The sequence below is a fragment of the Triticum aestivum genome, chromosome 7A (genome assembly GCF_018294505.1).
Source record: "Triticum aestivum cultivar Chinese Spring chromosome 7A, IWGSC CS RefSeq v2.1, whole genome shotgun sequence".
Lineage (NCBI taxonomy): Eukaryota > Viridiplantae > Streptophyta > Magnoliopsida > Poales > Poaceae > Triticum > Triticum aestivum.
The window spans coordinates 731464504-731535076 of record NC_057812.1 but is presented as its reverse complement, the minus strand read 5'-3'; the positions used below and the strand labels follow the sequence as shown (position 1 = coordinate 731535076).

At 45.9% G+C, this 70573-nt stretch overlaps 5 protein-coding genes across 5 annotated transcripts; 4 read left to right on the top strand and 1 right to left on the bottom strand.

The window, feature by feature from the left end:
• Nucleotides 1–10179: 10179 nt before the first annotated feature.
• On the bottom strand, nt 10180–14014 carry LOC123147190 (beta-glucuronosyltransferase GlcAT14A-like). The gene is made up of 4 exons (XM_044566426.1): nt 13390–14014; nt 13172–13247; nt 12966–13090; nt 10180–10995 (listed from the first exon to the last, which is right to left on the bottom strand). The coding sequence occupies exons 1-4, from the start codon at nt 14003–14005 to the stop codon at nt 10451–10453; spliced, it is 1362 nt and encodes a 453-aa protein (XP_044422361.1). The 5' UTR covers nt 14006–14014; the 3' UTR covers nt 10180–10450.
• A 7383-nt stretch (nt 14015–21397) lies between these two features.
• On the top strand, nt 21398–24668 carry LOC123153905 (uncharacterized). Its single transcript, XM_044572795.1, has 12 exons — nt 21398–21493; nt 21618–21707; nt 21815–21934; nt 22122–22202; nt 22299–22417; nt 22758–22859; nt 22954–23070; nt 23606–23672; nt 23757–23810; nt 23896–23970; nt 24082–24114; nt 24338–24668. Exons 1-12 carry the CDS (start codon nt 21398–21400, stop codon nt 24434–24436), a joined length of 1053 nt encoding a protein of 350 aa, XP_044428730.1. The 3' UTR covers nt 24437–24668.
• Nucleotides 24669–36481: 11813 nt separating this feature from the next.
• Nucleotides 36482–39441, top strand: LOC123147189 (uncharacterized). Its single transcript, XM_044566425.1, has 13 exons — nt 36482–36775; nt 36860–36982; nt 37072–37191; nt 37333–37413; nt 37519–37637; nt 37743–37844; nt 37937–38056; nt 38156–38209; nt 38343–38409; nt 38494–38547; nt 38643–38717; nt 38794–38823; nt 39075–39441. Exons 1-13 carry the CDS (start codon nt 36560–36562, stop codon nt 39168–39170), a joined length of 1257 nt encoding a protein of 418 aa, XP_044422360.1. The 5' UTR covers nt 36482–36559; the 3' UTR covers nt 39171–39441.
• Nucleotides 39442–43680: 4239 nt separating this feature from the next.
• Nucleotides 43681–52844, top strand: LOC123153904 (DNA (cytosine-5)-methyltransferase CMT1-like). The gene is made up of 14 exons (XM_044572794.1): nt 43681–44360; nt 48911–49016; nt 49713–49820; nt 50108–50242; nt 50342–50441; nt 50711–50880; nt 50984–51049; nt 51140–51376; nt 51516–51574; nt 51647–51713; nt 51785–52114; nt 52187–52255; nt 52358–52444; nt 52539–52844. Exons 1-14 carry the CDS (start codon nt 43681–43683, stop codon nt 52842–52844), a joined length of 2520 nt encoding a protein of 839 aa, XP_044428729.1.
• A 6276-nt stretch (nt 52845–59120) lies between these two features.
• LOC123147187 (uncharacterized) lies at nt 59121–61359 on the top strand. The gene is made up of 3 exons (XM_044566423.1): nt 59121–59454; nt 60876–61033; nt 61136–61359. The coding sequence occupies exons 1-3, from the start codon at nt 59309–59311 to the stop codon at nt 61273–61275; spliced, it is 444 nt and encodes a 147-aa protein (XP_044422358.1). The 5' UTR covers nt 59121–59308; the 3' UTR covers nt 61276–61359.
• The last annotated feature ends 9214 nt before the right edge of the window (nt 61360–70573 follow it).

Below are 70573 nucleotides of genomic sequence, written 5' to 3'. Positions count from 1 at the left end.
TACGGAACGAGTAAAGAGACTTGCCGGTAACGAGATTGAACTAGGTATTGGATACCGGCGATCGAATCTCGGGCAAGTAACATACCGATGACAAAGGGAACAACGTATGTTGTTATGCGGTCTGATCGATAAAGATCTTCGTAGAATATGTAGGAGCCAATATGAGCATCCAGGTTCTGCTATTGGTTATTGACTGGAGACGTGTCTCGGTCATGTCTACATTGTTCTCGAACCGTAGGGTCCGCACGCTTAAGGTTTCGATGACAATTATTATGAGTTTATGAGTTTTGATGTACCGAAGGAGTTCGGAGTCCCGGATGAGATCGGGGACATGACGAGGAGTCTCGAAATGATCGAAACGTAAAGATCGATATATTGGACGACTATATTCGGACATCGGAAAGGTTCCGAGTGATTCGGGTATTTTTTGGAGTACCGGAGAGTTACGGGAATTCACCGAGGAGTATATAGGCCTTATTGGGCCATACGGGAATAGAGGAAAGAGGCCAAAAGGAAGGAGGCCTGCGCCCCCCCTCTGGTCCGAATTGGACAAGGGGCGTAGCCCCCTTTTCCTTCTTCCTCTCCCCCTCTTTCCCCTTCTCCTACTCCAACAAGGAAGGAGGGAGTCCTACTCCCGGTGGGAGTAGGACTCCCCTTGGCGCGCCCCCTTCTAGGCCGGCCGCCCCCTCCCCCTTGCTCCTTTATATACGGGGGCAAGGGGCACCCCATGACACACAAGTTGATCTTCGTGATCGTTCCTTAGCCGTGTGTGGTGCCCCCCTCCACGATATTACACCTCGGTCATATTGTAGCGGTGCTTAGGCGAAGCCCTGCGACGGTTGAACATCAAGTCGTCACCACGCCGTCGTGCTGACGGAACTCCTCCCCGAAGCTTTGCTGGATCGGAGCCCGGGGAGCGTCATCGAGCTGAACGTGTGCCAAGAACTCGGAGGTGCCGGAGTAACGGTGCTTGGATCGGTTGGACCGGGAAGACGTACGACTACTTCCTCTACGTTGCGTCAACGCTTCCGCTTTGGTCTACGAGGGTACATAGACAACACTCTCCCCTCTTGTTGCTATCCATCACCATGATCTTGCGTGTGCGTAGGAATTTTTTTGAAATTACTACGTTCCCCAACACAAACATCTAGCTGAGTTGTTTTAAGCAACTCCAGTTCTGCCATTAAGCAACTTCGTGCTCGTGCACGCTGGTCGTGAGCAACTGATTTCCTGCCAATCACTAGTATACTAGGCTCTTATTCAGTTTTACGGTCCTCACTGAAAAGAAACTGTAGGCAAGTGCCTAGGTTTTCTTAAGCTAGTTTAGTACAATAAGTAATCACACACGATTGATTTCTCTCTAGATAGTAAGCAACTAATTTCCAGGGGAAGGGTATGAAGATTACATGTGAGTAGCTGGTGGAGGTTTCTTACTTAGGCATTCCTTGGATAGCTTTGAGATGTTTTAGGTGGGTCCTACAAAAAAGGAAAACACAAAGGGGTTTGCCATGGTTTGCGTAACAAAGAAAGCTACGTGGTCTTGTATGTGACTTGCTAGAAAACTATGGGGGACTTGCTAGAGTTTTATGCGTGACTTGCCTGTTGTTTAGAAAAAAATTTATGAGTTTTGTGTTTCCACATACACAAATTGTCTGCCGCCCAATCCCCCTTCCTATCCCCCTAAAATGTGTGCCTAAGATGTCACTTACCCGACTTTTCTCTGCATTTTAAATATTTGATTGACTTCAGTTTCTTTAAGTTGCTTGATTTGTGAGTACCAATTGGCTAGTATAGCTATGTGGAGTTGCCTAACCTTGATGTGTATGTTTTCTGAACTATCAGAACAGTGGGAAAAACTAGTATTTGATTTCAATTGTATTAAGTTGCTTGATATGTGTGTATCAAAATTGCCTCGTCTAGATGTGTGCAGTTGCCTATCATGTTCAGTAAAGATGGAGGCCCCCTTGTAGCAAACAATATATTATTGAGTATATAAATGAAAAAAATGGCAAGTTCTGCATCATTTTGAGGCAACTACAAAGCAATGGTTAGCCAAAGTTGAAAAATGGACAAAACACAGAAAAGGCCATACTCCATGGTAGGACGGAGATCTGGCAAATAACTCATTTCACAAAACAGGAACTAGACCCTCTCTCACATCTAGCAACCATTAATGATTGTTCTTTTTTCTTCCTATGCTACTATATCCATATGTTTGTACATCACCGCTTTCCTTTCTACTCCCTCTGCCCCATAGTATAAGTGGTTTTTGATGCAAAAACCTCTTATATTGTGGGACGGAGGGAGTATGTATTTTTTAGTGCATGCTAGTTTTACCGCCATCACTGGAAAAAACTTTAGGCAAGTAATGAGGTTTTTAGGCATGTACGAACTTCTCAGATGTTGGGCAAGTCTACCATCTGAGTATATAATGAATAGCATATGTAACGCATATCGATATAACAACAATCTATCATCTAATAAGTATATAATGAAAAGAGATGGCAAGTTTGCATGATTTTGAGGCAACTACAAGGCGATTGTTAGGCAAGTTAAAAACATCCTTGGGCAACTCACACCATGCATCTGTGCCAACTTCAGTCTTAGATGTTGGGCAAGTTTTGGCATTTTTCAGAGGCGCTCCAGTCGTGTCCTCTGCCTAGTAGTTCCTCAAATTACATATGCAGCAACTCGTGCCCCTTTGCGTGGGGCAACTTCCATCTCGAGCCCTACCAAAAATTACCTGATGTTCAAAAAAATTCTAGGGCAAACTACACCGAGGAAAAATGCTATTGCCATCAAAAACCATCCCCTCTTGCCCTGCATATCAACCTCGCCCCTACACGAAAATGGCATCTGCAGATCTGCTTCCTATCCCCTACCCGGCCTACCACATTTCCCCCCATCCAACGTCCGCCTCCTAGTACCCCGCCTACAAAAACTACCTCGGTGTCCCCCCTCCCAGTGTGTGTGTGGTGAATTAAACACTCAGAGCGCCGCACCCCCAATGGTACAACTACGGAGAAAAATCTACCTCCTTGATGGTCGTAATGTGCAATGTCGAAGGTGGCACAAAATCCCCCCCCCCCCCCTGCCGTCCCGAGTCCCCTCCCCTCCGAAATGAGAATTTACGCGCCGATCGTGGCTATAGCACCAAGCCTCCCTCCTCCTCCATGCGTAGCCACTCGGGCAAATCCATCATAATAGCGAATTTGGGCAGCGGTCGATTTGGGCGAACAAACCAACTTCAGGCAGCATCGCCCCTACTCCTCTCTCCTGGAATTTTGAATTGTATGCGGCAATAGAGGAAATGGAGAGTGCAGCTTGTGTTAGTGGTGGCCCCCTACCACTGTCTCCACTTCGGCCGTTTTTAATAAATTCGCGATGTGCACGGACGAAACAGTCGGTTCTAACCAGAGGCCACCATTGTTTTTAAGGCGTCCTACCTTGGACGCTTAGGCGATAAGGCGCCCTGGCAGCGCTTTACAAATATGCCCGCCTTAGCCGTCCGCCTTAGGCGCTTAGGCGTCACCTAGACGCTAGAGCGGGGTGTGCTCGCCTTAGATCACCTTACCGCCTTAAAAACAATGGAGGCCACTTGACCACGTGCACGACGAGCGATTTAAATCGGACGGCGATCGCGTGTGTGCACCCAAAGCTATCGAAAAGTGAAGCTGCACTTACTGTTGGTACAGGCAAGAAATTATCTACATGTAGGCAACTTCTACCAATTGATTCAGGAAAAACTATTGCTATCTAGGTTAGTTAACCTGGTGATATAGCAAGTTTCGTGAATACCAAAACATTTTGTTTCTATGAAAATGTCCTCTTGTATGATACGTACCTCCAGTAAAAAAAATCGATTAATTGATGCTGTAAGCAATTTGCAATTAAATTTGGGTAAATTAGAAGGGATGACGTAAACACATTAAACATTATAGCTATAGGGTTCCAAAGCACCTTTTTCACCAATAATCAGCACTCCTATATCTCAACAGATCATATCACCATCTGATCCAATATATTACAAGAAAATAGGGTACATAGAGTCAATCAAAAAAATGGTGACCCTTTTAGGTACCGACGCAACTTATGTGCTAGTACTAATACTTTCACACGAAAACAACACTCCGAAATCACAGCAAAAAAGATGGTTACATGTACTTACGATTCTAAGTTGCACGACTATTTCTACAAATTGCCTACAAAGGTATGATGATGCAGATTGTGTTGTAACTTCAATCAATATGCTTACTTTAATACTTTTAGACAACTTGACAACCAGCTAGTGCGCAATTTAGCATGAAATTTAGGCAAAATTCATACTAATTCCAGGCAAGTCTAGTAGGTTACCTGGGAGCACATGATGAAGTTTCTTAATTGTAAATGTGCAGATTACTGGGCTCCCTTTTTTCGAGAATTATCCTGCAAAAAACTGTAAAAGCACAGAGAGGGACACATGGTGAAACTGGTACTGCATCCCCGATACACAGGCTCGAGGGCAAGTCGCATTACACAGAACAAGCAATTCATATGCATGGAGATAATAAAAAGGTTCACATATAGAGCTATTCACAGGGCTAGGTGCACCAAAAAAAATCATCGATATACCAGACCCCGCACAGATAACAAATATGCTCTACTATTTTTTGGAGATACACGGAAAAACACAAAAGGTGTAACTAGCTATAGTGTTGCTTGCTAAATTTTTGGGGAACATATTGCCATAGAAGTGTGAGCCTGCACCCTTCCTGTGCTGTTTTCAATTACTGCTTTACCTCTGTCCATGTTTCCTCTGATTTCACCTATTGAACACAGATGAAAAAGAAAGAGAAAACTTGTTTATTGTTTGCTGCAAATATACAACACGAAAAGAGGGGAACACTTTGGTTCTAGTGTTTATCCCCCTAGTTGCCTTGTGTTACCGATTTATTTGCTTCACATTTATACATTACTTGCTAGTTCCTGCAGGAAGATATGCTAATATTGTGAGCTTGTGCAGCAGAACTTGGAATCATGCGCACCATTTTTTTTGGAAAATTTGCTAAGTTCAGTCATTAATCAGATTGCTCTATACAACACCCCAGTCCCCTTGGACCCCCTCTCCCAATGAACCTGACCAAAAGCCAAATCCATGTTAGGGAGAATTCAGCGCTGAAATTGAATGAATCTTGCAGCTACTGCACCAAATCCGACACTTGAATTGCTTGTTTCAGATTATGTAGGTGCCCATGGTACGCATGTCTTTTGCACGAGCCATAACCATGAAGATACGATGTTGCTAGCAGTATGCAGGGGAAAACTTACCCGGTTCCATTGGTGTACGAGAAGCGGAGCTGTTCTGGCGATGTCGGCGGCCATGGTTGCCCTCCATCCACGGGCTCCTACCACCCCAACAAACCGACCCTGCTGGGCGTGTAGGCGATCCATGGCCTGGGGGGCGGGAGGCCACCATGTACGAGAAGACAACCCGCGGGATCTGATGCTGGGGATGCGGATCCGGCACGGGGTGGCCCAAATCCGGCACAGGGTGATGCTGTCGTTCGTCCAGAGCGCGGCGGGATTGCTGGGGTAGCGCCAGGGGAGGAGCACAGGTAGCGGTTGATAATGGAGGGGGTCGGGACAGGTCGGCGGAGGTAGGATGGAGGGGCTAGTAGGGTGTGGTGGCTCGGGTCCCCGGCGATGCGTCGGCAGGGATTGAGGCAGGACCAAAGGAGGAAGAAGGGGACAGAGAGTGAGGGGACGGGGAGTGGGTGGTCGATCAGGGCCTCGTGGGTTTCCTCCTGACCGGTCTGATTTAATCGGACGACACAACGGTTTTCACCTGGGAAGCGCGCGGCCGCGAGATGAGAATCGGACGGCGCTTGAGCGCGTTTGCTCTGTAAGACAAACGAGCCAGCGCCCTCTTTATAGGTTTTGGGTTTTTCTTGTTCTGAGTACTCAGCACACACACGTGTCTTCATGGGACCGGTAGAAAAAACGGCCCAAACAAAACAAAAAATCAGAAGGCTGTTAGTTAGACACTCCCTTCTTCTTATTGGAAATATGAGCAAATTACTACGAGATTTAATTCGAATAAACAGAAGATAAATCATGACCACAGCAGCAGAGATTAAACTAATCATGCGAACTAGCATAACAGATGAACATATCACATTTAGGGCACATACTAGAAGCATGAATTCTACCACGATCTCGAACAGGAAGGATAGAATCACATACGGTGCAGCGGGTGCAGCACCGCCGGCGTTGACATTGTCGCCCATGTCGTCGAGGACGAGGTTGCCGAGGTCGGGGAAGAAGTCGTCGTTCGCGAAGTCATCGCTGCCAGCAGTCGCGCGAGTGCGCTCCCCAAAAACCTGATCGCCCCTCTCCCGTACAGGATCATGAGAGGCGGGGTTCCGGAGGCCTGCTGTCCATTCTCGCGGTGCACGCCGGAAGGAGGGATGGAGAAGACTTGCTTGGTGGCGCAATGATCTGGAACGGTGGTGAGAAACCATACGAAGCGGCGGTGGCTAGGGTAGATGTCTGCCTGACTATATAGTGCGGGCCGGGTAGGTCGTGGGAGTAAATCCCACGTCTGAGTCATCACGATCGCGTCCGTTAATTATTAATTAATGACTCATTAATTTTCCCATGCAGCAAAAATATAGACAACGTGCATAGCTCTGCCCTCGGCTCGGCTCAATCCCGCAACCCGCGGCGCGTCGTGACGTGGCGAGGCGAGCGAGGAGAAGGAGCGCGCGTGTAGGTCTCCTCTTCTCATGCTCATACAAGTGGTAGAAGAGCTCACCTTATAAAGAGGTGCAACTCTCTCTCAACTTCCGGGGTGGGACTAAACTTTAGCCTCACTCACTCCACTCACATGTGTGCATGAATGGGCCAAGAAAATTTCAGAATTTTAGTTGGGCTTTGGGCCAAAGGCCTACTAGCAAAATTCCAACAATCCCCCACAAAGTCTCATTGACACATCTCATCATTTAGTTCCAAAACGTTGTTTTATATATCGGTGCTTAGTGGAGACTGTAAAGTTGAACTTCCACTTAGAAATTTATGCTACACTAGATCACAACTTGAATAATGGACTATGCCTTGAACTACAAGTTTTCTGTGAAACTAGTTTCACACAAATTCTTGACCGATACTGGGTTGCCGCAAGGCTTCCCCGCGGATGGAGCGTATACGTCATACTCCAGGGCCTTTCATAAATTTATTAGAGAACACCCAATTCTCATAGACTGCGACGTTAACAGTCAAATTCATATAGGTGTGTTCCTCAGAAGATATTCTGCAGGACAACATCTCTGCTTACCCGAATAAGCCACTTGGAACACATTAAGATAAGTATCAACCTGCCATGCAGATCAGGAGAGTATTGCATCTTCACGGAGTGGGATAATTAATATAGGGATACTCTCCTCCCAGCTGACCAACAGCTTGTCTCCCACTTCTACTTGATCTCCGATCACATAGAGTGGGTTACCACTATGGACAACTCGTGCGGTGGGTCTCAAACCCATCTCCATCGATGCATTATCTATCACATTACGTGATAGACCCTTTGTGAAGGGATCTGCCAAGTTTTTCGACGTTTGGATATAATCCAACGTAATAACTCCGGAGTTCCTCAATTTTCTGACAGATTTTAGTCTCCTCTTCACATGCCTTGAGAACTTCATATTGTCCTTAGAACTGTTTATCTTGACGATCACAGTTTGATTATCACAGTTCATCAGGATAGGGGGTATTGGTTTTTCAACCATAGGTAAGTCCATCAAGAGTTCACGAAGCCACTCTACTTCACCAGTGGCAGTGTCTAATGCTGTGAGTTCTGCTTCCATAGTTGACCTCGTTAAGATGGTCTGCTTGCAAGACTTCCAGGAAACAGCGCCACCACCAAGTGTAAAAACATAACCACTTGTGGCCTTAATCTCATCAGCATCAGATATCCACTTTGAGTCACTATAACCCTCCAGTACCCTTGGATACCCGGTGTAGTGAATCCCATAGCTCGCGGTGCCTTTCAAATAGCGCATAACTCTCTCAAGCGCATGCCAATGATCATCTCCCGATTTTGACACAAACCGACTCAGCTTGCTCACAGCAAAAGAGATGTCAGGCCTCGTGGCACTCGCCAAATACATAAGCGAGCCAATAATCTGAGAATACCTCAGTTGATCTCTAGCAATCCGTCGATTCTTTCGAAGCAACACACTAGCATCATATGGAGTTGGAGAAGGCGTGCAGTCGCTATACCCAAAACGACTCAAGACCTTTTCCACATAATGAGACTGAAGCAGTGTGATCCCACCATTCTCATCTCTCAATAGCTTGATGTTTAAGATAACATCAGCTACTCCTAGATCCTTCATCTCAAAACAGCGAGATAAGAAATCATTAACCTCCTTGATTAAATCAAGTTTGGTTCCAAAGATCAATATGTCGTCGACATACAGACAAAGAATAACTCCTTCGCCCCCACCATAGCGATAGTACACGCACTTGTCACCATCGTTTACTACAAAGCTGGCAGCAGTTAATGTTCTTTGGAACTTCTCATGCCACTCCTTAGGAGCTTGTTTAAGGCCATATAAAGACTTTAATAACTTGCACACCTTTCCTTCCTGACCAGGTACTACAAAACCACCTGGCTGATCCATGTAAATTTCCTCCTTCAACTCTCCATTGAGGAAAGCCGTCTTAACGTCCATTTGATGAACGAGAAGACCATGTGAGGCAGCCAGTGATAGTAGCACCCGAATTATGGTCAGTCTAGCCACGGGTGAGTAAGTATCAAAGAAGTCTTCACCTTGTTTCTGGGTATAACCCTTCGCCACAAGCCATGCCTTGTACTTTTCAATCGTACCATCAGGTCTAAACTTCTTCTTGAACACCCACTTACATCCTACAGGTTTGCACCCATAAGGACGGTCAGTGATCTCCCAGGTACCGTTAGCTAAGATGGAATCCATCTCGCTACGTACAGCTTCCTTCCAGTAGTCAGCATCAGGAGATGCATAGGCTTCTGAAATAGTCCTGGGTGTGTCATCCACGAGGTACACAATGAAATCATCACCAAAAGACTTTGCAGTCCTCTGTCTCTTACTCCTCACCCACTTTTTAGGTTTTGGGTTTTTGTTATTCTGAGTACTCAGCACACACACGTGTCTTCATGGGACCGGTAGAAAAAACGGCCCAAACAAAACAAAAAATCAGAAGGCTGTTAGTTAGACACTCCCTTTTTCTTGTTGGAAATATGAGCAAATTACTACGAGATTTAATCCTAATAAACAGAGGATAAATCATGACCACAGCAACAGAGATTAAACTAATCATGCGAACTAGCATAGCAGATGAACATATCACATCCAGGGCACATACTAGAAGCATGAATTCTACCACGATCTCGAACAGGAATGATAGAATCACATACGGTGCAGCGGGTGCAGCACCGCCGGCGTTGACGTTGTCGCCCATGTCGTCGAGGACGAGGTTGCCGAGGTCGGGGAAGAAGTCGTCGTTGCCAGCAGTCGCGCGAGTGCACTCCCCAAAACCTGATCGCCCCTCTCCCGTACAGGATCACGAGAGGCGGGTTCCGGAGGCCTGTTGTCCCTTCTCGCGATGCAGGCCGGAAGGAGGGATGGAGAAGACTTGCTTGGCGGCGCAATGATCTGGAACGGTGGTGAGAAACCATACGAAGCGGCGGCGGCTAGGGTAGATGTCTGCCTAACTATATAGTGCGGGCCGGGTAGGTCGTGGGAGTAAACCCCACGTCCGAGTCGTCACGATCCAAAAGAATCGGAAACGGTTCAGTAATTAACGCGCCTGTTAATTATTAATTAATGACTCATTAATTTTCCCATGCAGCAAAAATATAGACAACGTGCATAGCTCTGTCCTCGGTTCGGCTCAATCCCACAACCCGCGGCGCGGCGCGGCGGGACGTGGCGAGGCGAGTGAGGAGGTGGAGCGCGCGTGTAGGTCTCCTCTTCTCATGCTCATACAAGTGGTAGAAGAGTTCACCTTATAAAGAGGTGCAACTCTCTCTCAACTTTCAGGGTGGGACTAAATTTTAGCCTCACTCACTCCACTCACATGTGTGCATGAATGGGCCAAGAGAATTTCAGAATTTTAGTTGGGCTTTGGGCCAAAAGCCTACTAGCAAAATTCCAACACTTCTATCCAAAGTTGACGAATCCATTTGCAAGCAAAAGCTCAACCAAAGTTTTGGCAACCAATTTTTTGATAGGGTAATCCTAGGCACAAACCAAATGGACCCTGCCTCTATATGTCGATTCTCAAGTGGTGGGCTCCAATAGTAGCTAAAAAGGAGAAGAAACTGATCAAGTGATCCCAACCTAAAAACAAGTGATCGACTTCCATGAACAGATGTCTCGCTCTTCCAAAACGAAAAAAAAAATGAAGCACCGCCGGCAGTAGCAGTAGCAGCTCAATCGTTGTGCTCGATGATCTTGCATTGTTTAGGCGGGAAGTTGTCCTTCGACAGGAGCGACTCGACGAGCCGCTGCAGCCGCGCAGCTCCTGGGCCAGAATGCAGGAGTGTCGTGTCCCCGATGGCCGAGCAATGATCATCGCTGCCGCCTCCACCAACATTTCTTGTGCACCAGCCGCCTGGGATGACCATGCCGGGCTGCCGTGACAGGAGTTCCACGTCAATCTTAGCGAGCACAGGGTCGTTAGGGTCTCGGTTGAACTTGCGCGCGAAGGGGGCGTCACTGCGGAGCATCCTACCCCAGTGAGTGGCGTTGATGAGCTCCGGATGCTGCCCCAGGGGCTCGCCCCAGGAGATGTAGTGCATGTCGTGGTTCACGGTGGTGTTCCGGAACTCGTCCGCGTTGCAGGCCACAGTCTGGAAGTAACCCTCCGGGGAGGAGACAAAGTTGCCGTAGTAGAGGAGGAGGGTGCGCGGGAGGTTGTCCCACCCCCCGATCAGGTACTCCACGAAGGGCCGCGACAACACCGTCCAAGCAGAACCTGGTTATTATCAAACAAAACTATCAACAACTACAATAATACTACATAGATATATAATATAAAAATATATTTTATAGACTTCGTTATATTTCAGTCGATGCTAATATTCCTTTGATCTTGGAGGGAGATTCGCATAATTTTTTCCATTTTTCTTCTCATATACTATATCACTTGACTGAGACTTGACTAAGTCTCAGTCTATAAAGACCTAACCACACTCTTTATTTAATAATACTAATTTGATATTTGTGGTTGTTGATAAATTTTTCCAAACTTTGTATGGTTTGATTTGGGACAAAATTTATATGGATTCAATTCAAATAGAAAGGGAGTAGTATACTAGCTCGAGTCTTGGCTCCGCCAGGGCACCATGCTAGTTGGTCTATACCTACTATTAAAAGAAATTGGTATTCTTGGTTTGGTTTAGTCCTTTTTTTTGTTTGAGTGCACGCTAATGTTTCGTAATGTTGGCTCGTACACAGACTAAGCGATCTAGGCCAGGTACTTGTACATTGATGGGCCTTTTATGGGCTTTCGTACAGACCGCGAAAAATAATTGGGTCAAAATAAATGAACATTGTGGGAATTGATCACATGACCTCCTGTCTGGATCTTCGACGTAACAACCAACGACCAATGTGCCATTCACATTTACTAATCCCAACTCGCTCTGGCCAGGTACTTGTACGTTGATGGGCCTTTTATGGACTTTCATAAAGACTGCGAAAAATAATTGGGTCAAAATAAATGAACATTGTGGTAATTGATCACATGACCTCCTATGTGGATCTTCGTTGAAATAACCAACGACCTATGCGCCATTCACATTTACTAATCCCAACTCGCTGGCCAGGTATTTGTACGTTGATTGGCCTTTTATGGGCTTCCATAGAGACCGTGAAAAATAATGGGGTCGAAATAAATGAACATTGTGGGAGTTGATCACATGACCTCCTGTCTGGATCTTCGATTTAACAACAAACAACCTATGCGCCATTCACATTTACTAATCCCAACTCGCTTTAAATATACGAGTGGCAGTCCTTGTGTTTAGGTCAAGCTAATTAAGTGAATGAGCTAATTAAAGGATGGACTGTGGGCTTAAATATAATATTTAAACGGATGTGGCTAATTAAGAAAAGTATTATGCGTAAACCGGTGGAATAATTAAAAGAAAGATTGTGGTCTTAAAAATAGAATATTCAAATAGATGAGCCTAATTAAAGGAAGGACTTGAGGTAAAAATGTAGAATAATTAAAAAGAAAGATCTGTAGACTTCAATGTGTTGGGGCTACTAAATTAGAAAAGGAAGGATTTGATTCCTGACTAAAACGAGTGAGGACGGCATGGTAATTAAAGAAAAAGATTATACTTAAATGGAATTAGTGAGAGATTATACCCGGTAAAGAAAATATAACACGGCCAAATTGCATCGTATTGTTTTATGTTCATTTTATAGAAGAATGATGCGTTGCAACGCATGGACATATGTGCTAATAGTACACTAACTAATTTTGGATTCGCAGAGGGAGAAGTGCCGTCCATCTTCCCACTACGAGGCACGAGCAGATTAGTTGGAGGCCGGCTCCTGAAAAATGATACTAACAGCCGGCTACTCTAACGACCTTTGTCCGTAGGTACTCGATCGTGCATATAATAATGAGATGGTGCTTTGCTTAGGCGTCGCACAGACGACGTGGCCTGCGACGCATCTGCACGTATGCGAACGTGTGTGCTTTCAACTGAGATCTTTATTGCATTGACCTAATGAGATGGTGCTGGCTGACCACGAACTTTTATTCCCTTTTTTAAAAAGAAGAAGGACATGCCGTCCTCTTGGATAGATTAATTGATCATGCATGAGCAAGCATTGAAGTTCATGAGCAATTAGGAGCTTGGATCAGCCAAGGACATGAAGGATGGATGATCATGCAACCGCAGCAGCGTACATGAATGATACTCTACATACCGGTGAAGAGCGTGAAGGCGGTGGGCAGCTCCCGCTTCTCGGTCTCGGTGTTCATCCACATGAGATCGCGCTTCGTCTTCAGGTACAGCCCCGGGTCGACCACCAACGGCTTCGCCCTCGCATGCCTGCCATGGCAACAACGTCCGTCAATGCTACAGCACTCAGCCGTTCACGTCAATGCTACCTTAACGATCGAGAACACGTACGCTTTCCAGCCCATGTCGCTCGTGTGCTCGATGAAGTTCAGGTCGCGCGGCAGCCGCGAGAACACGTCCATCAGATCTGAAGCGGTTGACAATGCCATGGTGAACGAGATCGTCAGCAGTAGAATTCAGCAGGAATGGAAACAGTCGTGTATTGCGCCATGGGCCCATTGCCATGCAATGTAAGGCAGGCCAATGGAGATGGATATGTATGCACTGACCGTCCTGCGTAACGAGCGGGTAGTCGGAGGCGGAGAGGTTGATGAACCAGTCCCAGTCGGCGGGGCCGGGGCCATGCAGGAAGGCGGCGGCGGCGTGCAGCGTGGTGGTGACCATGGTGATGCCCCTGTAGGTAACCAGGTTGGCCTTCTCGACCACGCGCACGTTGCCGGCCGCGGCGAGGACCGGGTGCGCGGCCACGAAGGCCGCCAGCTCCGCGCGGTCTGAGTCGGGCGCCTCCGCGTCCAGGTGGAGGATGTAGCGGTTCCGCGGGTGGTAGAGCGCGAGCAGGCAGCGGCGCAGCCTTGCCGCGTCGCCCTTCGAGCCGGAGACGAGGTAGGCGAAGCGCGGTGGCGACGGCCGCTGGGTGGCCGCGGAGTACCGCTGGAGGAAGAGTGAGGCGGAGGGGAGCGCGGCCTGGGACGCCGCGAGGAGGAACACCGTGAAGATGCCCCCGAAGACGACGGAGAGCAGGACCCGCAGGTCGATGCCGGCCCAGGAGGAGGAGCGGCCGCGCGGCGAGGAGGTTGGGGTGCCGATGTCGATGTCCATGGTGGCAAAGCATGGCTGCGACTCGGCAGGCTGGTGTTTGATGGGCGACAGACCGGCGGCAACCATGGCGGCAAAGCACGCAGGATACGTTGTGACCGGTGAGCTGCCAGAAATTTAGTTTTGTAGCTGCTGGATGTGCAACGAACAAAGCAAACCACCGGCGGACTTGTGCCTCGCTCGGTCGTCGGATAAAATATCATATCCAGCTGAGGACTTGACCCCACGGAATGAATGAGAGCTTAATTAGAAATCTGAGATGAGCGTTGATCGGACATGCAATCATGGGCAGTGGCACGTCGAGATAGACACGTCGGTGTCGGTGGCTCGGTCGTTGTACGTGGTCAGGAAGATCCGGGTCACTACGGAACAATGTACCTTAGCAACAATTTACCCAGGTTCAGGTCCTCACCCCCTTGCGGCGGGTGATAGGCATGCTTCTTCTTTTCTTGGATTATATTTTGTGTTATAGAGTATAATTGCAAAAATATGGAAGATAAGATTGATAAAACTCGTAGTAGTTGGCAGGGGAGAGGCTCCTGATCATTAGTGGAAGACTTATACTTATTAATCTTGTTTATCTCATATCCCAAAATTTACGATGTACTTTTATGGCCTCTGCGTTGGAGTGAAACAAAATGGATTTCTTTACAGCTGAAGATGTTATGGCAAAAAGATGTAGACGAACGAAAGATATCACGTAGTTAAGTGGCCAGTTCTATGTGTGTGTTGCGGCTTCTCTTCATTCCAACCCCCCCCTCTCTCTCTCTCTCTCTCTCTCTCTCTCTCTCTCTCTCTCTGTGTGTGTGTGTGTGTGGTTGCAACGAAGAACCAAACTGATAATTAAAAAACTATTATCCCCAGTATTCCCATGGTATGCAGAAGTTGAAAAGCTTGTGAAAACAAATGAATTATGAGGCAAATTTGACCTACACTACCAGAATTTCAACATGAGTCATATGAACCACATTGTAAAAAAAACTAAATAACTAGTATTGAATTAGGCCAGGGCTAGCTATGCAGCTACACTGGAGAAAAAACCATCCTAAAAAAGAGTTTCGCCCATGAAGCATGATGAATGTGCTCTCTGTTTGCAGAAGTTGGACTAAACATATAGATATAGGTAGGTGATAGTACAAAAAAAGGTGAGGCAATTGGCTCTTTTAAGATGAAGACTGGCTCTATTCCTGCGTAACAATTTTGGTGATTTTTGCTTACTGTTCCTTTCCATGATAGCCATCCATCATTATAATGGATAGTTCCCCTGTCCTTAATGCAAAGACAGTAAAAAGGATTATTTCCACATGCACACCAAGGTGCATATTTTATACCTTTTTTCCTTTGCGATCAATCTTATATGTTTGCATCATTCATATCAAAATTATATCTTCCTTGCACCACGAAGTCATTATTAGTTTAAATTGCAAAACTGATGGATAGAACTGGACGATAGAGGGCCTTGGATGGAGCACGTACGTACCATGTTTCAGAAACTCCGCGGAACAGCGAGATTGGAAGGTTTGGGCACAGATGCAACCGATGCCTCACTGGAGGAGTTTGTCAGAGTTGATTGTGGTCATCCATTGTCCCATGCCTCGATCTTGTTGAGTCACCACAGCTACCTATTCTCCTATTCGTATCTATTCCATCCTGTAGCCATGCAAATCACAGCAGAACAATGTAACGTCAATGATTTAATTATCATGGCACGGAGAGAGTCAGATCGACCCAATCTATCGACGCATGCATGTGTCACGAAGATGAATCCAGCAAGGGTACTTACCTCTAACTCCGCCGCAGCGGGGTCTATCTGCCCAAGCACAGTAGTTGTCGCTGCTGGTCGCTCCATGCTCATCCTGTCCACTCCGCCGGTCGCCCCTCCTAGCCTCCAGGATCACAACTCTCTAGAAGTAATCTGCCAAGATCAAATTTCAACGCGTGCATGAAGCCGCACGTCGGCCCTGGCGCTGCCATGGATGGGGTGGTCTGGCTCCTTGTTGATCCCGCCCAGCATGTACAGCGCGTCATGACCTAGAGCTCGCAGCGACCAGTGTGTCAATTCCAACACACGCGAAGCCAGCGAGAGCGCCCCACACTACCAGCGAGAGCAAACGCGGTCCTAGTTAGGAACGTTGGATGAGGCTTGCAAAGAAACAGAGAGGAGAAACATTTTCCGTGGCTGAGCTGATGTGATTGTCTCCATGAGAATCTCAGCTTGTCCAGCGCTCTTGTATGAGCAGCCGGTAGATAGCAGCGTAGACCCACGACATGCTCCAGGAGAGAACATGGAAGATCACAAAGCCATGGATGTCAACGGGAGGCAGCGAATCGGATGCACAACTCGAACGATGATCTGCAGAAGCGCAGCACCCTAGCCTACGCCATCAAACCCGACAGGTGATAGCGCACCGAATGCAGCATGTCCTGTGAGGAGGACTATAGACCGGCAATCTATCGTAGCAGTGCCGCAATCCGATCTTATTTGGGGTTTCCATGGGGGACCCCGAGTCCTTTCTATAGGCGCCTTTGGCTTGTGGAACCAGTAAAGAGTCCATGTTGGGAACCACAGTCGCTTGCTTGCGATCCTAGTGAGGAAGGACAGGATCAAAGGCTGCATGGGCATTTCTTTTCCGGTGATCCGGGCTGATTATTTTCGTTTTTCCAAAAACCTACCGTGCAGAAAAACACTATCGTGCAAGCCTACGAACGGCGGCTAGACACAGACAAAAGGCCCAAGTAGAGGAACACACGCCCAACTGAGGTCACAATGGACGACCAGGCATATAGAGAAACCTTCCTCCTTTAAAATCTCAACTGTGAATCTTTCTGGCTAACATAAAATTAACAGATATAAACAGGTAATGGGTGGAGAACTAAGAATTCTTCCTTCCTTTAATATTAGGTATAGATATAGAATAAATATATATGTAGATATAGATGTGATGGATACATCCTTGGAGTAGCATGAGACATTGGATATCGGTAGTTGGATGGCTCAGGTCAGTTGGATTCGTGAAATTCGTGTTTTTTATAAATTAGTAATAATAGACTAATTAACAGAAGATTACTTTAACACGGAGCTCTCTTTTTCGCGGGGGGGGGGGGGGGGGGGGGGATGCAAGAAAGTGTGGTGAAGCCCATGCACCTACAACGTAGGGTAGCCGCACGTTGATCAATCAATGATGTCCTCCTCCAGCTAGCTTTTGCATCTGCTAGCTTCCATTAATAATGCACCCAAACTGAAGTGTATTAGACTATCCATAATGGGGAGTAACATATATGTGATGTCATGCAATACTTCATTTATTAGCTTGTAGACTCATCTTGTCTTGATTGTTTGGTGTTACTCATAGTGTGAGTAACTAGCTGTGTTAGGCTGGCCATTGTGGGGGTAACATAACTGGTATAATGCACTTGGGACTAGAAACCATACTTATGTGGCAGACAATCAAAGAAAAGAGAAAGGGTTAGAGTAACATAGGTAGATATTGTATCATAATAAGGAGGAGACTTGTGTGAGATCATACATTAGGTGAGATCTATGAGATTGATTTTTTTTAAATACATGTCCAAACATTCTCAAACTTTTTGTAGACACACATGAATGTTTGATGTATAACCTTCAAAAGTTTCAGCTTCTAATTCAACTTACATTAATAGAAACAAAAAAGACAAAATCAGATGTGAATAGTGTCAAAGTACTATTCACCCAAAGTTGCTGCTATTCACATTCGAATTTGTCTTTTTTGTATCTCTAAATATACATTGAGTTTTGAGCTGAAATGTTTTGGAGCTATAAACATACCCCACAAGAATGTTCTCAAATAATTTCAGATTTTTTTGAAATGTCTAAATATGAATTTTGAGGGTTGATCTCACGATCTCACCTATATGTGCGATCTCATACAAGTCTCCCCCATCATAATAAATGTTATGCTACTAGTATGTGTCATGCATGACAATAAATAAGATGATTTATGATACTAATCTATGATAATATGCACTATGAAAGTAGTATCATAGACTAGTATCACATGCATGATACTAGGTATGATACTCTCCACTATGAGTAGCCTTACTCAATTTGTCTCTTTCCTCATTAATTAGCTGCCACATCATATTTTTTGCTTAGGTGTTATCTATGTTACTCCCTATGTTACTCTCACTATGGGTAGTCTTATAGTGGAGGAGTCAACTCTCTCAATGCGTACCACGCACGCGTGTATACGGGCGTGCATGTTGGAGAAGTCAAGCTCTTCCTCTATTATCAATAAACAAGCAACAAATATGAATACAAGAGATATCAAATAAGAGGCAATACATAGATGCAAAGAAATAAGTACATAATTAATAAACGCAAATATTCTCTAGATATAGAGAAAGATGGCTGATGTGTACCAAAAATATAGTACATTTCCTTTTTTACTAGCAAATGTGCTCATGCGTTGCAACAGGAAACAAGATTCGGGTTCTGTTAGGGATCAGTTCAGCCTGACGGTGTCGAATAAGATGCATGGTGGTCTAGGGATGAAAACGGAGCGAAACGGACGGAACTGAGTGCTATCATATTATTATTTTTTCATATTTTTCTGCAGAAGCGGAAACGAATACAGAAACCCCGGAAATGAATACGAAAACAGATACTACCGGAAATGGACACGGAGCAAATACACAGCAGATACGGAAACAGAAATAGGCATTGATGGGAACTCAAAAACACCTTGAATCATAGAGAAATACACACTAAAACAAACAAATTTAATGAGTTGTTAACATGGGTACAAAATAATATCATTATGTTAGCAACTTAGCGTAGTATTGTAGTAGTACCGGACAATTGCTTATAGGATCAAGCTGAATACATGTGTGATAGTAGAAGTTAGGCCTTAGATCCATTGTACTAATTGTGTCATTGTGTTCTCTTTGGTGGTTGGGCTACAAAGCATCTATAGGTCTATAGTAAAAACAGAAATTTCATATTCATGGAAACGGAAAGTTCCATTTCCATGCATGTTCCACCTGAAAAACACCCGTGTTTGTTTCCGCATAAAAGAATTCCATTTCCACTTTCGTTTTGCAAATTTCCATTTCCGTTTTCATATTTCCTCTCCATTTCCATTTTTCCTCCGGAAAAACGGAAAGTTTCCACTCCATTTTCATCCCTATGGTGGTCAACTTTGTCGCGGCCCACCAAACGAATCGTTGTCCACTCCTTCTCCCCTTTTACTTTCTAATCGCCATGATATCTCGAGCCTTAAACTCTAAAGAATAGAATATCCAGCACAACCCTTTAGTAGGACCATGTCGCCATGGAAGAGTTGCAACATGTCCATGGTGTTTGGGTGCAGAGTGATGATGGTGCTGTCGTCATTGGTAGTCTAGTCGATCACTGGCCAGTTTGGCGCCAGCTGCAACATGTCCACTGTGTCCACATGTAGAGTGATGATGGACTTGTCATCATTCTCGTCGATCACCAGTCGGTTCGGCGATTTATTCCTCTTGAGAATCATCATTTAGCTTGTCTCTGATGCCCTGCGTCATTCGGAATAAACGCATGTCAGGCTTTTTTTCATGTGGTACATCCCATAGGTGCTCCCTGTTATTTACCATCATCAATTCTTACGAGCATAATAGTAGAATGATCATGCACATAACTGATAGAAGAGGAAGAGAGGAGAAAACTTAATTTTTCTTATTTGCCAACTCACCTCACAGATAGGTAAAACAAACCTTTAAGGTCCTAATTAATTCTTGATTCAGGTACAAAGTGCACTTGACTTGAAGCGAGGTCTTTATAAACAAATGACAAACAAGTAGGATATACTACTTTGATATGGATACAAACAACTAGTAACACGTGTGTACATTACAGAAGTTAGGCGTGGCAACCGGATCCCAAGATAGCATCAATTGGTTCACTCCAACAAGACTCCAAGCGGCATGTTTATGTTAAAGTAAGAATATATTTAAGTTCAGAAATCCATTTTATTTTCATAAGAAAATGGAAATTGACTCAAAACTAGAAAGACCATGCTCAGGGTTTTCAAAATTATTTAGTGTAGGGGGGAAGCGTGTGGAGGAGGTTGTACAAGGCGACATGTTGAGTAAGTTGTAGGAGGCGACGTGTTGAGGCAGTGGCGCACATCAAGTAGGCTATAGGCACATGACTCATGTTCTTCAACAGACTCCTCGCATGTTCTGAGCCATATGGGTTACGGAGAAATGAAGGGGGTCAAGGGAGTTGAACCGGCGTAACCTCATGTATCAAACAGCCGTTCATGGATTTGGCCGGATTATGAGCGATGCGGGGATAAACCACTCCAAAATCTTTAATCCTCTTACGCCAAACGAGGCCCATAGAGGAGTAAGCAAATTTATTTTATATTGAATTTTTTATTTCAGCACAACTCATGTTGACACGAATTGTGAATAATTAATTATTGATATACTATCTTCAATTTTTTTGTCAAAACAGTTAGCAAAATTGACAATTAGATGAATATTATATCCTTAATATACATATTCGTTACATAGTTTTAAAGATGTTTCAATACATTTTTTGTGCTAAACTAAAATTGTACTATGTTGTGGAAGTTCTTTTTATGAACTCAGTTTTAGTTGTACAAGAAAAATATTCACCAACGAAATTTATATTAAATGTAATCCACCAAAGTATCACATGGTTCCGGAAACCAATATATGACTCTTGGTGCATTATACCTTGTAGTATGATTTCCTATGCGTACTATTGTTAAATATCGACAAAACTTGGTGGGGTTTTCTAGAGTTTATAGCCACTAGGAGATGTGTTCTATGTTCTTCATGCAAAAATCACACTGTTCATAGTTTGCATGAACTTATGTTCACACTGTTCTTGTGTTTAATATTAGGTATAGATGTGACGGGCACATCCTTGGAGCAGCATGAGATGTTGGATATATGTGGTTGGATAGCTCAGGTCATTTGGATTCATCAAACTCGTGTTTTTATAAAGTAGTAATAGACTAATTAAACTCAAGATTACTCTAACATGGAGCTATCTTTTTCGAGGAAAAAAAAGCATGAAAGTGGTGAGGCCCATGCATACGAGGTAGGGGGAGCGCACGTCGATCGATCAATGATGTCCTCCTCCAGCTAGCTTTTGCATCTGCTAGCTTCAATTAATAATGCACCCAAACAGAAGTGCGTTTTAGTGGAGGAGTCAACTCTCTCTATGCATGCCTCGTGGCGTGTACAGGCGAGCACGTTGGAGAAGTCAAGCTCTTCCTCTAGCAATAATCTCTACGCGTACTACGTGGAGTTGCATGGTTGGATGGATGCAAAAGGTCTAAAATTCCCGATCGAGCCACAACTCAGGTCTTCGTCTCCATACTCCCAATCTACCGGAGATATATTTGCTCTGGGAGCCAAGGAAACGAGTCCTCTTCTCCATACGGCCGGCATCGCACACATACAGTGACGATGAGAAGGAAAGGAGGCAAGGTCCTGACGGCGCTGGCCGCGGCGGCGTTCGGGTTCGTCGTCGGCATTTCTTTTCCGGTGGTGATCACACCCAAGGTAGAGATCTAGAGAAGGAGAGAGAGAGAGAGAGAGAGAGAGAGAGAGAGAGAGAGAATACCATACATTGCTTATATCATCATGATATCTGACTGATCAGGCAAATGTATGCATATATATGCAGCTTCAGTATGGTGGCATGATGCCATGGTCGAGTAGCGGTGCTGCAAACTCCAGCATCCTTGACATGAGCATACTGGGCAGACTACTATGGGTGCCATCCAGTCCAAATCTCACGATTTCAGCGGTACCTTACAGTTGTGGAGTTCTGTTCGTTGCCATGCAGAAATGCAAGATATGCCAAACTCTGTCTCTTTCTAGTTTGCAGAGGTTGCAACAGCAAGAAACCCTGAAGAAGGAACGGAGAGGCGGCTGCCGCCGAGGATCGTGGTTTCGGAGACTGATCTTCACCTGCGCCGGCTATGGAGATCCCCAACACAGGTACGCCGGCCTTGCGTCTTCAGTGACCTTGTCCGGATCTGCTGGCTTAGTTCACGCATTGCAGTTCATTCTTGGCTCTGGACCAAGATACATCAAAGGATCTTGTTTCAATTCATTTCACATCTCCTGGTTCAATTTCTGACGATGGCCTGTGCCGGTATGTATGTGTCTCTGATGCTGTGTGTAGGACAGTGCGACTCGCAAATACCGTCTTGCTCTCGCCGTGGGGTATGACGAGAAAGCCAATGTCAATGCAAATATTCAGAAGGCGAGGCTTTTCATACTGTAAGCAATAGAGGAATCATGAAATAGACTCCTCGGTTTCCAATGTATAAACCCCATGACTATCAAATGGCACTTGTAGTTCTCTGACAACTTCGACATCGTGTTGTTCCACTACGATGGCCGCACCACAGAGTGGGATGAAGAGTTTGAGTGGTCCAAGGAGGTCGCGCATGTCAGCGCAAGGAAGCAGACAAAATGGTAACATAACTTTCCACTCCCAAGTCTTTCTATCAGTCCTAACTAGCTCCTAACTGGTTCTCCTTATCATTTACTATGTACCCAAATGTTTCGATGCAACATTTAATTTGAGCCAAACTATTTCAAATAGAACCCAAACTTCTGCCAAATGTGCTCAAACTTAGGGTTGATTCCAGCCAAGTTCAACTACAAAAAACTTTAGTTCATTGACCAGATTTAAAGCCGAAATATCAACAGAAATTAGTGGGGTCCCAAAATATTTCTGAGATCAAAATCCGGAGCTGGCCAACAAATGTATTGGCAATGTTCAATCCCTCACCTGAAAATAATGACAATGAAGGTGGTTTGCCAAGAGGTTCCTGCACCCGAGCATCGTGGCGCCATACGACTACATCTTCCTATGGGATGAGGACCTCGGTGTCGAGAATTTTACCGCGGAAGCGTATGTACCGTGACCTTTCCATGCCCATGCTTCCTCTGAGCTCTCAGTATTTCTCTTTGTGGTGGTGAACATCTTGTGGTTGCATTGCGTGCAGGTACCTCGACATCGTGAGAAAGCACGGGCTTGAGATCTCGCAGCCAGGGCTAGACGCGGCCAATGGGACGACCAATTATGATGTCACTATCAAGAGAAACGACAGCGAGATTCACAAGTAAACATGCAGGATCCGTGATGACACATTTCTATCTTGTTAGCACTGTCCAAAACTAATTTGGGTTGTCTGCCATCAACAGGACAGATGCAGCAGGGGAACGTTGCTGGGACGTGCACAAGCCGCCATGCAACGGGTAACTACCTGAATTCTTCACCCCGTCACCTGCAGATCATTTTTGTTGACGATTTCTCTTTGGAAAAGGCAGCTTTATTGTTGTCCTAGCCTACCAACGCTTTTGTTTGCCATGGACCTGTAGAATTTGATGAGATTAACTAAGATGCAAGCATGTGCACATGATGCCTACGGCCAGGGAGGTTTTCTCCCATCCTGGATGGCTCTGTAGGTTTCAGATAGGTCTTTCTATATCCTAGGCTACTCTTTAACTTTTCTGTTTTATAATTTTCGAACTTGTTGGCTGTATGCATCTTGTTGTGTTGTGGCCGTTTATTCTTTCATTGCAGTTGTATCAGCTCGATATAACGTTTGAATGAAATGGCCCTTATCAGGAAAAAAAATGTGTGCATGGATACAGGTTCGTCGAGGTGATGGCACCGGTCTTCTCAAAGGATGCTTGGAGATGCGTGTGGCATATGGTCCAGGTGCGTCTGTACAGTGTCAAGAAATCCTAAGATTGACATTTTTTTACTTGTTTGATCTGAAATGAAGAGTGGGTTTGAGTGCAGAATGACTTTGTGCATGCATGGGGTCTTGACTCCAATTTCTGGAGATGCGTCCATGTAAGAGCAGCGTTTCAAAACATATATATCTTGCATATATGTCCAACAGCTTGCTGTATTTCTCTCACCTGAATGAATTTGGCAGGACCCTGAAGAGCAGATTGGTGTCGTAGATGCGCAATACTTAGTCCATCATGCGGTTCCCACACTCCAAGGCCAGGTGATTCTACAATTATTCCCGACAAATTAGGCTCCTTTAAGAAAGTAATGTCTCATTTTTCATGCTCGATCACTTAACAGCTCTCCCCCAATCTTCTTTTTCTCTCTTCAGGGTGAGAAAGAAAAGGAAGGAGGCCGTTCCAAGGTATATACTACTCTTTGTATCTTAATAAAGCATGTTAGCTATGAATACTAGTCATACTAACATATGTATGTGGTGTGTTAATGAAGATGGAATTATTATGTTTAATAACGCTGTGTGAGCAGCTTGAATTCGAAGGCTTTTCCATGCTTTATATTGATGACTGGATAGATTATAGTCCTTCCAGTTTTACCTTCAAAATAACTGTGTATGTTGCTGCTGATAGGTAAGAGCGCGTCAATTTGAGGAGATGCACGCCTTCCGCTCCAGAGTCTCCGACGCAGACGACGAACTCGCCAATAGAACATCATCAATACAGAACTAGTACAGACGGTTACTTGGCAGAGTATACACAATTAGGTCAATAATTAAACGGTTTGACTTTTTTGAATAGAGAAGGATAAGATGCATTAGGTGACAATATTCATTCTTTATGTTTCGAATCATCAAGTTTTGTGTTGCTTATTAACACTAGTTCATGTGATAAATATATTGTTTCTCAAGCAACCGGCAGCTACCTTCATTCGTCGTTTATTCACATATTGATTGATTTCTCATTGTGAAAATTATATTATGATTTTCATTTCTTTTATATGTGAAGTGTTTTTTACATCACTCTACTGGGCTGAGTGGTTGTTTTATCTGCTCAATTTACATAGTTCTGTAAATTGACAAAGAAGGGGTCAGGGTGACAAGGAGGCCGGAGGTAAGGAAGACGAGGGATAGGTTATGAGGTTGAGCAGAGCAACCAACCGGGTCACGCGGTCACCGCGAGACGGCTCAGCCTGTGAGGCTCCTCTGTCGCCCGACAGCTCCCGCGAGTGGGGGAGGCAAACCCTAGCCATGTCGTCTCCCGTCCCTTCTGCACTCCCCCCCCCCCCCCCGCCGCCTCTGGCATGCGTCGTCGGGCAAAGCCCGGTCGGTGAAGGCGGCGGCGGGCCGTTTCCTTCCCCTCCCTTGGGTGTGCGCGGCGGGGGCTACCACATCTGGCCGGAGGCGCAACGCTCGTGTGGGGCGCGTCGGAGGGGTGCTAGGAGGATAGGGTCGCGGCGGCCACGCGGGGATCTGGTGCACGGCGGGGCGTGCTCGGCGGGCCTGCGGTGGGCTAGCAGCGGCCGTCAGATCTAGCGACGGCGGCTCGGCTGGCGAGGTCCAAGGAGCGGTGCGGGCTCAAAAGGTGAGAACTAAGGGCAACTCTAACCGATCCCCTATATATAATGAAGGATCCGGCGGAGCAAAACACTAGTAGTCTTTTTACTCCACTAAGGTTTGGCCGGACCTAGCCAATCCCTATATAGAACGGAGCAAAACATAAATTTGCATAATAGTTCAACCTAGTTTCGATTTAAACAACCGAAATGACCACATTGTCTTGACAACCGAATGTAAACAACCGAAATTTTACTCATTGTCTTGAAAACCGAAATTTAAAATAAACTTAAACTTAAAACTAGATCTAAAAATAAACTAAAACTAAACTAATGTTCTTTCTCATCCTTGCCATAGTATAGATCGAGCCAATCTTGCCGCACCATGCCTCCATCCATGGGGTCCGGGCCGGTGCGGTCTTCGCTAGAGTCGGGGAAGATGCGCCGCCACTTCTCAGCGTCGAACTCGCCGTCCGTGCTGCCATTGCCGCTGCTGCCTTGCTCCTCATCATGGGAGATGGCTCCGACCTTGCCTTTGACCACCCGATCTTCCTTCACAAGCTCGGGGTGCTGCCGGTGGATCTCCGCCATGTATTCCTCGTCGGCGGCCTCCGCTGCAATGCGCCCCCTTGCCTCCCGATGGAGCTCCTGGCCGTCATTGCATCCACCTCACCCGGCGCCACCAGGACGAGGTGGACCGAGGCCGTCCCAAGCGGAAAGCTGAGCTGAGGTACTTCTTTTGTGGCCGTCGCGGCGGGGGAAGATCCGGGAAGACGGAGATTCGGGCGGGGGGGGGGGGGGGGGGGGTCAGTGTTGGAAATATGCCCTAGAGGCAATAATAAAAGCATTATTATTATATTTCCTTGTTCATGATAATTGTTTTTATTCATGCTATAATTGTGTTATCCGGAAATCGTAATACATGTGTGAATAACAGACACCGACATGTCCCTAGTGAGCCTCTAGTTGACTAGCTCGTTGATCAACAGATAGTCATGGTTTCCTGACTATGGACACTGGATGTCATTGATAACGAGATCACATCATTGGGAGAATGATGTGATGGACAAGACCCAATCCTAAACATAGCACAAGATCGTATAGTTCGTTTGCTAGAGTTTTCCAATGTCAAGTATCTTTTCCTTAGACCATGAGATCGTGTAACTCCCGGATACCGTAGGAGTGCTTTGGGTATGCCAAATGTCACAACGTAACTGGGTGACTATAAAGGTAGACTACGGGTATCTCCGAAAGTGTCTGTTGGGTGACATGGATCAAGACTGGGATTTGTCACTCCGTATGACGGAGAGGTATCACTGGGCCCACTCGGTAATGCATCATCATAATGAGCTCAGAGTGACCAAGTGTCTGGTCACGGGATCATGCATTACGGTACGAGTAAAGTGACTTGCCGGTAACGAGATTGAACGAGGTATTGGGATACCGACGATCGAATCTCGGGCAAGTAACATATTGATAGACAAAGGGAATAGCGTACGGGATTGATTAAATCCTCGACATCGTGGTTCATCCGATGAGATCATCGTGGAGCATGTGGGAGCCAACATGGGTATCCAGATCCCGCTGTTGGTTATTGACCGGAGAGTCGTCTCGGTCATGTCTGCTTGTCTCCCGAACCCGTAGGGTCTACACACTTAAGGTTCGGTGACGCTAGGGTTATGAAGATATGTATATGCAGAAACCCGAATGTTGTTCGGAGTCCCGGATGAGATCCCGGACATCACGAGGAGTTCCGGAATGGTCCGGAGGTAAAGAATTATATATAGGAAGTGCTATTTCGGGCATCGGGACAAGTTTCGGGGTTATCGGTATTGTACCGGGACCACCGGAAGGGTCCCGGGGGTCCACTGGGTGGGGCCACCTGTCCCGGGGGGCCACATGGGCTTTAGGGGGTGCGCCTTGGCCTAGATGGGCCAAGGGCACCAGCCCCTATAGGCCCATGCGCCTAGGGTTTCCACCATGGAAGAGTCCATGTGGTGGAAGGCACCCCTAGGTGCCTTGGGGGGAGGGAAGCCTCCCCTTGGCCGCCGCCCCCCTAGTAGATGCCATCTACTAGGGCCGGCGCCCCCCTGGCACCCCTATATATAGTGGGGGGGAGAGGAGGGATTTTACACCAGCCCCTGGCGCCTCCACCTCCCCCCGTTACGTCTCTCCCTCGTAGTCTCGGCGAAGCCCTGCTGCTGTGACGCCCTGCATCCACCACCACGCCGTCGTGCTGCTGGATCTTCATCAACCTCTCCTTCCCCCTTGCTGGATCAAGAAGGAGGAGACGTCTCCCGTCCCGTACGTGTGTTGAACGCGGAGGTGCCGTCCGTTCGGCGCTGGTCATCGGTGATTTGGATCACGTCGAGTACGACTACATCATCACCGTTCTTTTGAACGCTTCCGTGCGCGATCTACAAAGGTATGTAGATGCATCTAATCACTCGTTGCTAGATGAACTCCTAGATGATCTTGGTGAAACGAGTAGGAAAATTTTTGTTTTCTGCAACGTTCCCCAACAGTGGCATCATGAGCTAGGTCTATGCGTAGATTTGTCAACTTTCTTGCCGTTACTAGTCCTTTCTTGCTTCAGCGGTATTGTGGGATGAAGCGGCCCGGACCAACCTTACACGTACGCTTACGTGAGACCGGTTCCACCGACTAACATGCACTAGTTGCATAAGGTGGCTGGCGGGTGTCTGTCTCTCCTACTTTAGTTGGAGCGGAATTGATGAATAGGGTCCTTATGAAGGGTAAATAGAAGTTGACAAATCACGTTGTGGCTTTAACGTAGGTAAGAAAACGTTCTTGCTAGAACCCTAATTCAGCCACGTAAAACTTGCAACAACAATTAGAGGACGTCTAACTTGTTTTTGCAGCAAGTGGTTTGTGATATGATATGGCCAAAGTTGTGATGAATGATGAATGATCTATATGTGATGTATGAGATGTTCATGCTATTGTAATAGGAATCACGACTTGCATGTCGATGAGTATGACAACCGGCAGGAGCCATAGGAGTTGTCTTTATTCTTTTATATGACCTGCGTGTCATCAAGAAACGCCATGTAAATTACTTTACTTTATTGCTAAACGCGTTAGCCATAGTAGTAGAAGTAATAGTTGGCGAGCAACTTCATGGAGACACGATGATGGAGATCATAATGATGGAGATCATGATGTCAAGCCGGTGACAAGATGATCATGGAGCCCCAAGATGGAGATCAAAGGAGCTATGTGATAATGGCCATATCATGTCACGTTTATTTGATTGCATGTGATGTTTATCATGTTTTGCATCTTGTTTACTTAGAACGAGGTAGTAAATAAGGTGATCCCTCATACTAATTTCAAGAAGTGTTCCCCCTAACTGTGCACCGTTGCGACAGTTCGCTGTTTCAAAACACCATGTGATGATCGAGTGTTTTATTCAGACGTTCACATACAACGGGTGTAAGACAGATTTACACATGCAAACACTTAGGTTGACTTGACGAGCCTAGCATGTACAAATATGGCCTCGGAACACGGAAGACCGAAAGGTCGAGCATGAGTCGTATAGAAGATACGATCAACATGAAGATGTTCACCGATGTTGACTAGTCCGTCTCACGTGATGATCGGACACGGTCTAGTTTAACTCGGATCATGTAATACTTAGATGACTAGAGGGATGTCTAATCTAAGTGGGAGTTCATTAATAATTTGATTAGTTGAACTTAATTATCATGAACTTAGTCTAAATATTTTACAATATGTCTTGTAGATTAAATGGCCAACGTAGTCCTCAACTTCAACGCGTTCCTAGAGAAAACCAAGCTGAAAGACGATGGCAGCAACTATACGGACTGGGTCCGGAACCTGAGGATCATCCTCATAGCTGCCAAGAAAGATTATGTCCTACAAGCACCGCTTGGTGACGCACCCGTTCTCCCTGCAGAACAAGATGTTATGAACGCTTGGCAGGCACGTTTCGATGACTACTCCCTCGTTCAGTGCGGCATGCTTTACAGCCTAGAGCCGGGGCTCCAAAAGCGTTTTGAGAGACATGGAGCATATGAGATGTTCGAAGAGCTGAAAATGGTTTTCCAAGCTCATGCCCGGATCGAGAGATATGAAGTCTCCGACAAATTCTTCAGCTGTAAGATGGAGGAAAACAGTTCTGTCAGTGAGCACATACTCACTATGTCTGGGTTGCATAACCGCTTGACTCAGCTGGGAGTTAATCTCCCGGATGATGCGGTCATTGACAGAATCCTCCAGTCGCTTCCACCAAGCTACAAGAGCTTTGTGATGAACTTCAATATGCAGGGGATGGAAAAGACCATTCCTGAAGAATTTGCTATGCTAAAATCAGCAGAGGTAGAAGTCAGGAAGGAACATCAAGTGTTGATGGTCAATAAAACCACTAAGTTCAAGAAAGGCAAGGGTAAAAAGAACTTCAAGAAGGACGGCAAGGAGGTTGCCGCGCCCGGCAAGCAAGCTGCCGGGAAGAAGCCAAAGAATGGACCCAAGCCCGAGACTGAGTGCTTTTATTGCAAGGGAAGCGGTCACTGGAAGCGGAACTGCCCTAAGTACTTAGCGGATAAGAAGGCCGGCAAAACAAAAGGTATATGTGATATACATGTAATTGATGTGTACCTTACTAGTGCCCGTAGTAGCTCCTGGGTATTTGATACCGGTGCAGTTGCTCACATTTGTAACTCAAAGCAGGGGCTGCGGAATAAGCGGAAACTGGCAAAGGACGAGGTGACGATGCGCGTCGGGAATGGTTCAAAGGTCAATGTGATCGCCGTCGGCACGCTACCTCTGCATCTCCCTTCGGGATTAGTTTTAAACCTTAATAATTGTTATTTAGTGCCAGCTTTGAGCATGAACATTGTATCAGGATCTCGTTTAATTCGAGATGGCTACTCTTTTAAATCTGAGAATAATGGTTGTTCCATTTTTTGAGAGATATGTTTTATGGTCATGCTCCTATGGTGAATGGTTTATTCTTTATGAATCTCGAACGTGATGCTACACATGTTCATAATGTGAGTACCAAAAGAAGTAAGGTTGATAATGATAGTCCCACATACCTGTGGCACTGCCGCCTTGGTCACATAGGTGTCAAACGCATGAAGAAGCTCCATGCTGATGGACTTTTAGAGTCTCTTGATTATGAATCATTTGACACATGCGAACCATGCCTTATGGGTAAAATGACCAAGACTCCGTTCTCAGGAACAATGGAGCGAGCAACCGACTTATTGGAAATCATACATACTGATGTGTGCGGTCCAATGAGTGTTGAGGCTCGCGGTGGCTATTGTTATGTTCTCACCCTCACTGATGATTTAAGTAGGTATGGGTATATCTACTTAATGAAACACAAGTCTGAAACCTTTGAAAAGTTCAAGGAATTTCAGAGTGAGGTTGAAAATCAACGTGACAGGAAAATCAAGTTTCTACGATCAGATCGTGGAGGAGAATACTTGAGTCACGAGTTTGGGGCACACTTAAGAAAATGTGGAATAGTTTCACAACTCACGCCGCCTGGAACACCTCAGCGTAATGGTGTGTCCGAACGTCGTAATCGCACTCTGTTAGATATGGTGCGATCTATGATGTCTCTTACCGATTTACCGCTTTCTTTTTGGGGCTATGCTTTAGAGACTGCCGCATTCACTTTAAATAGGGCTCCGTCGAAATCCGTTGAGACGACACCGTATGAATTGTGGTTTGGGAAGAAACCTAAGCTGTCGTTTCTAAAAGTTTGGGGATGCGATGCTTATGTCAAGAAACTTCAACCTGAAAAGCTCGAACCCAAGTCGGAAAAATGCGTCTTCATAGGATACCCAAAAGAAACTATTGGGTACACCTTCTACCTCAGATCCGAAGGCAAGATCTTTGTTGCCAAGAATGGGTCCTTTCTAGAGAAAGAGTTTCTCTCGAAAGAAGTAAGTGGGAGGAAAGTAGAGCTTGATGAAGTATTACCTCTTGAACCGGAAAATGGCGCAACTCAAGAAAATGTTCCTGAGGTGCCTGCACCGACTAGAGAGGAAGTTAATGACAATGATCAAGATACTTCTGATCAAGCCCCTACTGAAATTCGAAGGTCCACAAGGACACGTTCCGCACCAGAGTGGTACGGCAACCCTGTCTCTTGGAAATCATGCTGTTAGACAACGGTGAACCTTCGAACTATGAAGAAGCGATGGCGGGCCCGGATTCCGACAAATGGCTGGAAGCCATGAAATCCGAGATAGGATCCATGTATGAAAACAAAGTATGGACTTTGACTGACTTGCCTGTTGAGCAGCGAGCCATAGAAAATAAATGGATCTTTAAGAAGAAGACAGACGCGGATGGTAATGTGACCATCTATAAAGCTCGGCTTGTCGCTAAGGGTTATCGACAAGTTCAAGGGGTTGACTACGATGAGACTTTCTCGCCGGTAGCGAAGCTGAAGTCCGTCCGGATCATGTTAGCAATTGCCGCATTCTATGATTACGAAATATGGCAAATGGACGTCAAAATGGCATTCCTTAATGGTTTCCTTAAGGAAGAATTGTATATGATACAGCCGGAAGGTTTTGTCGATCCTAAGAATGCTGACAAAGTGTGCAAGCTCCAACGCTCGATTTATGGGCTAGTGCAAGCATCTCGGAGTTGGAACATTCGCTTTGATGAGATGATCAAAGCGTTTGGGTTTACACAGACTTATGGAGAAGCCTGCGTTTACAAGAAAGTGAGTGGGAGCTCTGTAGCATTTCTCATATTATATGTAGATGACATAGTTTTGATGGGAAATGATATAGAACTCTTGGACAACATCAAGGCCTACTTGAATAAAAGTTTTTCAATGAAGGACCTTGGAGAAGCTGCTTATATATTAGGCATCAAAATCTATAGAGATAGATCAAGACGCCTCATAGGTCTTTCACAAAGCACATACCTTGATAAGATATTGAAGAAGTTCAATATGGATCAATCCAAGAAGGGGTTCTTGCCTGTGTTACAAGGTGTGAAATTGAGCTCAGCTCAATGTCCGACCACGGCAGAAGATATAGAAGAGATGAGCGTCATCCCCTATGCCTCAGCCATAGGTTCTATTATGTATGCCATGCTGTGTACCAGACCTGATGTTAACCTTGCCGTCAATTTGGTAGGAAGGTACCAAAGTAATCCCGGCAAGGAACACTGGACAGCGGTCAAGAATATCCTGAAGTGCCTGAAAAGGACTAAGGAGATGTTTCTCGTTTATGGAGGTGACGAAGAGCTCGTCGTAAAGGGTTACGTCGACGCTAGCTTCGACACAGATCTGGATGACTCTAAGTCAAAAACCGGATACGTGTATATTTTGAATGGTGGGGCAGTAAGCTGGTGCAGTTGCAAGCAAAGCGTCGTGGCGGGATCTACATGTGAAGCGGAGTACATGGCAGCCTCGGAGGCAGCACATGAAGCAATATGGGTGAAGGAGTTCATCACCGACCTAGGAGTCATACCCAATGCGTCGGGGCCGATCAAGCTCTTTTGTGACAACACTGGAGCTATTGCACTTGCCAAGGAGCCCAGGTTTCACAAGAAGACAAGGCACATCAAGCGTCGCTTCAACTCCATTCGTGAAAATGTTCAAGATGGAGACATAGAGATTTGTAAAGTACATACGGACCTGAATATAGCAGATCCGTTGACTAAACCTCTCCCTAGAGCAAAACATGATCAACACCAGAATTCTATGGGTGTTCGATTCATCACAATGTAACTAGATTATTGACTCTAGTGCAAGTGGGAGACTGTTGGAAATATACCCTAGAGGCAATAATAAAAGCATTATTATTATATTTCCTTGTTCATGATAATTGTCTTTATTCATGCTATAATTGTGTTATCCGGAAATCGTAATACATGTGAGAATAACAGACACCGACATGTCCCTAGTGAGCCTCTAGTTGACTAGCTCGTTGATCAACAGATAGTCATGGTTTCCTGACTATGGACACTGGATGTCATTGATAACGAGATCACATCATTGGGAGAATGATGTTATGGACAAGACCCAATCCTAAACATAGCACAAGATCGTATAGTTCGTTTGCTAGAGTTTTCCAATGTCAAGTATCTTTTCCTTAGACCATGAGATCGTGTAACTCCCGGATACCGTAAGAGTGCTTTGGGTATGCCAAACGTCACAACGTAACTGGGTGACTATAAAGGTAGACTACGGGTATCTCCGAAAGTGTCTGTTGGGTGACATGGATCAAGACTGGGATTTGTCACTCCGTATGACAAAGAGGTATCACTGGGCCCACTCGGTAATGCATCATCATAATGAGCTCAGAGTGACCAAGTGTCTGGTCACGGGATCATGCATTACGGTACGAGTAAAGTGACTTGCCGGTAACGAGATTGAACGAGGTATTGGGATACCGACGATCGAATCTCGGGCAAGTAACATATCGATAGACAAAGGGAATAGCGTACGGGATTGATTAAATCCTCGACATCGTGGTTCATCCGATGAGATCATCGTGGAGCATGTGGGAGCCAACATGGGTATCCAGATCCCGCTGTTGGTTATTGACCGGAGAGTTGTCTCGGTCATGTCCGCTTGTCTCCCGAACCCGTAGGGTCTACACACTTAAGGTTCGGTGACGCTAGGGTTATGAAGATATGTTTATGCAGAAACCCGAATGTTGTTCGGAGTTTAGGATGAGATCCCGGACGTCACAAGGAGTTCCGGAATGGTCCGGAGGTAAAGAATTATATATAGGAAGTGCTATTTCGGGCATCGGGACAAGTTTCGGGGTTATCGGTATTGTACCGGGACCACCGGAAGGGTCCCGGGGGTCCACCGGGTGGGGCCACCTGTCCCGGGGGGGCACATGGGCTTTAGGGGGTGCGCCTTGTCCTAGATGGGCCAAGGGCACCAGCCCCTATAGGCCCATGCGCCTAGGGTTTCTACCATGGAAGAGTCCATGTGGTGGAAGGCACCCCTAGGTGCCTTGGGGGGGAGGGAAACCTCCCCTTGGCCACCGCCCCCCTAGTAGATGCCATCTACTAGGGCCGGCGCCCCCCCTGGCACCCCTATATATAGTGGGGGGAGAGGAGGGATTTTACACCAGCCCCTGGCGCCTCCACCTCCCCCCGTTACGTCTCTCCCTCGTAGTCTCGGCGAAGCCCTGCTGCTGTGACGCCCTGCATCCACCACCACGCCGTCGTGCTGCTGGATCTTCATCAACCTCTCCTTCCCCCTTGCTGGATCAAGAAGGAGGAGACGTCTCCCGTCCCGTACGTGTGTTGAACGCGGAGGTGCCGTCCGTTCGGCGCTGGTCATCGGTGATTTGGATCACGTCGAGTACGACTACATCATCACCGTTCTTTTGAACGCTTCCGTGCGCGATCTACAAAGGTATGTAGATGCATCTAATCACTCGTTGCTAGATGAACTCCTAGATGATCTTGGTGAAACGAGTAGGAAAATTTTTGTTTTCTGCAACGTTCCCCAACAGTCAGCTCGAGGATGCGGCGCGGATCCGAGCTGCGGATTGGCGGCAGCGCCGGCCATTGGGAGGAAAGGAGCAGTCGGGGAACGGCGGGGGGAGGGGGAGGAGGAGAGGTAGAGAGGTAGAGAGGTGTGGGATTTTACTTGGCAGCGGAACGGTGGAGTAAAACTAGGAGTATTTGGGGCGGCCTAGGATATTTTTTTACTTCTCTAACCGGTTATTGCAGATCGGTTAGAGTTGCTCTAAGGAGTGGTTTCTCATATTTTGTGACCAAAAGCAACAGTTTCGGATATAAACTCCATGCTCATCGGTTGTCTTGTTTGATCAGGCACTAGATGAATAGGATCCTTTGATTCCAATTTATAAACTCCATGGCCATCAAATAGCACTTTCAGTTCTCCCACAACGTCAACGTCACGCTGTTCCACTACGACCCCGGCACCACGGAGTGGGATGGAGAGTTCGGCTGGTCCGAGCAGGTTGCTCATGTCAGTGCCAGAAAGCAGACCAAATGGGGCCGTAACTTTCCACACCTGGGACTTTCTTTCAATCCTAAGTGGTTCTCATTTTCATTAACTATGTACCTAAATGCTTTGGTGCAACATGATTTTGAGTCAACTTCAAAAGAATCTTAACAATTAAAAAATGATTTTTGGCACAAAATTAAATCTCCCGCAAAATAGCTGCGCTATAGCTGCCTGTGAACCTCGCCGCTTCATATGTCTGTCGCCACGTAATCCTTCAAAAATTCCTATGAACAGCTCCAAGATCAATAACAATCTCTAGAAATCATCTCTCATGCCGTAAAAATTACCATGACTGCCAGCTATGGCGGCCGCTATAGTTGCTGGGAGAGGCCACCACCAAATTGTTTCTCCCGCGATTTTAATCTTTGATTGTTTTGTGGAGCAGCGAAAAAGGTCTTCTAACCAAAGGAAGAATTGACTCCGTTCAACCCTCCCAACAACAATCCAATAGCTCCCCTATCTATAAAAAAAATTGTTTATGGAAAGTTGAGGCAAAAATATCCCTCCAACAGTTGCCGTAAACCCATAATTAATCTTGTATAATTGTATTCACCTCCCCTCATGTTTATAGGAAGATGATCTTCCCGTATAATTTTGGAGGGCTTAATCACACTTGGATACCCTCGTGCCGCCTCCATTGTCCCACACCGCCATGATGCCACACCACCACGCTATCACCAGCACCGCCGACCACCGCCACCGTGCCAGCACCAACATTGCCAACCATCGCTACAACAATTTCCACTGGCATGCCGACATGCGCCACCGTGCTGCACGTGTCACTGATCAACTTACGGGCCATAGGCTATTAGCTAGGCTTTTTAATTGAAAATAAAGGAAAAGATTTTAGGGAAAGATATTTATGGGAATCGACAAAACTAGGGGTCAGACAACTTTCCGTAAATTATACGATCATCCAATGAAACGATTTTTACGGGAAGTTTAATTGTTAGGGGAGCTATTGTAATAATTGCTCTAACTAAGCCAAACCATTGCAATCTAATAACTCTGTCGTAGTATATAACCCTATAAACTCTTGGTAGCCCTCAAACCAAATGCCGCGTTGATAGATCTCCTCCAGCAAACTTATCGATTCCTTCATTCCATCCAGTATATAAAATTTGTCGTTTTAATTGGGTGGAAGAGGTTTTCAGAGGGGCACGAGCCCACGTTTCCGTTGCTCGAACGAAACAAAGCTAGTATGCACTTGGGTCAGTGTAGAACTAGAAGTCAAACTTAGCCCTCTCAAGTATCAAATCCCAATGCATGCTTAGGCTCGATGTTAATTAAAAGTCTTCTCCTCGATTCCCCTAAACAAGTCAAGTCTTCTCTCCACACCCCCTACAAATCAAATCAGGTTCTTTCGTGTTATCTCTTGGATCTTGGTTCGCTACCCAGGATGAAAATGAAAGCAAGCCCGATTCTAACGACGTTGTTCGCGGCGGCGGTCGGGTTCTTCATCGGCGTTTCCTTTCCTGTGGACGTCACACCAAAGGTAACAAAAGCATTACTAGTTCTTTAACGGCTAGCTTTGCGGCTTGGCCATCACTAACTAGCTCTGAACGGATTATGCGTGCAGCTTCAGTGTGGCATACTCCCTTGGAGCAGCTGCTTCAGTCACAGCACCATGTTGGGCAGATTATGGGGAGCGCCGTTCAGGAACAGCAGCTCCCGCACCCCAAATGTGACAAGTTCGGCGCCGGTACATTGCATTTCTGAACTTTCTAAATGATCCAGTTGTATTTCGTCCCAGCTAAATGCATGGTCTCTTGATCAATCAATGGTTTGTAGAGTGTAGAGGTTGCAACAGCAACAAACACTGAAGAAGGGTCGGAGAGGCGGCTGCCGCCGGGGATTGTGGTCTCGGAGTCCGATCTTCACCTGCGCCGGCTCTGGGGATCCCCAACACAGGTCTTTCTTCCGTGTTTAGTTCCTTCTCTGAATCTGAATGAATTCATGCATGACATTGACTGCACTTTACCTTCACTCTGTCTGAAGTGATCATGTTTCATTTCTTCTTAAAACTTCATGGTTTGATCATGCAATGCGCAGGACAGCCCGGCCCGCAAGTACCTCCTCGCCCTCGCGGTCGGGTATGGCGAGAGAGCCAATGTCAACGCAACTGTCCACAAGGTAACAAGAACTAGCAAGAGGTTCCTCAAGCTAGCACTAGATTTTGAGATGTACAACTCTATGGTCATTAGTTGTCTGACCATGATCATCAAATGAGAAGTGTAGTTCTTGGACAACTTCGACATCGTGCTGTTCCACTATGACGGCCGCACAACTGAGTGGGATATAGAGTTCAAGTGGTCGAAGAAGGTCACTCATGTCAGTGCCAGGAAACAGACCAAATGGTAAAATAACTAACTATCTGTCAAAACATTACTAATTTCAGTCCTAAGTGAAAACAGGTGCACTGACAATCTTCAGGCTTTTTCCTGAAAATAACAACAATCAAGGTGGTTCGCTAAGAGGTTCCTGCACCCGAGCATCGTGGTGCCCTACGACTACGTGTTCGTGTGGGACGAGGACCTTGGCATTGACAACTTCGCCGCGGAACCGTATGTCCCTCTAGCTATATGATTTTCTCTGAACTCTGAATATGCATTGTGGATGATGATCAACAGGTAAGTTGTGGATGCATTGGTTGCAGGTACCTGGACATCGTGAGGAGGCATGGGCTGGAGATCTCGCAGCCGGGGCTGGACACGACCAATGGGCTGGCACCGACTTACTACATCACCGCCAGGAAAAACGGCAGCGAGATGCACAAGTAAGCATGTGCCTTCCATGATGATGCCTGGTACATTTCTAGGAAACATGTTTAGCACAGTCTGAACTTGGGTCGTGGTCTCTGTCATGCCATGAACAGGACAGATGCAGGAGGGGAGCATTGCTCGGACGTGCACAAGCGCCCGTGCAGCGGGTAATTCTAGTTAGTGAACTGAATTCTTCACTCCAGACTCATTTTGGTTTGCGACTTCTGATTTTGTTTGCGACGATCGACCTGTAGGATTGGTTGGGATTAATCAAGATGCGTGTGTATATTATGGATGCAGGTTCGTGGAGGTGATGGCGCCGGTCTTCTCTAGGGATGCTTGGAGATGCGTGTGGCATATGATCCAGGTGCACTTGCCGAGAAAATATGTTATTCCTACGATTGATATTTTTCACTTGTCTGATCTGAAATGAAGATCGAGTTGACTGCAGACTGACTTTGTCCATGCATGGGGTCTTGACTCCAATTTCTGGAGATGCGTCGATGTAAGCATAGTCAGATTATCTGAGCAGCGTTTGGAAACATAGATGTCTTTAAGAATAACTTTTTGCACCTTTACTCATCGGAATGAACTTGGCAGGACCCTGAAGAGCAGATCGGTGTCGTAGACGCGCAGTACTTGGTTCATCATGCCGTTCCCACGCTTGAAGGCCAGGTAATTCTCGACGGATTAAACTTCATGCTCGATCACTTAAGAGCTCTCCTCCATCTTCTTTTCTCTCATCTTTCAGGGTGAGAAAGAAAAAGGAGGCCGTTTGCAGGTATATGTATTTTTATAGTATTTATTTTGTATGTCCATAAAGCATGCTAACAATGAGTGCTAGTCATAGCTAACATATATATGGTCGTTAATGAAGAAGGCGTTATTGTATATGAGCGTTTGCATCTGTACTGATGTTCAAAGAAAATGAAGAAGGCGTTATTGTGTTTAATAATGTCGTCTGAGCAGCTTGAATTTGAAGGGCTTTCCAGTTATACCTTTAAAATAACTGTGTGTGTTACTTGTTGATAGGTAAAAGCACGTCAATATGAGGAGATGTTTGCCTTTCGCTCTAGGGTTTCCCGTGCGGACAACGAAGTTGCCAACAGAACATCAATACAGAACTAGTTTGAGCGATTACTTACCAGAGGATACAATATGGAAGTCAATAATTAAAAGTTTTGACTTTTTGAATAGAGAAGTATAAGATGCGGTAGGTGATAATACATTCGTTTTATATGTTTGGAATCATCAAATTTTTGTTGCTTATCAACACTAGTTCACGTGATAAATATATTCCTTTTCATTTTTCAACATTCGGTAGGAGTTTTGCCTTTATTCGCCATTTATTCATATCTTGATTGATTTCTAATGATGATAATTTTATTATTATTTTTCAGATATTTTTTATGTGAAGTGTTTTTTAACAGCACTCTATATAGGATATGTGTGGTGGAGTGATAGTTTTATCTGCTCACGGTAAATAGTTCTGTTACGAGCCTGAAGTGAGGCATACACGAGGGGAAAGGGATTTGGGGTGATGAGGCTTGAGGTGAGGAAGACGAGGGTGTAGAAATTGTAGGATGGCTACATGGCCGGTCCAGAGATTTCAGAGGCCCGGGGCGAAACTAGAACCCGATCCTAAGGGTGTTAACATAAACGTAGAAGAAATACGAAAAAATGTGATGAATTGTCGCCAAAGGAAATGTAATTGTTTCTCTTGTAAGTCTATTTCTTTACTAATATATCCAATTAAGATTAACCTAATTTTGGATCACAATACAGAAGCAGGTTCATCGTCAAGACTAGTAGATGATTTAAATGCCCATGATCACTTGCTTTGATATTTAAGGCCTCTAGTCCTATTCCTCCTTTGCAACTATGAGCATGTCGCCGACCTGAAAAAATTGACAACCCCAATAATACCTATGCATACACAGTACTGTATCTAATAAATCAACCATCAGTGGCTAGTTGTGACAGTGAAGATGCAATGTTGGTAATCATTTGTAAATTTTGATAGTCGCATGGGAGGCTGCGGCGTAGTTATCTCTGGCAGTCATGTACTCCTCCGACTCAGGACTGCTCTAACACTAGGCGGTGGTGCCATGCACGCAAAGGGGATGAATATCAATTGGCACGAACGGGGCGATCAGTTTCCCTCCCTTTTCGCGTCTGTTTGCATGGCTCTAGTGGATTAAGGAAGGAAAACATGAGATTTTTATTCATAACTACCCCTAATTAATCGTATTAAATAACTGCTACCTGTTTTTTTTAGGAAACTGCTACGTGTTTGTCAATCGTGCCTTTGCTGGCAAGGAAGGAAATTAGGATAACGTTTTATGGATCGTAGATCAAAGAAGAAAAATCGCGCATTAAGGAAGAAATCGTAGCAAAAAGGAAATAATGGATAAGAGGCAATACTTCAGCATTTTGGGGCCCCTCTGGCACCGGGCGGCCAGGGCAACCACCCTGTTCGCTCCTCCCCGGGCCTAGATGGCTAATGTTTTGTGTTATATTGATCTGTCCCTCGTAGGGGTATATATAGAATATATGGTGGGGTGAGATTTCGAGTACAAGACAAGTCGTAGTATATTTAAACTATTCTATATCTCTACTCTTTATCTCTACACAACTATACTTCTAACATTCCACCTCAGTCGCAGCGGGAGCGAAGCGGATATGAATGAATTTGAAGTCTAGCGCTTTTGCCGTCTTCTCAGTTGTGCCATCATCAACTGCATCTCTCGTGGGCCGGCACCTAGTGCGGTGACTACGTCCCCTTCTGGTGCCTTCCTCCTCTCTCCTCTGTTCCCTCCCGTGGTCACAGCGGGAGAGACGTGGACGCTAGTGACGACATAGATGTTGCGCCTGGAGTTATCGCCGATGAGTAACTGTAGACGTAACCATGTATGTCGATGTTGAGGTAGCCAATCATGATATAGCCATGATCGATGATGTAGTCGTCGTAGATGATGAAGCCGCACAAAGCCGGACGCACAAAAAAATGTGCAATGTGTATGACAGAGCTTCAATCATGTGGTCGACATTTTACACATGAAGAGGTACCATCGAGGACGACATTTTGCACCTTGCGAGGTATCGTGGCTGGCGTCTTGTGGAAGTCATAGGACGTGGTTGTAGGTGAGACCACAATTTTGTGCCAAGACTGAAGGAAGCCCACCGAGCAAACAAAAGTTTTGCTAGGACCATGTACGCGGTTGTAGTGGCTTTCGCAAAAGTGATGCCGGTGTGTTGATGCAGGCTTAGTCGTTGGACGCGGTCAATGCCGTTGTCGGTGTCATGTGCGTCTTGCAGTACTACTGTCAGAGGACGCGTGTCCCCTTGTAGGTTGTAGAGGCGACGGCGGTATGTTCACGAGGGTGTTGGTGAAAACCACATTCATGTAGACCTTGGCAATGAAGTGTCGGTAATGGTGTTGCAGCGGCATGTCGACGATGATGCGTCGCTTGAAGGTGTCCATGTCGTTGTTGTGTCGTGCCGGAGAAGTCAATGAAGAATTGCATCTCCTTCCACACGGATCTGGCGTGTGGGCGATGCATATTGATGTCGCTTCTGGATGATGTGCTCGACGAACATATTTTTTCTGAGCGCAATATAGTCGTACAACTTGATGTCGTGGCGCGTGATGGACGCTTTGGCTAGATGTAGAGGTGTTGTTGCAAATGCAGGTGCAGGCGCAAATCGGCATAACTCGATGCAGAATATGGTGTAGCTCGGCTCGACGAAGATTTGGTGCATCACATCGCACGAGACGCTGGAATCGGCGAGTTCGAAAATTGGCCCTCCCGTGATCGGAGTGGTGCACCTGTGCGGGTCCAGGACAAGCCACTCGTGACTTCTAGAGTAGGCTGGAGGGTGCAGTTTTTTTTTTTGAATTGTTTGGATTGCTTATTACATGTGTCACGTGATAGCAGAGGGTGCAACTGGTAGCTGATGTCGTTTACTGCATACTTGTAGGGAGCCATGCGAGAGTTGGAATTCCTCCCATGATCTGCACGCGTTGCCGATCGGTGTCGCCCTGCCGCGCGGGTGCTGCTCGTATTCCCGCGCGCAGCTCGTCAATCTGCTCGGAGAAGCTTGTGGTGTTGCGGCTAGATCAAGTCTGCGACGTCGGCGCCTCTGTGATCACTGGATTTTTGAGGATCAAAGGGTGTATTTGGTGGCTAAAGAAATTCGACTAAATTTGGTTCTAAACTAATCTAAAGGACCAATCTAGTCTTTGATCAGATTGGGTGCCGCGTCCCTGGGAGAGAAGATTAATCACCCCGAAGGCGGTGCGTTACGAAAGTGGTAGAAGGCCGATCGGCATCGTTGGACAAACAAATCTAATACCGATATATATCAACACCACCCTCACGTCTATACTTATTTAGTTTTTAGACGTGAGATTTATGTAGGCTGTAGAAACTTTTTTTAATATACTATGTTGTCAGGGTCTTGAACTAGACCGCTTGGCTCAGATACCACATCCAATTCATCCTCCAACTTGTTGCTTCATCAGTTCAGACTTTTAGATGAGTTGGATGAAGCATGAATTCAATATGCTATCCGACCCAAAAGGTTTTGAGTTAAATACCCTGCTGATGTAGTATTGAAAAACAAATGGCCCGCCGCCACTTCCCGAGCTGCCGCCAAGTCCTCCTGCGCCGCGCAATCCGCCCACCTTGGAGCACCACCACACACGAGAGGGGGAGGGGCGGGCAAGGAGGCACTCGAAGGGGACCCCTCGTCTGAAGGCGCGAATAGAGTAGAGGCCGAAGGTGGGGGGAAGGGCACACTCGTCACAGGCAGGATCGGGTCGTGAGGAACAAGCGAGTCGCCATAAGCCTACATCCCAGTAAACGAAAAGAAAAGCCGACTTGTAACACAAGCATTGAATTCTCCTTTCAGATCGGCATTGAGCTTGACGATGTGGGACCTGCTCAAATGTGTGCTATTTTATTTTATTTTTTGAAATAAGAGGCAAAAAGTTTGCTATTTTCATTGAATAAAGAAAATTTTAGACAAATAGCCGCACAGCGGGGAACAAAGAACTACTCTCGTGGCATTATAATACTCGAGTGGATGGCACCTGCCATAGCCCAAAGACGGGCCTCCTCTTTCATCTTCACGACGACCATCATTGTTGTAACGGCAGTGTTGCGAAAGACCCTTGCGTTGTGAAGGAACCAGGCCTGGCACGTGTAAAGTCGGCGTGACACAGATTTACCAAGTTTAAGGCCTATTTCCGATCGTCGATTGGGTCGTAGTCTAGTCGGTTGGAGTGTATCCTACCTAGCGAGCAGCTATACTTTCCATATGATCGTTTGAGCGGTATCGATCCGACGGCTGGGATTTCCTTGCGCGCTTCTTTAATCAAGTCCGAAACGCGCCTTTTCTCTCGACGCGTTGGAGGCGGTGGCGAGGTAAACTTACCAAGTTGAAGGAATTAGGGGCGTATTTCCGATCAGCTAGCAGCTCTCTCTCTCTCTCTCTCTCTATATATATATATATATATATATATATATATATATATCTTGCCCAATGCGCTAGACAAAAATCCTCGCAGCCAAATCGATCCAAGTTTCCCCCCGCAAAACCAAAGCAAAGCGCTCGTGCCGATCGAGGAATAGCAATGGCGGCGGCGGCGGCACCGGCAGCGAACTGGCGTACCACCGGGGAGGGTCTCGTTCTGCAGACGGCCAGGGCGGTGGCGGCAGAGCACAAGGTCCCGCTGGACGTGGTTCTCAGAGGGAGCTTCGCGGACGCCGTGGACGGACCACAAGGCTTCCTCGGCCTCCATGCCGCGGAAGACGACGTGATCGTTCACGATCAAGCCACGGGAAAGGATTTCATCAAGTTCAGCAACTTCCAAAAGTTCCAAGAGGCTTGTGGGGTGGGCCAAGGCCAACGGCAGGCAGGCGCCCAGCTCGTGGTGGTGGTCATGCCGTATGCGGATCTTACCTCGTGCAACCTTCTGCAAGGTTTGGACATGGCAGCTCCGCACTATGGCTATGCAAAGATGTACGTAGCTAACCTGGATATGCTGCTCTGGAAGCAGAGAGCTTTCATGGCTCTAAAGGATGAACTGGCCAAGTGCCGCAGCCTGATCACTCAATTGGAGGTGGCCGCGAACCTGGGAAAATCTCAACTTCACCCATTTCCAGAACGGGCCCAAGTCCTTAAGCTAGAGGAGCAGAGCGAATTCAGGAGGAAGTTGATGGATGCAAGGCGAAGGATCCAGGACGCACTTGACAAGGCAAGACTAGAGGTTCAGCTTATCACGCAGGAGCTACAGGCCAACCCTTGTTGGATGTGGGGTCTGATCCCATCCACACTAGCTAGATATATGCATGGTCACAAATTATTAGTCTCCTCGTGTCCCCATTATAGAGCATCAGGGATTGTCTTCTCTCGTCTATTTTTACATATCATTTGTGTTATTTCGATTATCCATTCACATTTTTCTAGTCATGTGTATACAGTGAGACATATTGTCTACTCTATATATAAGGTGAAACATATATTACTCTTCATCTGCTCATGTGCAGCTGTTAAAGTATCTCATGCATTGCTTCCGAACTATCGCCACACCCTGTCTGGCGCACGAATATGACTCCACCGCACTCATGCTGACGCTGTCCATGATGTTAATAGCATTCGTGCACCGTGGTTTTTTTTTTTTTTTTTTTTTGAGAACGGTCAGACAGCTTCGAGCAGACAAAGCAAGGTGGTTGCAATATTGTCTAGCGGGTAATCTGCTTGGAAATGAAAGCAATGGAACTCATTGTGATACCTTGGAATCGCTTCGGATTGCTCCAGACGCTGATTTACCACACGCCACCACTTGCCCCAGCATACGGGATGAGATAACATAACAGATTGGACCGCGCGGTGGCTTTGAAACATCACGATGAGGAGTTGGTAATGGCATTCAGGAGAAAATGTCCATCATAGCTGACAACACATATCGGTTACATTGATAATCATTCAGAACTGACCTTTTCTTTCGCTTCTTTCTCATTTATATGCATTTACTTTTTTGAAATTATCCCAAGGGCATGCAGCAATCGACCACATAAAGTTGATTTCCCAGAATCAAGATGACCAACCCAGCATTAGATTCCAATTCGACTTATTCATAAAGGTATGTAGGGTCCAAAACCAAGGAAATACCTTGAAAGAAAAACACTGGATCAGCAACTATATAACGCACAGGTGGTTACTTATAATAGCGAGATTTAGTTGTCTGTGAAACAGAATTTGGCTTCTTAATCTTGGCTTTACTCTTTTTTGTCTTCCTCTCTTATTTCCAAAACAAGAGTTTTATCCTGACCATCAGCAGCAACGCTGCTACTGCTTATACCAACTTCATCTAACTTCACCGATGAACTCGGGTCTGAATTTCTGTCCCTCTCAGTTACAGGATCATCATCACCCATTACCTTCTTTACGGTGATATCAACGAAATCTACAGATGGAGCCTCTGTGTCAATTGTTACGATCCGAGTAAATATGCGACACCAGAAAGCAACAAATAATTCGAGAAAAATGTAGTTTGGAAAGTAACATCAGTTTAGAGTATTGAAGCAGACTAGCAAATGTAATATTCGATGACAGCTCTCCCTTTATCAGACCAACATACTCACTGGTTTTTCCTACAGATATAAGAATAATCAAGTCCTTTTTAACTAAAAAAGTTGCACATGAGCTTGCAAAAAAATATTACTAGAACTAAATTCTTAGATGCGTCCTTTTAGGCAATCCAACAAATAAGTAGAAATGCAGTGCAAAGGCTACCCCTTCTCAAATGTCTGGATGATTTTAAGCCTGTAGAGACCATGTCATCACGAGATGATATATCAAACTTGAAAGGCACTGTCAAGCGTCAATATCATACTAATGTAGTCATATTTCAGTTACCTCCGCTCTTAAATTTAGTTTACAAATACCCAGGGAACCGAACAATAATTAACCAAAGCAATACAAACTTTCGTACTAGAGTCAAGTACTAACTCTAGGAACAAAAATGCAGCAACAATAGATTGCCTATTATAAGCTTATTAACCTAATTGTAAATGGACGTCCAAGATGCAAAGCCCTTCACAATTACTATGGACTTTGAGTTTGCTTGCAAGTTTAGTTATTGTCTTAACCTTCCACAATCGAAAAGATTGTTGGCAGTTGCATAGTGGTAGCTGTATATTGTGAATCCTTCATACCTCTCGTGCTCTCAATTTCAATCTTTTTTGAACGCTTTACTAACAAATATGGTCCTGTAGGGCAGAGTATCAACTCCCAAACCTTATTGTGGGAGCTATTACAAAAGAAAGACTGTGTGGCACATTTGATAACGGGATCACTGCTGAAAAGGTAATCCTCTTAAGCACACATTTCTACTTGATTTCCAGATGAAAAACGAACCCAAGGTGTATGCGATGTTGAGAGTTTGACGATGAGGGTTAGGTCGGGTGCTTTTATGGCTTGTTGTGCACACCAAGGGTTCGGGGAAGGCTCTTTGTTGGGGAGCTCCTGTTCAGCGCTTCAGGAGCCAGGAAAGCTCTGTGGCGCCCACGAACCGGCGTTGGTGAGCTAGCCCATGTACTAGTTCACATTTGAGGGAAAAAAGAGAAAAAAATCACAAATAAAAGAAAAAGAAACTCGTGAATTCATAAAAATTCAAGGATTTCAAAAAATATTGCATGAACTTGAAAAAAAGTTCTTCAATTTTTTAAAAGATCATTGAATTTGAAAAAAAGGTCATAATTTTTGATTTTTTATCGATTTTTTAAAAAAATTATTGAATCTGAAAAAAGTTCAATGATTTTGAAAATTTTCACCGATTTTGGAAAAAAAGTTCATTGATTTTGCAGAATTTCTGTAAAAATCATCGATTTTAAATAAAGATCATTGATTCTGAATGAAGTTGGTCAATTCTATAAACAGTTTACGAAATTGAAAAGGGTCTGTCTAGAACTCAGTCTCAGACAAGTGAGGTCAGCGTAGTTGTTTTGCTGTAAACGGCATGGCTAGAAGCTACAACCGACGATGAAAAATGTTGCGACGGTTTTGCAAGCAATGACAATTGATGCAGCAACCGGCGTGATTAAAATGCTACAACCGTCAATGTCGTATGTTACAACCAGTGAGACGATGTGCTACAATCGATGAGGGGCAATATGCTACAACCAACAAGATGGATGCTGCAATTGGTAGGAAAAAAACTTGCAAACGTTGAGACTGATTTTTAGCAAGCCCGAATTGAAAAAGTTCTTCACTTTTCTTTAAGAAAAATACCGATTTTGGAAAACGTTCACGAAGAATTTAAGTTAAGAAAAAAGAAAAGGAAAAAAATAGCTAAACGGGCAGGCCCAGCTTGGAGGGCTCCAAGTGCCCGTTTGCAAAATGCACAGTAACATGTGCCTCAAGCACCAAATAGGATCCGCCTCATTGTTGTTCGCACCAGGTGTTTGGGGTAAGGCTCTTTTGTTGGGCTGTTTTGGCTAAATGCATTATGGGCACCAACGAAAAATTACTAGCGTAAGGCAGGCCGAACTACTCTCAGTCTCAGTCTCAGTCTCAGGCTAAAAACTTGAAACCTGAGCACATACATACATACTCCGGGTTGGAAATGAAAGCCCGAGTATGAAGCCCGGTCTGACCCATGATTTTTGGGCTGGATGCCTGGCCGGTCTGCCCATGCCGCATGCCGCATGGATTGCAGGAGGCTTTGTTCATTTCATCCTTTGCGGGGGAGGGACAATCAATGCAACTCAAATCATCGGTGGCGAACGTCCACAAACTAAAGAAGTTTTCGCCCTCTCCCTCCGCCCGCGTTTTCGGAATTCGAAATTGAAATCACGCACGGTACAACATACCCCCTCCGTTTCAAAATAGATGACTCAATTTTCTACTAGCTTTGTACTAAAGTTAGTATAAAGTTGAGTCATCTATTTTGAAACGGAGCGTACGCGCGCAGGCGCAACAAGAGAGGAGGGCAAAAGCCAGGCAAGGCAAGCACTTAAAGTTGGGGATGAGGCCAAGCTTGTGGCGTTTTTCGTGGAAACGGCAATACCGCCTGGCAGCATCAGCATGTGAGGAGAGGAGGATCAGCGTCAGCGGGGGAGGATTAATCAACGCAACGCAATCATCGGTGGGGAAGGCAACGCAGCGCGTGCGATGGACGCGGAACCATATTTGGGCGCCCTCCCTCCGCCCGCGTTTTCGAAATTCAAAATTCAAAAACTGAAACCACGCACGGGCACGGCACCTACGTACCTCTTATCTTTCCCCGTACGCGCGCAAGCGCAGCAGCAGGAAGGAGGAAGGAGGAGGAGAGGCAAGGCAAAGTGAGTTAAAGGCAGAAGAGGAGGAGAAAGTGTTGGCGTTTTTCCTCGAAACGGTCAGGCAGCGTCAGCATGTGAGGAGCGAGGGTGAGGCCACCATCAGCTCGCGCCGCCGCCCTCTTCCAGACCGAGGCGCGCCACCTCCACGCCGCTGCGCTACAGACAGCCGGACGCCGACGCACAGGTACAGCAAAACCAAGGTACGTGTGTCGTCGGTCAGTCTCTGTCTCAGTCTCAGACTCTCAGCACTTAGATCGGTGGTACGCATATTAATTATGTTCCTTCCTGCATCGGAAGTGAGTCTGACTGAAGAAAATCCTTCAACTTTCTGCTGCAAGGTTCTCACCATTCGCGCACTACGGGGTATGCATCTCTGAATCGATTCTCATCATTCCCTCTACTCACCCGGTTGTAATCATGTCAAAGACTCAAAGGGAGGGAGCTCATTCATTTGCGCTGCCTGTTTTCAAAATGTACTCTATATGTAAACCTGAACTGGACTTCATTCCATATGTACAGCAGCTTTCCATATTGGGAAGGGGAGCAGATTAGTGCCCGGTGCCACTACACTTCTGCTTCTGTCGACAATGTCATATTCAATCTCAATGACGATGTCTTCATCAAGGTCAACCATTAGTTGCTACTGCATCCGAAGAATGAGTGATTGCTTAGTTCGTGGTATGCTTTATTTCGGTGCATTATTGCTTTTTAATTGATCGACTGCCATTATTTCTGGATGCTAAGTTGATAACTGATGAAATGCTCTGCTCCTTCTTGTTTCTGGCATGCTGTTTACTTCCAGAACTTCAATTTGGAGATATTATTGTACTATATGTATACTGAAAGTTTGCATGTAAACTAGTTAAATCATGTTCGATGATGAAGATTAAAGACGTACCTAAATCAATTTCTGGATTTAATGATTGATGATTGTCGAGGTCCTAGGTTCCTTCTATTTTAATTGATTGCCATTAATTTCTTAGCTAGAGGGTTAATTCCTACAGTATTGGACATATACAGCACATGCGCCATTTCTGTTATGCTAACTCTTGAAATGCTCTGCTCCCTGTTATTTCTGGAATGCTGATGCTGCTAACTGCCAAACATTCAGTTTGGAGGTATTGTTGCATATATAATAATTAAATTATGTCCAATGCTGGAAATAAAAAACGTATGGAGATGATTAATTCAGCAGCACATGTTGCCTTTTTTTTGTCACACAAACTGTTGAATGTGGTGCTGCTTTCTGTTTCTGGCATGCTGTTAACCTTCAGACATCCACCAAGTTTGCTAATTATGTTGTTATTTTGAGTGGCTGCAGGCTGGTCCCGATGAAGAGAGTTACATTGGCCGTATTACAGAGTTTTTTCAAGGTAGAGATGACAGATCATACTTCACATGCCGTTGGTTTTTCCTTGCGGAGGATACGGTATGTATTATGAAGGTGTTTTCCTTTTTAAAAGGCAATTGAGCACGTGCCTAAGACAAATGCATTGCACAATAGAATGCAACTTGCATAATATTTTTAACTTTTCTTTTAGCTGTTGCATTTTCAACCTTGCACAACATTTTTATCCTGAATTTCTGGCTTTTCTTTCCTTGGAGTGAATTAACAGGATAAAAATAATGCATTGTTTCAGAAATAAAGCCCACAACGTACCAACTAACAGTCATATTACTCCACGCACGCACTGAGTTCATCAGTTTAACTTGCAGGTCATCTCACCGAAGCTGCTTAAGGTCCATGATCATCAACATAATGATAGGCGTGTTTTCCTTTCAGAGGAAAAGAATGACAACATGATTGAGTCAATAATTTGTAAACTGAACATAATTTATGTTGCCCCAAATGTAAGTGATTTTTTCTTTCAAGTTAAAGTAGGCTTATTACATACTACTTGTCAGGTTTGTGTTGATCTTTTATATTTCTGTTTTGTCAAACAACTACAGGAGATACCACAGGCAAAAGATCGGTTAATATCAAATTCTGATTACTATTATGATATGTCTTACTCGGTGGCATGTTCCACATTTGCAAATTTGCCAGCAGGTAATAATTTATAGGTGTATTTTGTTTCTGTTGGAATCTTCACATGTCTTGCTCGGTGATGCCTGTAGGCAACTTATTTAATTAAACAACACAGTGGACTTGGATAGTATATTGTTGTGATACTGAACTGTCTTACACTATAATGGTACATATCTGTACTGATTTTAATACATCTCAGAGGTACATTTCACAAACTAAAATGCATTCATCAACAATTGCACTACCATGATATTTCTTGTCATGTTTATTGATGAGTTATTTTGTTGTAGAAAATGATGATGCAGAAGACAGTGATGCAACTTCAAATATATCTTGTGAAGAGGGGAAACCAGTGGCTGATCTTGTGACATACAGTCTGCTCGATCTATATTCAGGGTGTGGGGCTATGTCAACAGGGCTCTGCCTTGGTGCAGAATTGGCTGGCATAAAACTAGAAACTGTATGTGTTGTGATTTGTACGTCGTAGCGCTGTAGCTTTTTTCGAAAAGGCGTAGCACTGTAGCTGACCCTATAATTGACAGTGTTAAGGTTCTCTTGTGCAGATATGGGCTGTGGACATGAACTCACATGCTTGTGAGAGCCTAAAGCATAACCACCCTTCAACACAGGTAGTTAAAATTGGCAAAGTGCCACTGATTGCATTCCCTTTTTCATCAACCAGAGATATTGACTTGTACGCCTTTCCCCTCTAACTGTAGGTACGAAATGAGAAGGCTGAAGATTTCCTATCCCTCCTTCAACAGTGGAATGCACTCTGTAAGAAATATGTCATCCACGGCAGCAATTCTTTGGGCTCTGATCTAGCTCAGGCATCAAACGATGATGGAAATGATGAAAACGAATCTCTACCAAAGGATGTATTTGAGGTAGAGAGGCTTGTTGATATATGCTATGGCGATCCAAATAAGACTGGAAAAAATGGCTTATGGTTTAAGGTACTGCAGACTTGATTACATATCTGTGCAATTCCTTTAGATTTCAGAGTTACTTATGTTCCTGTCTGTATTATTCTACGCTTGCTACCATGGACATGAGTATATGATTTTTGTCTAAAGAGAAGGATTATTTAAATAGGTTCGGTGGAAAAAATATGATGCTAGTCAAGATACATGGGAGCCAATTGATGGTCTGAGGTTGGCATCTTTTTTATTACATTTGTCTCTTTAATTTTCATCAGTGGTTTCTCATCCTTGTTTGCATTTCAGCTATTCCTATGAGTGCATTAAAGAATTTGTTCAGAGTGGATATAGGGATTCCATTCTGCCTTTGCCTGTAAGATTATATCCCTCCTTGTTCCATTTGTGCTAGTTTTATTGTGGCATCTAATTGTGTATTTTCCGAAGGGCTCTGTGGATCTTATTTGTGGGGGTCCTCCCTGCCAAGGCGTTAGTGGATTCAACAGATTCAGAAAGCCTGATGATCCGCTGACGGATGAAAAGAACAAGCAATTGGTTGTCTTTATGGATATTGTGAAATATCTGCGACCTAAATATGTTCTTATGGAGAACGTTGTAGACATCTTGAAATTTGCAGATGGGTTCCTCGGCCACTATGCATTGAGTCGCCTTGTCTCTATGAACTACCAGGCCAGGCTTGGGGTGATGGTTGCGGGTTGTTATGGGCTGCCGCAGTTTAGGATGAGGGCATTTATCTGGGGAGCTCTTCCTTCCATGGTTTGTGTCCTTTCTGTGCTCATTTTTACCTTGTGACACTACTGCCATATGAAGGTACATCTGGCTATGTAGGTTCTTCCGAAATTCCCACTTCCCACCCATGATGTTATTAAGCGAGGACTAGTGCCAAATGCATTTTTGGTACGAAAATACATCACAGGCCACTATGTTATTTACTATCATTTCTCTCGAACACTATAATGATTGTTACTTTATCTTACTAAAATGATGTTCTGTCCTCAGCGGTGTCTCGTTGCTTATGAGGAAACAGCAAATAAATACTTGAAAAAAGCTCTTGTCCTCGAAGATGCAATATCTGATTTACAGGAGGTTGGCAATGATTGTTTTCCTCCCATATTCATTTATTTCTGGAACGCTGCTTGAACTTTTGTGATGTTTGTATGAATTGTATTGTTTTCTACAGGTTCAAAACAATCAGCCTAATGATGTCATGGAGTATGGCAGTGACCCCAAAACAGAGTTCCAACGCTATATCCGGCTTAGCAGTAAAGGTGTGACCAGGGAGTTAATGTCAGCAAGCAGTCCCGTTGGGTCATATACCTGCGCAAGGAGCTGCCCATACATTGTCATCTGTTATGAAACACTCACCTGTCCAATTCTTCAAACATTTGTCAACGTTTGTAAATTCATAATTAAGTTCAGTTATTCCCCCATTGTGTACCTGTCTATTCCTTCAAGTTCAGATACTGAGATGGATGATTCTGAATAAACACCTATCATAATGAGTTATGTCTGTATGTCAACAAATGTCTTCTGTGTTTGTTTTCCTTCAAGAACTCGCTATCTGATGATTCTGTAGTATATCAGAGTAAGTATATATTTTTCACTTTTTGTGTTTTTTTCGTGTAGTGCGATATGATTTCAGAAGTTTCTAGGTACACAGCAGGTTGCAATATATATATTTTTCCACTTTAGGTGATATTTTTTCAGTGTAGTGTTGGATACGTTTCTGATGTTTAATTTGGTACACAGCAGGTTGCATATCTTGATGCTACTTGTGAAGGGACAACCTGAATCTTGCAAGTTCAGGTTTCAGCCTACTTGTCTGAAGATGACACCCCCCCTGCACACGAAGACCCAACACTGGCTGCTACAGTAAGGCCGCGTTCGAACTCCCTCCGCTCCGCGGCTCCGCGCCGGAGCGGAGTGGCTTGCTAGGTATAATACGCAGAGCTGCTAAAAGGGCGCTCCGCCGGCTCCGCTCCGCGGAGAGCGGCCGAACAGGCCCTAAGTTACAACCACCCTTTTCTTATAATGTGTCTTTTTCTGTACAGTTTTGGTTTGTCAATCAATACTAGCATACTCTTCTTTGCTATAAACGGTTGCGTTGGCAATTTTCATGAGCCTATAATAAAATTTGTAATCCTGATTGATAACAGAATCAGTGTGATGGAAACATAGTAAGTAAAAAATGGCCCTCTATATATGATTTTCTACATATATTGTGACTCAATATCCGATGATTCTGTAGCGTATCAGAATAGATACATAGTTTCCACTGAGATGTTGATTTGTTCATGTGCTTGAACAAAATTTCAGAAATTTCAGGCACACAATAGGCTGCAGCTCTTAATGCTACTTCTCATTCTCAAGGACCACCTCAATCTATTTCACTGAAGTGTGAAATATTTCTTGCCTCGCTGAAGGCACCTGTACTGTGGAGAAGGTATAAAAAATTATTTGTGTAAGAATATATACCGCTCTACCCAAGATAATCATTTCTTCAGTCATGGATATATATACCGGAGCGTCCTTCGAAAGAGAATCATCATCCTTGGTGTCTTCACCTTTAGGTAGCAAGTAGCAACTCGTTACAGTGGCACATAGCGGAGGAGGCATCAGGCTGTCGCCCGGTGAGGCCGTGCCACTGAATATGTTCACGAGCCTGTAATAGAACTGTAATATTACTTTGAAATGAAATCAGTGAGATTCATCAAGATGGAGCCTTACTGTGTCTGTCTGTATGCTAACAGCTGTGCTCTTCAAGCTACTCCTACCAGTCTTGCCAGTTCAGGTTTCAGCCCGCTCTTCTGAAGATGACACTTCCCTGGACATCAAATCCATCGTCCGGTCACATAGTACATGAAGTAAAATATATATAAGATTCCATATAATTGAAAATGTAAAACCAATTTCGTTGTATGTTTGAACTGCTTCCTTTTACATTTGTTCGTTTAACATGGATGTGCAGCCGCCCTTATAGCTCCTTTTTTTTTCTTTTCGAAAAGGGGGTTTCCCCGGCCTCTGCATCAGAGCGATGCATACGGCCATCTTATTAACCAAATAACAAAAAGTGCCAACAAGGTTCCACAGTCTCCAGATAAAAAAGAAAAAGATAAATGCAGCTCACACAAGAGCGATGGACGGCTAGATGCACAAACTAGCCCGAAAAAGATGCCACAACCGGCTGGCTAACAATAGATAGGTAAACTAATTTGCTATCCTATTACATGACCGCCATCCAAACCGGTTGAAGATATCCCGAGCTACCATCTCCCAACGGATAGATCCAGTAACCAAATGCTCCCTGGCCTCCATCGGAGTGAGTAGCGACCAAGAACGGATCAATGCCGTAGCTCGGAAAATAACCAGAAGATATCGCAGCATCGTGAAGCTTGGCCGCCCTCATAGCGCACCGTTGCTGCATATCGTCCACCTCCGGAAGGTCCATAACGCGAGCACTCATCCGTCTCCCCGTGGAGACCGGGTCTGGGACCCCGCCAAAGGCAATAACCTCCTCTCACGAATGAGAAGGCCGCGGGCTCCCAATGCCCTCGGACAAGTGCCCGGCGGGTAGGACAAGAGACGGGTCCACTGGGGCCACCTGCCCACTCCCTCCTCCTGCCCCGCCCACCGGCTCAGAGCGAAGCGTCGGAGTCGTCGACGGTGCGGTCCTCCTGACCGCAGACGAGGAAGTCGAAAGAGAAGCATTCCGCCCGACTACCGGAGCGGAGGGGAGAGCCACGGCCACCTGCCCCAGCTCTCTCCCCAGCGCAGCCGCCGGCGCGAGAGCCACCGCCCCAATCGGAGAAGCAGGAGCCGAGGCCTCCTGCCTCGGGCTCGCTACCCCGGCACTGGCCAAGCCGACCGGTACCGGCGTCGCAGTGGGATAGACGGCTAGGCTACCTCCTCCACTGCCGACCAACGCCGGCCTCACCGGTGTGACCTGCACCAGACCACGAGAGTGGGAGGCCGGGGCCACCTGCCCTAGACTCCCCTCCCCAGAGAGCACCTCCAAACCTGTCGTAATATCCCTACTCGAAGCCACAGTAGTAGGAAGCGAACCCACCTGAGGCTCCACCCCCGTAACCATCCCAGGAATAGCCACCACATCAAACTCCAAAGGAGGGAGCATACACTCAAAGCAATCATCAGACTCAACCCTGTCACTCCAAAGCCGAGGAGGAGCCGAAGCTGGCTCGAAGGACCCAAAACGCAATGTACTCATCGGTACCGTCGGAGCCGATGCAGGTTCTACTCCAGAACCATCACCGGGCAACTGAGCAGCCGTACTAGGCCCATTGGCCCTCTCTCGTCCTGCCTCCTCAGTCGGGTCCTCACGAGCACCGGCATCACCATCCCCCTCGTGCATGTCCATATCAGCCCCAGAACCCACATCGGCAAACAACTCGGCATCCTCAAACTCTATCTCAAGAGGAAACACCTCTCCCCGATAAAACCAGTTAACCACGTTCGGGATAAAATCAATGTCCAGAACGCCCACTAAGAGCCGGGCCACCCCATGTGCGCAGGTAAAAGCCATGTCCACTTCCTCAGTCTTACCCTTATAGCTCCTATCACTGCATCTTTTTCTGTCAGTTTTGGCAGCTCTGAACTTGTGTGTTACTGGAATTTGAGTTGGAGCCCTGATTGCAGTCTGCATGTTTAGCAGCTACCTCCTACCTGATTGCCAAACTTGATGGACATGGAGGTGAATATATCTATCTTTTCATAACAATTCAAACTTTTGATATAATCGTGCCAAGTAAAAAAGGTTATTACAGGCTGAAACATGGAAATCGAGTGGTTGCTTCTGTATGTAAACGTTAAGGCCACACATTCTGCAACCATTATTTTCAGAATCATTCAGAACATGTAGGCGGCCGTGTGCGTGCACGGTGATCAATTTACAACTGGATGTGAAATCTTGCTTGTTTCCTCGAAGGCACATGTACCGAAAGCATATACTTTTTTTTTGCTCTTTGTGTGATCAATATTTTCCTCCGACATGGTCACATGGGCTTCCCTGCACCACCACCTCCAAGTGCCTCGTGCGCGAGGTTTCAATCCTCTCCTACATCCGCCTGAAGGTGGCCATGCACCGCACCTTCTGTTTTCATCCGCGACGCCATCAACACCCACCGTGGCTCTCTGACATTCGCCGTCTCGTCATCAAGCCGTGGCCCACGCTGCCCACCTTTCCCAACGCCAAGGAGCACTACCGCATCACCTGCCGCAACCTAATCCACACGAGGGCAACACCCTCTTCTTCGAGCTCATGGAGTGATGGAGAACGCAGACAACCGCTCCACCACTCTCTTCGAGGACATGGCTGAAATGAAGCCATCGACTTTTCTGATGAACTCTAGCATTCAGAGGTCGAACCGTGCGGAGTACTTCTTCTCCCACCTCGGCGATTTCTGCACGGCCGACCGGTACTGTTTCGATGGTGACCACACGTCCACACCATCGCCTACATGCTGGTCATGGTGGCTTGTGGCTCCACACCCTCCAGGAATTTGCATCCGGGTATTCTTGTGTATTCATTTTGCCAAAATCATTGCTGTTTTTCAAAAATTGTCACTGTTTTGTAAAGATCACGGTATTCACGTGAAGACCCAAGAATACCCCTAGCGCCGCCCCGGCACACCCCCTCCTGGCTTGGCTACGCAGCTGCCTGGCAACGCCATTGTTGTTATCAAGCTCAAGCAGCGTGACTATCGCGCCCAATTCTCCTTCTCCACGGATGAAGACGATGAGTCGAGTGACAGGTGGTGGCTTGCCTATAACTCTATAACCTAGGTTGCTGAGATTAGCGTGCTAGTTGCTTCCATGGCAAATCCGTTTCAGCGTGTTTTTTGGCAGGAAAATTGGCTGCCACGCTCGGCGGTATATAAGCTGCTGCTACTGCTGGTCGTCCAGCAAGGTGGTACTAATAAGCATCAGAGTGAACAGCGGTCCGATCCCAGCCTCTGAAGCAGCTGCGCCCTGCACGGACGAGCCGCAGCCGCCCCCCTCCGGCTCTCCCCAGTCCCCACACCGGCGGGAGCACTCCCGGCCGCCGCTCGCCATGTCCCTCTCCGGAACCCGGCTCTGCTTCCCGCTCCCCAGTGCCCACTCCGGTGTGAATTGGAGCCGCTCCCCTGCCTGGCTGCCTCCGTGCCTCACCCCGGCGCTGGCGTGCTTGTCTCCCGTGCGCCGAGCTGCCGAGCCGGACCAGAAGCCGCCACGCCACGCCGTCTGCTCCCGTCGCTTCCTGCTTCTACAAGGTTTTCTCGGTTATGCACTTATATACTTCATTATGTTCTAATTGGAGTAGCCACTGGGCACTAGCTCTGCATGCATGTATGATGTATCCATGTACGGATCCCATCCGAGCTCAGTCAAATTGATCCAATTGGATGTGTCATGTGTTGTGTGTGTCAAACAAGCAACTCAATATATGTATCAATTGGATGTGTCCTGTTTGCTGCGTCTTAGTCAAATAGGAGGTAGCACTGCTTAATTTATGTCCATTGTTTGTCTATACGATGCTAATATATGTATTGTAATTTTGCGCATTTGGAATATGTTTTCTGAACTACAGTCTTGTGAGACTTGATTGAGCTATTTATTTTATTCTTTTGCCAGATATTGCTTGACACTTGGATTAGGTATAATTTTTTTTTCGTGCGCACCCATCATTAGTAATAAGAATACTTATCTGGCCAACTGTTGATTCACGTCACACTCTTGCCTGAAAGAGGAGCTGTCCAAACATTGTCATTCATTATGGAACACCTTATTTGTCCATCTCTTCGAACATTTGTCAACATTTGCAACATGTAAATAAGTTCAGTTATTTCGCCATTGTCTATTTCCTTAAGTTCATATACTAAGAGAAAACGAATGGTTCTGATCAATACTACTCCCTCCGATTCAAAATAAGTGTCACAACTTTGAACTATGGTTAGGAGGGAGTAGCATACTGTTCTTTTCCTGCAATCTATATTTTTCCTTCATTCTATTAATCCTGTTGGTTTTTCTGTCTTTATGTTAAAAATTGTGCTTTCTTTGTTTTTCTTACAGAAGTCACTATCTGATGATTCTGTAGTACTATATCAAAAAGGTGTGACACAACAGTCTCAGTCTGTAGTGTATATTTATTTTCACCGAGAGTCTGAGATGGTGACTTTCAGAGGTCTTAGGCACACAACAGGCTGCAGCTCTTGACTCTACTTCTCAAGTACCACCTCAACCTATTTCACTGAAGTGTGAGATATTGCTTGTCTCGCTGAAGGCAGCTGTACTGTGCAGAAGGTATAAATCTTCCTCTTTGTGTGAGAAATATTTTGTAATGGAAGTGTTCATGTCCAAAACTTGACATTTTATATGGTCCGTACCTACACTCCTACAGGTGTAAATTCTACAAACCCCTACCCATTGGATTTCGAGCTCTGTGTATGTACACAGTTGTTTATCAATCTGTTTCACTCAAGCGTGAAATCTTGCTTGTTTCCTCCAAGGCATATGTACATAAAGCATAATTTTTTTTTCTCTTTCCGTGATCAATATTTTCCTCCGACATGGGCTTGGCCTCCAATGCCCTGTTGGTGCCTCCCAAGTGTCGACACCGTCATCTTTCATCCGCGACGCCATCCACACCAGGGGCGGAGCTGGGCCCCGGGCACCCAGGGCCCAGGCCCGGGGCGTGGAGTTTTTTCAAAGCTATTACCAATATAGAATTCGATATGGACCCAGGTTGTAGCCCAGCCCACATGCATAATGCTCTTCCATGTAGAGCGTCGTCCCACACGCACGCACGACGGGCTGACCTACGCACGCGCACATCCAGACTCCAGAGGATCAGATGCAGCCGCCGCGCGGATCGACCTCCGCCATTTGCCGGGCTCAACCCTAGCCGCGCTACCAGCATTCCCCCGCGCTGTCGTCCCGATCCGGCGCCGTCGTCCCATGCTGCTACCAGTCCATCAGCTCCCGGCCTCCCTCCGGCCTCCATCGTCTTGCGCGCGAGCCGGGAGCCCAACCTCCGCTGCGCCCCGAGCGTCGTCCGCTCCAGGACGAGACCGCCGTGTTGTTGCGGTCCTACCGGCTGCTGGGTAATTTTCTGACCGAGACTATGCATAGTGCGTATATACTGAATAACTGAAGTATTTAACACTGAACTTTTGAGATGATATTTAACACTGAACCTAGGACTGCATTGAACTGAAATTCAATGGAAAAAAAACTGCGTGTGTAGCAGTATGTATATGTCTTGCATGTATTGTTGAACTGAAATTTAATTTTTTAAATGAAATTTGGGACACATATAAGTGTTAAGTTTTTTGGAATGTTAGTACACGGTTATTTTGGTTAGTAAGTGTGAAAGTTTTTCAATATCGGCAAAAAAAAAAAAAAATTGGCCCGGGGTTTGCTTAAATCCTGGCTCCTCCACTGATCCACACCCACCGTGGCTCTCCGACATTCGTTGTCTCGTCATCAAGCTGTGGTGCCACGTTGCTCATCTTCCTCACGCTACCTTGTCACCGTCCACAACTCAATCCACAACAAGGGCAACGCCCTCTTCTTCGAGCATCTGAAGCATGCAGACAACCGCTCCATCGCTCTCTTCAAGGACATGGCAGAAATCGAGGCCATTGACTTCCCTGATGAACTCTGGCATACTCCATGCCGTGCCAGCCCGTGTGCCTAGCCTCCAAGCCGAGGCACGACCCTTGGCGTTCCGGGCCTGGCCAGTCTATCACCGCCCGCCCAGCAAGCAGAGAAAGAAAACATATTTATGTCCCCCCTATAGCCAGTAATCCTCGTGACAGCTTTCCAGAACTCAATCGAAACAAGGCAACTAAAAAAATATGGTGACAGGATTCAGATTCTGAACAAAAAACACAGGTAGTATCAGGAGCATTCTGTCTCTTGCACAGGTTATCCCTAGTCAATATTTTGTTGTTGACCAACAGCCACAGAAAAATATGATTCCTGGCAGGAATTTTAGACAGCAGGGGCATTGCTAGGGAGAACTCCTCTGAGATTAACAATTTTATTAAAAGATTTGACAGTTAAACACCAATAGAATTAAGAATGCAAAGTAGAGAGTCATCCACATCAGAAAATTGAATGGAATTAGCTATTTCAAAAAGCTCAAACCATAGTATAAGAAGCTCCTCAGAAACATCTCCTAAATGTAATTTTAAGATCAGTACCATCCCAAACTCTATCTCGATAAAGGAGAGGCACGATTCTGGACCATGGTACGCCGTTGGATTGCCCAGGCTTCTGCATGTGGATCCGTGTACCATTTGAATAAAAAAACGATTAAGGCCCAAACAGCCCGAGGCCTCATTAGTCTCTTTGATTGCACCGATTAGCTGGCACACCCCTAGGCCTGCGGAGGCTAGTTTTTTTTTCTTCGTAATGATGGATGGCACACCTATCTAAACGCTTTAGCACTTGAGCCAATGCCCAATGAATAAAAAAGCAATCCTCTGCTCATTCATCTGTGATACTGTTCATCTTCCAGACCGCTACATATTGCGGATGAGGAGCCCATTTTGCGCCACAACTCCTTTGCTCGCAGCATGAGAGCTCCATCCATGGCTATCGAAGAAGCCACCTCTTTAGACCATCAGCACATGGCCGTGCTCTCACTCGCGTCGGCATGGATGCGCTCTCTAACAGGTATTTACCCTGTTCAAAAAGATGCCGTCTCATGTTTGATTTGCATACTTATCTTTTTCCCTTGAAAAAATGACTCAAGCACCTGCGCCCCCCTCCTTGCAGATCAAACAAAGGCGGCACCGAGCTATCAGATTGTTCTAATCCTGGCTGTGGTGTTGTTGACTCAATCACAACGAATCCAGAGTTCTCAGAACTGCAATCTGGAAGATCAGCACCAAAGTGGAAAAAGTAGTACATTTTGATTTATTTTCTACTGGGATTGTTTAACTATTGTTAGAAGTAATTTTTCTGTGCTGTACGATGGTGATAATGGCATACTATCTGAACTGTCAAGTGTCATTTTGTTGTTAATTAGTCTTGTTCGATAGTTATAGCGAAGTTTTCATTAACGTGAACCATCAGCTAAACTCCAGGTTTTGTGTGTAGATTTTTTTTAAGAAATGGAGGAGGACCCCGGTCTCTGCATCTGGACGATGCATGCATCTACTTTATTAATTATTCATACAAGACCTTACAAAGTCATACAACAGTAAGACTAAAGCCACCGTCTAGGCAACATCTGTCGCTACTCCTATCCAATTGATGTAGGGATGCTGATATTCTGGGCGTAATACCAAACAGACCTCGCAGCCAAACCTAACATCTAAGACTTGAGGTCCCAACCAGGACGCCTGCCGGGTATGGGACACCCACCAGTCCGGCGCACTACTCAATCAGGACGCCTGTCGGGTATGAGGCCGCCGCAGCCACCTGCCACCAATCCATCTTGAGTGATGTAATGTTGCATCTACCTTGCCCGGTCTAGCTGTCGTCGATGCCACCACGACGCCAAACAACGCCATCATCCTGCGCTCGTCCATCATCACACGCTCAGGATAACCAGGTTTTGTGTGTAGATACCAGGTAGTTTTTTTTATGAGTACTATCTTTAGACTGTATTTGCCGCCGTTAAACTTCATCAATTTTTGCAGGTACAACAATATGTTCTTGGCAAAAACATATCACTATAAAAGCCAAAATGTAATTTACTTATTTGTTCACTAAAAGTAAAGGTTTAGCACAGTCTTTTAAGCACAATATGCCAAAAAATCATGTTTATAAAAATATTTAGCAGAGTCTTTTAAGTACACTGTGCAAAAAGGTCATGTTTTAATACTCCACGGTTGTTTTGTTTCTCTATATTTTTGCTGGACGAATACGTTAGTCTAAACTTCGGTTTAATACTCTATAACAGTTTTGCCAAAATATGTAGTAAACGGGAAGCGTTCGAAGGGCTGGACTACAGAATTGCCCCTTCGGTAAAAAGTCGGTTCCAGAAGTGTGTGGAACGCGCTGCTTTTAGGGGCGATGCAGGTTCCAAGTGTTGGGACAATTTTTGATTCAAAGGATGAAGCTTACGATTTCTACAACATGTTCTCTTGGGAGGGTGGCTTTGGTATTTGCTATGGAAAGAGTAGCACTAATAGCAAAAATTACAGAACAATGCAGGACATCGTTTGCCGGTGTGCGATATGCATCATTTTAAACTTAATTGTTTGTATGGTCTCGGTCGGTTTAGTGGTTCATACTTCTTTTTCTGCCTATGACTCCGTCTCTTTACCATTATCACAGGGCAAAGAAGAAAGGCCCAACACAACAACATTTCGCACTCATTGTGAAGCTCGTATAAGACTACATCGAACTGACGACCATGGATGGTATGTGACCGTTTTCATTAACAAGCACAATCACCCACTATCTGTGAAGTGTGGCGAGAAAAAACAATAGAGATCACATAGCGTCATAAGTCCTTTAGCAAAGGATTTTATTCGTAAGCTCAGGGAGAACAACATCAGGTTTGACCAGATATACAACATATTATGGTCAGGTCTTGGTTCTTCTCTAGGCGTGCCTTTTAGGAAGTAGACATTGAGAACACTGTGCGCAAGCATAGCTCATGATTCTATCGCCGATGATATGGACAAAACCACTAGTATACTTCAGGATATGAGTGCCAAAGATCCGGACTTCAAAGTTTGCGTGCAAGTAGACGGTGAAAGCAGGGTGAAAATAGTAATATGGTGTAATGGTAAAAACCGGCTAGATTATGCACATTTTGGTGAGGTGGTTACTTTCGACCACTTACAGGACCAACCTATATAACATGCCATTTGGGCTTTTTGTTGGTGTGAATAACCATTTCCAGTCTATTATTTTTGGTGGCGTCCTCATGGTTGATGAAAAGACTCCTACATTTGAGTGAGCATTCAGAAAATTTATTGACTTGATGGATGGGAAACATCCTACTACTATATTGACAGGTCAGATTATAAAAGTTTTCTTCATACATTGTTGTAGGTTATCAGGTTCTACATATGCTATTATATGTTCACCTTAGTTTGATCAATTTTCTTTTGTACTCCTACAGATCAATGCAAAGCTATGCAAAATGCTTTATGGACTACAATGCCCCACACCCGTCATAGGTGGTGCAGATGGCATGTGTTAAATGTGTTGAAAGAGAAAATTGGACGTCTGTACAACAAACATTCTGTCTTCAAGAAGGAATTCCACGCGATAGTAAATGAAGAGACGGATGTAGAATCATTTGAGCGGAGGTGGCATCAATTGATTAAAAAAATACAAACTTCAAGGAAACAAGTACCTTCGCAGGATTTTCAAATGGAGGGACATGTGGGCAATGCCATACTTCATGGGCATATCCTGTGCCGGAATGACCAGCACGCAACGGAGCGAGAGTGCGAATCATCTCCTGAAAAAGTTCATCAGCAGATCATCCCCAATGGACTTGTTTGTTAAGCAGTACAACAAATTGCTTGAATCTAGGAGCCAGGCAGAAGACGAGGCAAACTATGTCAGCAAGCAGGTATAAAAGAAATGCATGTATTAATAACCCAGCTACTCTCTGATATTATTTTATTTTATCTCACGCATTTATATATTTGTTCCACTGAATAATAGACATGAAGACGGCTTGTAATTGGCGCTACTATCGAGATAGATGCAGCGGCTGTGTACACGAAGGCCTTGTACGAAAAAATTTCACATGAACTTTTTAGATCAGGCTCTTTTGATGCACGCCGTTCCAACCCTGGACATGTCTACAAGGTCAAGTTGTCGCTGCAACTAGCCGTAACTGATTATGACAAAAAAATATTCACTGTCAAAGTGGAAGACGGTGGGGATTTTGTCACATGTGATTGTGGATTTTTTGATCATGTCGGATTGTTGTGCTGCCATTCATTAAGGGCATGCACATATTTTCATTATGGTCCTATGACATGCGTCTTAATCTACTACATTAATGATTGCACATCTGTCTCACAAATTTATTTTGTCAGGTCTTGGTTCAGAACAATATTGGCAAGATTCCACCAAAGAATATAGTCAACGATGGACTTTATGGGCAAGGGAATCAAGGCCACTGCACCTGGCAAACGAGGGTGAAATGGGGGAGCTGTCTTCTCAAATTACGTATAGAAGAAATTCTATATGTTGCTGATATGGACCTTATCAAGGAGGCAGAGTCCGGGTTTGAGTCATTCCAAACGGCGTTCGCAGCTATATGCAAGGCAAAAGAAAAATTTGCAAGTAAGAAGGCTTCAGATATGCTTATTGATAATATCGCCGAACAAGCAAATTCTGTCCGACATACCATAACTGATTTTGGGTCAGAAACCCAACTGCTTCCTCCACAACGTGTGCTGTCTAAAGGACGACCTAGCTCCCTTTGTCCAAAGAGTCGTATGGATTACATTGTGGCTAAGAAAGCTAAAAAACACTACGAGGACGACCCATGCCATGATCATGAAGATACTACAGCCTATGCAAAATTCCAGGGCACAGAAAGGGTAATTGCACTGCTAGGGGAGTCTGACTGCAAATGTTCAGATCAGCCAGGAATTGAGACATCTTCTGTGGTCATGCAAGTTTATGTTCAGTGTCACTACATTTTACGTGTAGCGTCTGGTTTTGTTCATGATTTGCTAGTGTGCTTGGTGTACTATGTTTTGTACTGTGTTTTATTTTTATATGAATATGTATGTTCATGGATTTTGCTCTCTTTTTTTGTGCCTCCATGCATGATGAAATTTCTTTTCTAACTTATATTGACCATCCCTAAATTTTTGGTTTTATCTTGACCATTCAGGAAGACAGTATAGGTTTTCACCCCAGCCAACATTCAACGCCACTGAATGCCACACCCACGCCGCCCACATTCCATGGTCATCTGGCAGCATCGAATTCACGGGTTTTGCCCATGAGCATCGCGCTACCACCACCAGGGTCGTCCCGGCAACAAAGACCTTGATACCATCTCATCCGAGACCCGCCGCTATTCCAACCAAAAAGGAGAGTGGAAAGGCCCCGTCTTTCGCACCCCTGGGCAGTACCCAACACAAATATCCGATAGGGCGGCCCAAAAGCTGGCCTCCATCGACCAGTCCTGTTGCACCCAGTGCGAGACTAGTTTGGCCCTACTACCCGGGCTAGGGATGGAATTGGGTATCCATTACCCGCGTACCCTGTGGGTAAAAACCCTATTACACTAGTAGAAAAAACCCCATTCGTCCCGGTTGATAAGGGTCTTTTGTCCCGGTTTGTGAACCGGGACTAAAGGGTCGTTACTAATGCCCTAACCCTTTAGTCCCGGTTCTTACACAAACCGGGACAGATGGGCCTCCACGTGGCCGATGCGCCGAGCCCAGGCAGGAGGCACGTGGTCTCGGTTGGTGGCACCAACCGGGACCAATAGGCATCCACGCGTCAGCATTTCAGGGGCTGGGGTTTTTGTTTTTTTAAGGGGGGGGGGGGGGTGGGGGTTTTGGGGGTTTAATTTAGGTGTTTCATATATTGTGTTAGCTAGCTAATTAATAGAGAGAAGTGTCCTCTCTTATGTCCGTGCTTTTTACGACGCTATATATACGTATATATAGAGGACTAGACACGCTAGCTAGTAAGCAAATAACGGAAACAGAACATCGTCATGAACATATGCATACAAAGAGAAGTGATATCGACCACCTCTCCTTCTCCGAGACATTGGTCGAACAACAAGTTCTCGTATATCTATCCGACACTACCGGCTACATATATACAATAATTATCTCTTACAATATAATCTCCTAATTATATATGAACACAGGGTCCACATAGTATTCTCCGTCTTCAGCGATCACGTGGTCAAGGAAGAATGCCGCCAATTCCTCTTGAATTGCTCGCATACGATCTGGAGCTAGGAGTTCATCCTGCATCCGAAACATCTAATTTGAACAAGAGTCAATATATATATATATATATATATATATATATATATATGAAACTCAACACAAATGATGGTAATAAAATAAAATTATGAATATTATTGCCTACGCACTTCATATTGTTCGTCAGAGTACCCTCGTTCACAGGTCGTGTGACGGATGGACTCGCAAACGTAGTATCCACAGAAATCATTCCCTTGTTCCTGCCACAACCACTTTACAAGAAATAGAGGTCAATCAAACTGATAAGCAAGCATGCAAAATGGTATTGATGAAATTAGCGCTTGAATCACTAGGAGATGCGCAGAACATGTTACTATAGTACTTACTTTCGGGTGTCTAAATTGCAGCTTCTTCGGCAGTCTCGGAGCTTTTTTGGCGAATTTTCTCCAAACCCTGCCAGACAAAGAAAACAATTACTTGATATATCAGGAAATGAACAAAGTTGCTGATATGGTGGATAATAATCGATTTAACTTACTTCTCGAGCATTTGAGTCATGTCCGCATAGTCTTGGGGATCTTTTCATCTCGAGTCTGAGACGGTTACTAGTCCCTGCTCAAGCTTAATCTCTAGGAGAATATAGTGGAAACTGCACACGCATGCACAACTCATCAATTACATTATTATAACCTGGACTAATAAGGGAAACCGAATATGCACAAGACAGTAACACTCACTTAAAGTTGTAAGGAAAGAGTATTATATCTTTGTTTTCATTTATTACCAACGACCGTAGCAAGTTGGCCTCGGTATCTTCGGCACGATATTTAACCTCAGTTGCATCTATGAGATTTGTGTTAATGAACCCAATATTATCGATTTGTCTTTTCTTCCATTCGGCGATCTTCAATCTGCATAATATAGTGAGGATAATTATAAATACATGCAATGAAAAACCTGACCTATATAGAGAGACTTAATGACATAAGTAGTACTACGGGAAACAGATAATTTGCCGTCAGGAGGCGTCTTTGCCGTCTGCTTTTCATCGGGCCAGACGGCAAAGACAAGGTTTGCCGTCTGCCGTAGATGGCAAAAAAGTACTAACCGCAAAATAGACTTTGCCGTCTACCAAATAAAATACAAACGGCAAACTGCTCACTTTGCCGTCTACCAAACCAATAACAGATGGCACAGACTTTGCTGTCTGTTAATTTGTTATGCAGATGGCAAAGTGAGATGTTTGCCGTCTGTATTTTATTTGGTAGACGGCAAAGAGAAAACACACCACGCGGATTGATCACGCGGATCAATGACGTGGCAAGATCCAAAACGCACATCTCCATCCACCGTATGAGTCGGACACATGCACCCACCCACCGACAAATCAGGGCCCCACCCACGAGGCCTGCCCCGACCCACGACCTCCACGCCCATCTCCTTTCTCTCTTTCTCCTTATCCCCTCAACGCCCTCCTCTCTCCTCCCTGAGCAGTCCCAAGCCGCTGAGCAGAGCCCCGCCGCCGGCCAGCTTCCTCCTCTCTCCTGCAGCACCTCTCTCCTGCTTCTCTCTACGTCTCCCCCGAGCAGAACCCCGTCGCTGACCAGCTGCCTCCTATCTCCTGCTTCCTCCTCTCTCCCAGCGCCCTCCTCTCTCCTCCCTGAGCAGAGCCCCGCCGCCGGCCAGCTTCCTCCTCTCTTCTACTCCTTTCTACGTCTCCCCCGAGCAGAGCCTCCCCGCCGGCCAGCTCCCTCCTATCTCCTACTTCCTCCTCTCTCCCAGTGCCCGCCCGCCCGTCCCGTGCCCCCGAACAGCCGCACGCCGCCGGCTAGCACCTGCCCGTCAACCCGTCCCCAGCCGGCTCCGCGCCCGTTGCTCGTCCGGCCGGCGCCGCACCCGTCCGTCCCCGAGAAGCCGCACTCCACGCCGCTCGTTCGTTCATCCAGCACCGTGCCCCTCGCCTGCCTGTTCATCATGGTCAGCGTGCAGCACCACTGTCGCCGCCGCATGCAACTCCACTGCCGCCGTGTGAAGCTCCTCCGTCTCAGCCGCGTGAAGCTCCGCCACCTCGCCAGCGCTGCATGAAGCTCCACCCGCCTCTCTTCCGTGGCTCCTCCTCCCTACTGCAACAGGGCATGACCGGACGTTGACCATGACGACGCGCGACGCGGCCCTCTCGGTGCTGTTGGGCGAGCAGCTCAGTCCCGGCGAGCTCCGGCTCAATTTGATTTGGTTCAACAATGGCTGTTGGGCGAGATGCTCTGCTCTGGTGTCTTGTTTCTTAAAAAGAAAAAACAATCTTTGCTGTCTGTAGTTTAATCTGACTGACGGCAAAGCACATTTTTGACTGACGCAAATCACGCGTTCTTTGCTGTCTGCTATTTTTTGGCAGACGGCAATTTCACATATTGGCTGACGGCAAAATCTTTACCGTCTATCCGATGAAAAGCTGACGGCAAAGTTTCTTTGCCGACTTATCTTTGCCGTCTGACTTTGCCGTCTGCTTCGTGACGGCAAATTCTTTACCATCTGGATTTTGGTCTTTGCTGTCTGTAATCCACAGACGGCAAATTACCTGTTTCCTGTAGTAGCAAGTGACCATTGCTTTATCGAGGGCCTTTTGATTGAAAAACTGGAAGAACTCCTCAAATGGAACATTCAACAGTTCAATTCCAACAAGGTCATGCTCCTCTCTAACTCTCAGCGTCAAAGTATTCCTCCCCCCTCCAGACTCTCTATAGGTTTTCATGTACCAATCATGGAATCTTCGCATCATCGTTGCTAGAGATCTTCCATCTTTGACGAGAGGCTTCCCGTACTCGTATTTGTGTTCCTCCACCTCCAAGAACTCATAATGTACATCGTCGGGCAGGTAATCTTTAAGATTGCTATAACCGGGCACCATCCTTGGATCATTAGTAGGCACCTTGAGCGGGGGGCATGATTGGTTCGCTTGTTCGCCGAGCTGGGGATTTTTTTCCCAGCTCGTCGTTCTTTTAACCTTTGATCACTAACAGTACTTCCCGACCGCTCCGCTTCAACAAATGACTTTGCAATAATGCGGTCATATATAGTTGCCTTTCGGCGGAGACTTTGCTGGTTTTTTTAGGGCAGCCAGAGTGCGCTTCGCTTTCACCGGATCTACCTTCTCCCCCGGAGGTGGATGTTTCTTTGCTTTCACCCCTTCAAAGAAGTTCCTCACTTCGGCTCGCGCGATCTTGGCATTCTCCTCCGGGGTCCTCTCGTATGGTAACTTCTCTGGAGTCTTCAGAGAAGGACCGAATCTGTATTGCCTCCCGCCTCTGGCTGTACTGCTAGATGCCGACAGAGCAGATGGAGCGGCTGCAGCTGTCTTCTTTCCTTGCTTACGAGGCGGAGGAGAAGGACTACGACGCGCCGGAGCAGCCGGAGCGGCGGCGGGTCTCTTCCGCCCTTGCCGGCGCGCCCGAGAAGGAGGAGGCTGGCTGCTCGGGCGCGCCGGCGCAGGCGGAGAAGGAGGCGGAGTGCCGCCACGCGCCGGAGAAGGAGCCTGAGTGCCCTGATCACTCGCCGGAGGAGGAGGCGGAGTGCCCTGACTTGCCGGAGGAGGAGGAGGAGGCGGAGGCGTCCAGTTCAGAAGCTTGATGCGCTCCTTCCGCCATATGCATGGAGTCAATAGACAAGAACCCAGCCGAGTCTCCCCTTCACCGGTAGGGTAGTCAAGCTGGAGGTCCTCAAATCCCTCCGTTATTTCGTCCACCGTCACCCTGGCATATCCTTCTGGAATCGGACTACAGTGAAAAGTTGCGCCGGGTTCAGTAGGTCGAACATAGCCGACAACTGCCTTGACTTTGAAGTTCTGCCATTGCGTCATAAGGTGGCAATGTAGAGACCCCGTGATAGCATCCACGGGGTAGCTAGCAGGAGCTGTCAAGACATGCTCCGGCTGAAGCAGCTCGGTGGAAGCCACGCTGCTTCTCCACTGAGATGGCGGGGTAGCTTCGGGGGTAGTTTCGGCAGGTCGCTTGCTGCAAGCTACTTCTCGTTCCTCTAGCGCTTGAACCCTTTTATGCAGCGTCTGAATTTGGGCATGCTCCACTTTTTTCCTCCTCCCCTGGCATTTGTAACCGCCTATGTCCGGAAAACCAGCCTTCCACGGAACGGAGCCTGGCGTGCCTCGTGTCCGTCCAGGGTGCTCAGGATTCCCGAGGGCCATTGTGAGCTCATCGTTCTCTCTGGCTGGAACGAACGTCCCTTGCTGCGCTGCATCGATATAGTGCTTTAGCTTCTTGACTGGTATGTTCATTTGCTCATCCGTCCAAACGCATTTACCTGATACAGGGTCCAAGGTTCC

Excerpts from the sequence above, each read along its gene's own strand:
- LOC123147190 (XM_044566426.1), bottom strand. The coding sequence starts at position 14,005 with ATGGTTGCCGCCGGTCTGTCGCCCATCAAACACCAGCCTGCCGAGTCG. Across the intron at positions 13,248-13,389 it reads CCCGCTCGTTACGCAGGACG|ATCTGATGGACGTGTTCTCG; the intron begins GTCAGTGCATAC and ends CAACCGCTTCAG. Across the intron at positions 13,091-13,171 it reads AGCGACATGGGCTGGAAAGC|GCATGCGAGGGCGAAGCCGT; the intron begins GTACGTGTTCTC and ends TTGCCATGGCAG.
- LOC123153905 (XM_044572795.1), top strand. The coding sequence starts at position 21,398 with ATGAGAAGGAAAGGAGGCAAGGTCCTGACGGCGCTGGCCGCGGCGGCG. Across the intron at positions 21,708-21,814 it reads TACTGGGCAGACTACTATGG|TTTGCAGAGGTTGCAACAGC; the intron begins GTGCCATCCAGT and ends GTCTCTTTCTAG. Across the intron at positions 22,418-22,757 it reads GCAAGGAAGCAGACAAAATG|GTGGTTTGCCAAGAGGTTCC; the intron begins GTAACATAACTT and ends ATGACAATGAAG.
- LOC123147189 (XM_044566425.1), top strand. The coding sequence starts at position 36,560 with ATGTTAATTAAAAGTCTTCTCCTCGATTCCCCTAAACAAGTCAAGTCT. Across the intron at positions 36,983-37,071 it reads ATGTGACAAGTTCGGCGCCG|AGTGTAGAGGTTGCAACAGC; the intron begins GTACATTGCATT and ends AATGGTTTGTAG. Across the intron at positions 38,548-38,642 it reads ATTTCTGGAGATGCGTCGAT|GACCCTGAAGAGCAGATCGG; the intron begins GTAAGCATAGTC and ends TGAACTTGGCAG.
- LOC123153904 (XM_044572794.1), top strand. The coding sequence starts at position 43,681 with ATGGCGGCGGCGGCGGCACCGGCAGCGAACTGGCGTACCACCGGGGAG. Across the intron at positions 49,821-50,107 it reads TTTTCCTTGCGGAGGATACG|GTCATCTCACCGAAGCTGCT; the intron begins GTATGTATTATG and ends TTTAACTTGCAG. Across the intron at positions 51,050-51,139 it reads ATAACCACCCTTCAACACAG|GTACGAAATGAGAAGGCTGA; the intron begins GTAGTTAAAATT and ends CTCTAACTGTAG.
- LOC123147187 (XM_044566423.1), top strand. The coding sequence starts at position 59,309 with ATGCTGCTACCAGTCCATCAGCTCCCGGCCTCCCTCCGGCCTCCATCG. Across the intron at positions 59,455-60,875 it reads GCGGTCCTACCGGCTGCTGG|ACCGCTACATATTGCGGATG; the intron begins GTAATTTTCTGA and ends TTCATCTTCCAG. Across the intron at positions 61,034-61,135 it reads ATGGATGCGCTCTCTAACAG|ATCAAACAAAGGCGGCACCG; the intron begins GTATTTACCCTG and ends CCCTCCTTGCAG.